Source organism: Hyperolius riggenbachi, chromosome 2 (assembly GCF_040937935.1).
Source record: "Hyperolius riggenbachi isolate aHypRig1 chromosome 2, aHypRig1.pri, whole genome shotgun sequence".
NCBI lineage: Eukaryota > Metazoa > Chordata > Amphibia > Anura > Hyperoliidae > Hyperolius > Hyperolius riggenbachi.
Genome location: NC_090647.1, coordinates 574610522 through 574682610, shown reverse-complemented (window position 1 = coordinate 574682610; position 72089 = coordinate 574610522). Strand labels below are relative to the sequence as shown.

The 72089-nt window shown below is 45.4% G+C and overlaps 3 protein-coding genes across 3 annotated transcripts; 1 reads left to right on the top strand and 2 right to left on the bottom strand.

Annotated features, from left to right (window-relative positions):
• Window positions 1-23747: 23747 nt before the first annotated feature.
• LOC137545214 (gastrula zinc finger protein XlCGF17.1-like) lies at window positions 23748-24646 on the bottom strand. The gene has a single exon (XM_068266339.1). It carries the CDS (start codon window positions 24529-24531, stop codon window positions 24268-24270), a length of 264 nt encoding a protein of 87 aa, XP_068122440.1. The 5' UTR covers window positions 24532-24646; the 3' UTR covers window positions 23748-24267.
• A 522-nt stretch (window positions 24647-25168) lies between these two features.
• LOC137545213 (zinc finger protein 84-like) lies at window positions 25169-66660 on the bottom strand. Its single transcript, XM_068266338.1, has 2 exons — window positions 66497-66660; window positions 25169-26720 (listed from the first exon to the last, which is right to left on the bottom strand). The coding sequence occupies exons 1-2, from the start codon at window positions 66630-66632 to the stop codon at window positions 25258-25260; spliced, it is 1599 nt and encodes a 532-aa protein (XP_068122439.1). The 5' UTR covers window positions 66633-66660; the 3' UTR covers window positions 25169-25257.
• On the top strand, window positions 50032-51663 carry LOC137547501 (posterior protein-like). The gene has a single exon (XM_068271096.1). The coding sequence runs from the start codon at window positions 50032-50034 to the stop codon at window positions 51661-51663; it is 1632 nt and encodes a 543-aa protein (XP_068127197.1).
• Window positions 66661-72089: the final 5429 nt, after the last annotated feature.

Sequence of the window (72089 nt, the reverse complement as noted above, 5' to 3'; positions counted from 1 at the left end):
TCCCTCTCTCTCCTAGCTGTCTCTCCTGTATCCCTGGCTCTCTCCTGGCTGTCTCTCCTGTGTCCCTCTCTCTCCTAGCTGTCTCTCCTGTATCCCTTGCTCTCTCCCTGGCAGTCTCTCCTGTGTCCCTGGCTCTCTCCCTGGCTGTCTCTCCTGTATCCCTGGCTCTCTCCTGGCTGTCTCTCCTGTGTCCCTCTCTCTCTCCCTGGCAGTCTCTCATGTATCCCTGGCTCTCTCCTGGCTGTCTCTCCTGTATCCCTGTCTCTCTCTCCCGGCTGTCTCTCCTGTGTCCCTCTCTCTCTCCCTGGCAGACTCTCCTGTATCCCTGTCTCTCTCTCCCGGCTGTCTCTCCTGTGTCCTTCTCTCTCTACCTGGCTGTCTCTCCTGTGTCCCTCTCTCTCTCCTGGCTGTCTCTCGTGTATCCCTGGATCTCTCCCGGATGTCTCTCCTGTATCCCTGTCTCTCTCTCCCGGCTGTCTCTCCTGTGTCCCTCTCTCTCTCCCTGGCAGTCTCTCCTGTGTCCCTCTCTCTCTTCCTGGCAGTCTCTCCTGTGTCCCTGGCTCTCTCCTGTATCCCTGTCTCTCTCTCCCGGCTGTCTCTCCTGTGTCCCTCTCTCTCTCCTGGCTGTCTCTCCTGTATCCCTGGCTCTCTCCCTGGCTGTCTCTCCTGTGTCCCTTTCTCTCCTAGCTGTCTCTCCTGTATCCCTGGCTCTCTCCTGGCTGTCTCTCCTGTGTCCCTCTCTCTCCTAGCTGTCTCTCCTGTATCCCTGGCTCTCTCCCTGGCAGTCTCTCCTGTGTCCCTGGCTCTCTCCCTGGCTGTCTCTCCTGTATCCCTGGCTCTCTCCTGGCTGTCTCTCCTGTTTCCCTCTCTCTCTCCCTGGCAGTCTCTCATGTATCCCTGGCTCTCTCCTGGCTGTCTCTCCTGTATCCCTGTCTCTCTCTCCCGGCTGTCTCTCCTGTGTCCCTCTCTCTCTCCCTGGCAGTCTCTCCTGTGTCCCTGGCTCTCTCCTGGCTGTCTCTCCTGTATCCCTGTCTCTCTCTCCTGGCTGTCTCTCCTGTGTCCCTCTCTCTCTCTCTGGCAGTCTCTCCTGTGTCCCTGGCTCTCTCCTGGCTGTCTCTCCTGTATCCCTGTCTCTCTCTCCCGGCTGTCTCTCCTGTGTCCCTCTCTCTCTCCCTGGCAGTCTCTCCTGTGTCCCTGGCTCTCTCCTGTATCCCTGTCTCTCTCTCCCGGCTGTCTCTCCTGTGTCCCTCTCGCTCTACCTGGCAGTCTCTCCTGTGTCCCTCTCTCTCTCTTGGCTGTCTCTCCTGTATCCCTGGATCTCTCCCGGCTGTCTCTCCTGTATCCCTGTCTCTCTCTCCTGGCTGTCTCTCCTGTGTCCCTCTCTCCCTCCCTGGCAGTCTCTCCTGTATCCCTGGCTCTCTCCTGGCTGTCTCTCCTGTATCCCTGTCTCTCTCTCCCGGCTGTCTCTCCTGTGTCCCTCTCTCTCTCCCTGGCAGACTCTCCTGTGTCCCTGGCTCTCTCCTGTATCCCTGTCTCTCTCTCCCAGCTGTCTCTCCTGTGTCCCTCTCTCTCTACCTGGCTGTCTCTCCTGTGTCCCTCTCTCTCTCCTGGCTGTCTCTCGTGTATCCCTGGATCTCTCCCGGATGTCTCTCCTGTATCCCTGTCTCTCTCTCCCGGCTGTCTCTCCTGTGTCCCTCTCTCTCTTCCTGGCAGTCTCTCCTGTGTCCCTGGCTCTCTCCTGTATCCCTGTCTCTCTCTCCCGGCTGTCTCTCCTGTGTCCCTCTCGCTCTCCTGGCTGTCTCTCCTGTATCCCTGGATCTCTCCTGGCTGTCTCTCCTGTATCCCTGGCTCTCTCCCTGGCTGTCTCTCCTGTATCCCTGGCTCTCTCCTGTATCCCTCTCTCTCTCCCTGGCAGTCTCTCCTGTATCCCTGGCTCTCTCCCGGCTGTCTCTCCTGTATCTCTCCCGGCTGTCTCTCCTGTGTCTCTCCCTGGCTGTCTCTCCTGTATCCCTGGCTCTCTCTCCTGTATCCCTGGCTCTCTCCCTGGCTGTCTCTCCTGTGTCCCTGTCTCTCTCCCTGGCTGTCTCTCTTGTGTCCCTGTGTCTCTCCCTGGCTGTCTCTTCCTGGCTGTCTCTCCTGTGTCCCTGGCTCTCTCCCTGGCTATTTCCCGTGTCCCCTTCTCTCTCCCTGGCTGTCTCTCCTGTATCCCTGGCTCTCTCCCTGGCTGTCTCTCCTGTGTCCCTGGTTCTCTCCCTGGCTGTCTCTCCTGTATCCCTGGCTCTCTCCCTGGCTGTCTCTCCTGTGTCCGTCTCTCCTAGCTGTCTCTCCTGTATCCCTGGATCTCACCCGGCTGTCTCTCCTGTATCCCTGTCTCTCTCTCCTGGCTGTCTCTCCTGTGTCCCTCTCTCTCTCCCTGGCAGTCTCTCCTGTATCCCTGGCTCTCTCTCCTGTATCCCTGTCTCTCTCTCCCGGCTGTCTCTCCTGTGTCCCTCTCTCTCTCCCTGGCAGACTCTCCTGTGTCCCTGGCTCTCTCCTGTATCCCTGTCTCTCTCTCCCGGCTGTCTCTCCTGTGTCCCTCTCTCTCTACCTGGCTGTCTCTCCTGTGTCCCTCTCTCTCTCCTGGCTGTCTCTCGTGTATCCCTGGATCTCTCCCGGATGTCTCTCCTGTATCCCTGTCTCTCTCTCCCGGCTGTCTCTCCTGTGTCCCTCTCTCTCTCCCTGGCAGTCTCTCCTGTGTCCCTCTCTCTCTTCCTGGCAGTCTCTCCTGTGTCCCTGGCTCTCTCCTGTATCCCTGTCTCTCTCTCCCGGCTGTCTCTCCTGTGTCCCTCTCTCTCTCCTAGCTGTCTCTCCTGTATCCCTGGATCTCTCCCGGCTGTCTCTCCTGTATCCCTGGCTCTCTCCCTGGCTGTCTCTCCTGTATCCCTGGCTCTCTCCTGTATCCCTCTCTCTCTCCCTGGCAGTCTCTCCTGTATCCCTGGCTCTCTCCCGGCTGTCTCTCCTGTTTCTCTCCCGGCTGTCTCTCCTGTGTCTCTCCCTGGCTGTCTCTCCTGTATCCCTGGCTCTCTCCCTGGCTGTCTCTCCTGTGTCCCTGTCTCTCTCCCTGGCTGTCTCTCTTGTGTCCCTGTGTCTCTCCCTGGCTGTCTCTCCTGTCTCTTCCTGGCTGTCTCTCCTGTGTCCCTGGCTCTCTCCCTGGCTATTTCCCGTGTCCCCTTCTCTCTCCCTGGCTGTCTCTCCTGTATCCCTGGCTCTCTCCCTGGCTGTCTCTCCTGTGTTCCTGGTTCTCTCCCTGGCTGTCTCTCCTGTATCCCTTGCTCTCTCTCCTGTATCCCTGGCTCTCTCTCCTGTATCCCTGGCTCTCTCCCTGGCTGTCTCTCCTGTGTCCCTGGTTCTCTCCCTGGCTGTCTCTCCTGTATCCCTGGCTCTCTCCCTGGCTGTCTCTCCTGTGTCCCTGTCTCTCCTAGCTGTCTCTCCTGTATCCCTGTCTCTCTCCCTGGCAGTCTCTCCTGTGTCCCAGGCTCTCTCCCTGGCTGTCTCTCCTGTATCCCTGGCTCTCTCCTGGCTGTCTCTCCTGTGTCCCTCTCTCTCTCCCTGGCAGTCTCTCCTGTATCCCTGGCTCTCTCCTGGCTGTCTCTCCTGTATCCCTGTCTCTCTCTCCCGGCTGTCTCTCCTGTGTCCCTCTCTCTCTCCCTGGCAGTCTCTCCTGTGTCCCTGGCTCTCTCTCCTGTATCCCTCCCTGTCTCTCTCTCCCGGCTGTCTCTCCTGTGTCCCTCTCTCTCTCCCTGGCAGTCTCTCCTGTGTCCCTGGCTCTCTCCTGTATCCCTGTCTCTCTCTCCCGGCTGTCTCTCCTGTGTCCCTCTCTCTCTACCTGGCAGTCTCTCCTGTGTCCCTCTCTCTCTCCTGGCTGTCTCTCCTGTATCCCTGGCTCTCTCCCTGGCTGTCTCTCCTGTATCCCTGGCTCTCTCCTGGCTGTCTCTCCTGTGTCCCTCTCTCTCTCCCTGGCAGTCTCTCCTGTATCCCTAGCTCTCTCCTGGCTGTCTCTCCTGTATCCCTGTCTCTCTCTCCCGGCTGTCTCTCCTGTGTCCCTCTCTCTCTCCCTGGCAGTCTCTCCTGTGTCCCTGGCTCTCTCTCCTGTATCCCTCCCTGTCTCTCTCTCCCGGCTGTCTCTCCTGTGTCCCTCTCTCTCTCCCTGGCAGTCTCTCCTGTGTCCCTGGCTCTCTCCTGTATCCCTGTCTCTCTCTCCCGGCTGTCTCTCCTGTGTCCCTCTCTCTCTACCTGGCAGTCTCTCCTGTGTCCCTCTCTCTCTCCTGGCTGTCTCTCCTGTATCCCTGGATCTCTCCCGGCTGTCTCTTCTGTATCCCTGGCTCTCTCCCTGGCTGTCTCTCCTGTATCCCTGTCTCTCTCTCCCGGCTGTCTCTCCTGTGTCCCTCTCTCTCTCCCTGGCAGTCTCTCCTGTGTCCCTCTCTCTCTTCCTGGCAGTCTCTCCTGTGTCCCTGGCTCTCTCCTGTATCCCTGTCTCTCTCTCCCGGCTGTCTCTCCTGTGTCCCTCTCTCTCTCCCTGGCAGTCTCTCCTGTGTCCCTCTCTCTCTCCTGGCTGTCTCTCCTGTATCCCTAGATCTCTCCCGGCTGTCTCTCCTGTATCCCTGGCTCTCTCCCTGGCTGTCTCTCCTGTATCCCTGTCTCTCTCCTGTATCCCTCTCTCTCTCCCTGGCAGTCTCTCCTGTATCCCTGGCTCTCTCCCGGCTGTCTCTCCTGTATCTCTCCCGGCTGTCTCTCCTGTATCTCTCCCGGCTGTCTCTCCTGTGTCTCTCCCTGGCTGTCTCTCCTGTATCCCTGGCTCTCTCTCCTGTATCCCTGGCTCTCTCCCTGGCTGTCTCTCCTGTGTCCCTGTCTCTCTCCCTGGCTGTCTCTCTTGTGTCCCTGTGTCTCTCCCTGGCTGTCTCTCCTGTCTCTTCCTGGCTGTCTCTCCTCTCTCCCTGGCTGTCTCCCGTGTCCCCTTCTCTCTCCCTGGCTGTCTCTCCTGTATCCCTGGCTCTCTCCCTGGCTGTCTCTCCTGTGTCCCTGGTTCTCTCCCTGGCTGTCTCTCCTGCATCCCTGGCTGTCTCTCTTGTATCCCTGGCTCTCTCCTGGCTGTCTCTCCTGTATCCCTGGCTCTCTCCTGGCTGTCTCTCCTGTATCCATGGCTCTCTCCTGGCTGTCTCTCCTGTATCCCTGGCTGTCTCTCCCTTGCTGTTTCTCCTGTATCTCTCTCTCCTGGCTGTCTCTCCTGTGTCCCTCTCTCCTGGCTGTCTCTCCTGTATCTCTCTCTCCTGGCTGTCTCTCCTGTGTCCCTCTCTCCCTGGCTGTCTCTCCTGTGTCTCTTCCTGGCTGTCTCTCCTGTGTCCCTGTATCTCTCCCTGGCTGTCTCTCCTGTGTCTCTTCCTGGCTGTCTCTCCTGTGTCCCTGTCTCCCTGTCTGTCTCTCTCCCTGGCTGTCTCTTCCTGGCTGTCTCTCCTGTGTCCCTGTCTGTCTCTCTCCCTGGCTGTCTCTTCCTGGCTGTCTCTCCTGTGTCCCTGTCTCCCTGGCTGTCTCTCTCCCTGGCTGTCTCTTCCTGGCTGTCTCTCCTGTGTCCCTGTCTTCCTCCCTGGCTATCTATACTGAGGCCCCTATTCCTGGCTACCTATACTGGGGCATCTATTCCTGGCTATTTAATGTACGGTGGTGGGGGTGCCAGGTCCAAATTCTGCATCAGGGCCCCAAGGTTTGTAGCTACGCCACTGAACAGGTGAATATTGATTGCCTGTTTTAGGCTCCACCCACTTTTTTGAATATTAATCCCAGTCACTCAGTGACCAACTGTGCAAAGTTTGAGAACCCTGCCATTACCAGTGTAAGAAGGGCTGCAGTTTACAGTTTTCTCAGGGAAATCTGTTTTTGACTCCACCTAGTTTTTGTAACCTTGACACACAATCACTCAATGACCAAGTTAGTGAGCTTTCAGGTTCCTGGCATCAAAATTGTGTGAATGGAAGCAGTTTATTCACCAAGGAAATCTGGCTGTTTGTGGCTCCGCCCCTTTAGTGAATTCGAACCCCAGTCACTTAATGTCTGACTGTAGCAAGTCTGAAGCCTCTGCCATTAACAGTGTAAAAATGGCAGCAGTTTCAATATTCCCGTTGAAAATCAAAAAGTGAATTTTGATTGTCTGTTGTAGCTCCACCTACTTTTCTGAGCATTAATCCCAGTCACCCAGTGACCAAGTGTGTCAAGTTTGAGAACCCTGCAATTAACAGTGTAAGAATGGCTGCAATTTATATTTTCCCATGTAAAAAGTTAGTTGTTTTTGGCTCCGCCCACTATTTCTAACCTTGAAATATAGTCACTCAATGACCAAGTTTATGAGCTTTGGGATCGTTAGCATCAATAAGTTGCATTTTTCTATTAAAATTAAACAAATCTGATTGGCTGTTTGCAGCCCGCCCCATTTTCGAATTTAAACCCCAGTCTTCCAGTGACTGACTGTACCAGATTTGAGGCATCTGCCATTAACCCTCCTGGCGGTAACCCGGACCTACATGTGAGGTAGCCGCCGCAGAGGATTGCATGGCCCCGGGAGGGATGTTGTAATACTTGTAGCTAGCACTAGGCTAGCTACCTGTTTCCCCCAAGTCCCTGCGGTCCCCTCCAATCGCCCCCGAAATACGTACCCCCCAGGGATCCCATGATGGCGCAGCCTCCCAATCAGCTCCAGGCTTCGCTATGAGGAGGATCGGGACTGCGCATGACGTCATGTCCGATCGTCACCATAGCGATGACTGAAGCCGATTGTGGACACTGCAGCTCTTGCGGGATCGCGGATGGGTAAATATAAGCGGCAGCGATCGGGGGGATCAAACAGATTCGAGGGACTTGGGGGACACTGGTAGCTAGCCTAGTGCTAGCTACAAGTATTGCAACAAGTTTTATTCAAAAAATCTCTCCCGCGGACGCAGCCACCAAAACTACATACCGCCAGGGGGTTAAGAGTGTAATAATGGCAGCAATGTAAATATCCCCCTTGAAAATCAATAGGTGAATTTTAATTGGCTTTTGTAGGCTTCACCCACTTTCCTGAATATTAATGCCAGTCATCCAGTGACCAACTGTGTCAAGTTTGAAACCCAATAACAGAATTGCTGAAATCAATCTAACAAATCTTATTGGCTGTTTTTGGCTCCACCCCCTTTCATGAATTTGGACCACAGTCACCCAATGACTGACTGTATCAGGTTTGAGGCCTCTGCCATTACCAGTGTAAGAATGGTAGCAATGTAAATATTCCTCTTGAAAAATCAATAGGTGAATTTTGATTGGCTGTTGTAGGCTCCACCCACTTTCTAACTATTAATTCCAGTCACCCAGTGACCAAGTGTGTCAAGTTTGGGAACCCTGCCATTAACAGTGTAAGAATGGCTGCAGTTTTCCATGTAAAAAAATGTGGTTGTTGGTGCCACCCACTTTTTCTGATGTTGACCTATAGTTACTCAATTACCAAGTTTATGAGCTTTGGGGCTGTCAAATATCTGATCGATATCTGCTTAAAATGATTACCATCTACCTCAAAGGGCCAGCTTTGAGGTCGTCATAACCAAGATTAGACAGTAGTGGGTGCGTATCTCACTATAAACAGAATATTTATAGGTTAACAGTTTTACCTCTGAAAGAAAAACGCAACACTCAGCTTTTGAATTTTATAAAATTATCTTGTTATAAAATAGATAAAGCATATATATATATACAGGAATATACATCTCTCCAGTTGTTGTCAATCATCCAAGAAATACATTTTCATCCAAAAATACATTTTCAAAGTTCCTTTAGTTAAAAGAGTCCATTTCAATATAGCAAACATTCTGCTGTTGCTTTTATCGATAATTGTTCTCTCTGTATTGTACAGTGTATGTTACACACAATATAGCTTTATCCTTAAAAAATGATATATGAAGTTCTATTCTTATATAAAGAACTTAAAGTAGATATATCTTAATCAATCAAAGCTTGGTAATTGTCTCTAAGCTTGTATTTGCATTTGAACAGTAATGCTTACTGATTGTATATAAAAAATAACATAGAAAAAAGTTATCTAAAAAACTCAAAAAAACTGCTGAAGTGTGAAAATGACAAATCTTTAACTTTTATATAGCTATTGTCAATAAATTCACCAAGAATAATTGCATATTACCTCTCTGATTTATCTTTCAGAATCACGTCTGTGAGAAAGTAGGCTTCGGCCTAGGATGTTTCAGGCAGCAAGGTTATCAGGCAATAAATATACCATATACAGCCTGAAGACTCTTTTATAGAGATTTTCTCCCCAGAAATAATATAAGGGAATTTCCAAACTATTTTTAAATGAGCACATATGACTTAATTGTTTATAGCATTTCTAAAAATACAGTACTGACTTCATTTTTATTTTTAGATGGGTATCTAGATGCCCCTTGTGGTTATAAGTGGTAGTAGCAGGCACAAGGCTTAAAGAGAAACTCCAACCTAGAATTGAACTTTATCCCAATCAGTAGCTGATACCTCCTTTTACAGGAGAAATATAATGCTTTTCACAAACAGACCATCAGGGGGCGCTGTATGACTGATTTTGTGCTGAAACCCCTCCCACAAGAAACTCTGGGACCGCGGTACTCTGGGCAAACTGCCACAATGTAACAATGTTCACAGACAGGAAATAGCTGTTTACAGCTGTCTGTAACAGCCAGAACAGCTAGGAGCAGCTACATAACCTGTCCACAGTAACAATGTCACCATGTAATACATGTCAGAATGTGAATCTGGGAGAGGAAAGATTTTACAATGAGCAAACACTGCCTAAATCATTTATACATAATTATGGTAAAAATGAAGCACTTTTTTATTACATTATTTTCACTGGAGTTCCTCTTTAAGGCCTACTGTTAATACAATCTGAAATCGGGTGTATATTATTGAGCAGCTTATTAGATAAGTGTGAACACTAAGTGATTAACATTTTGCGTATAAAGCAGGCTTTTAGTTTTAGCAGTGTATATATCTTGACCTTAGATGGTTAAAGAGAGACTGAAGCGAAAAAAAAATGATGATATTATGATTTGTATGTGTAGTGCAGCTAAGAAATAAAACATTAAGATCAGATACATCAGTCTAATTGTTTCCAGTACAGGAAGAGTTGAGAAACTCCAGTTGTTATCTCTATGCAAACAAGCCATTAAGCTCTCCGACTAACTTAGTCGTGGAGAGGGCTGTTATCTGACTTTTATTATCTCAACTGTAATTGAACTGTTTACTTTTCCTCTGCTAGAGGAGAGTTCATTACTTCACAGACTGCTCTGAAAGACTCATTTTGAATGCTGAGTGTTGTGTAATCTGCACATATTATAGCATGATGCAATGTTAGAAAAAACACTATATACCTGAAAATAAAAATATGAGAATATTTTCTTTGCTGCTAATCTTCTAGTAATTATTCATAGTACACAACCAATTCATTATATCATATATTTTTTTTCGCTTCAGTGTCTCTTTAAACTTACTAACACAACAATACTACATAACATGTGAACATGTTTTCAATACTATCTCACTTTTAACCTTGTAGGAATAAACAGCTCGCTTCCAACAATAACACTGAAAATTAAACAATCTCATTTACTCACGATTCTTGAAATTCACTCAATTAATCTGCAAACCATTTCATATATTTGGACACAGTATGGGCTAGGGGGATGATCATTTCTCTGCATTAATATGAGTTTCAGATAGGGCCTTTATCAAATCTGCTTTGCTGTTTTTGGCAGCAATTTAAATATTCCCCTTGAAAATCAACAGATGAATTTTGATTGGCTGTTGTATGCTCCACCCATTTTCCTGAATATTAATCCAAGTCACCCAGTGACTAACTGTGCAAAGTTTGAGAACCCTACCATTAACAGTGTAAGAATGGCTGCGGTTTATATTTGACCAGTGAAATTTGTATTTGGCTCCGCCCACTTTTTGTAACCTTGACACACACAGTCCCAAGTTTGTGAGTTTTCAGGTTCCTGGCATCAAAAATGTGTGAATGGAAGCAGTTTATCCAGCAAATAAATCTGGCTATTTGTGGCGGTGCCCCTTTAGTGAATTTTGACCCCAGTCACCCAATGACCCATTGTAGCAGGTTTGAAGCCTCTGCCATAAACAGTGTAAGAATGGTAGCAGTTTAAATATTCCCCTTGAAAATAAATAGGTGAATTTTGATTGGCTGTTGTAAGATCCACCCACTTTCCTGAATCTTAATCTCAGTCACCCAGTGAACAACTATGCAAAGTTTGAGAACCCTGCCACTAACAGTGTAAGAATGGCTGCAGTTTACAGTTTTCCCAGTGAAATCTGTATTTGTCTCCGCCCACTGATGACCCAGCATTGCCTGCGTATGTATTTGGCTGGTGTTGGCTATGCCCACTTTTTCTAACAGTAACAGACAATTACTTAATTACTCAGTGACCAAATTTGTGAGCTTTGCAGTCTTTGGCATCAATAATTTGCATTGAAATTAAACAAATCTGATGGGCTGTTTGTGTCTCCACCCCTTTTCTGAGTTTGAACCCCAGTCACCCAATAACTAACTGTACCCAGTTTGGGGCTTGTGCCATTAATAATGCCAGAATGGCAGTAATTAAATATTCCCCTTGAAAATCAATAGATGAATTTTGATTGGCTTTTGTAGGCTCCACTCACTTTTATGAATAATAGCTGATGAATCGGTGTTGCCCGGGTATGTATTTGGCTGGTGTTAGCTCCGCCCACTTTCTAACCCTAACACACAGTCACTCAATGGCCAAGTTTGTGAGCTTTGGGGTCTTTGTCATCAATAATTTGTATATTCCCATAGAAATTAAACAAATCAGATTGGCTGTGTGTGGCTCCGCCCCTCTCCAGCATTTGAACCCCAGTCACCCAATGAGCAACTGTAGCAGGTTTGAGGCATCTGCTATTAACAGTGTAAGAATGGCAGCAATTTAAATATTCCCCTTGAAAATCAGCAAGTGAATTTTGATTGGCTATTATAGGCTCCACCCACTTCCCATAATAATAATCTCAGTCACCCAGTGACCATCTGGGCAAAGTTTGAGAACCCTTGCTATTAACAGTGTAAGAATGGATGCAGTTTATATTTTCCTAGTGAAATTTGTAACCTGGACACACAGTCACTCAATGACCAAGTTTGTGAGCTCTGGGGTCCTTGGCATCAATAATTTGTAATTTACCAGTGAGATGAAACAACTCTTATTGGCTGTTTGTAGCTCCACCCCTTTTCTGAATTTGAACCCCAGTGAGCCAATAACCAACTGTAGCAGGTTTGAGGCTTGTGCCATTAACAGTTCAAGAATGGCAGCAATTTAAATATTCCCCTTGAAAATCAACAGGTGAATTTTGATTTTCTGAATATGAATCCCAGTCACCCAGTGACCAAGTTTTAAGCTTTTGGATTTCTGCCATCAAAATTGTGTGAATGGAAGCAGTTTATCCCGCAAAGTAATCTGATTGGCTGTTTGTGGCTCCACCCCTTTAGTGGATTTGAACCCCAGCCACTTCATGACCGACTGTAGCCGGTTTGAGGCTTCTGCCATTATTAGTGTAAGCGTGGCAGCAGTTTCAATATTTCCCATGAAAATCAATAGGTGAATTTTGATTGGCTGTTGTAGGCTCCACCAACTTTCCTGAATATTAATCCCAGTCATCCATTGACCAACTGTGTCACGTTTGAGAACCCTGACAATATCAGAATGGCTAAAATCAATCTAACAAATCTGATTGGCTGTTTGTGGCTCCACCCTCTTTACCCCAGTCACCTATCAGGTAAGAGGCCTCTGCCATTAACAGTGTAAGAATGGTAGCAATGTAAATATTCCCCTTGAAAATCAATAGGTGAAATTTGATTGGCTGTTGTTGGCTCCACCCACATTTCTGAATATTAATCCCAGTCACTCAGTGCACCACTGTGTCAAGTTAGGGAATCCTGCTATTAACAGTGTAAGAATGGCTGCAGTTTATATTTTCCTAGTGAACTTTATTTTTGGCTCCGCCCACTTTTTGTAAACTTGACACACAGTCACTCAATGACCAAGTTTGTGAGCTTTCAGGTTCCTGGCATCAAAAATGTGTGAATGGAAGCAGTTTATCCACCAAGAAAGTCTGATTGGCTGTTTGTGGCCCCGCCCCTTTAGTGAATTTGGACCCCAGTCACCCAATGACCGACTGTAGCAAGTTTTAAGCCTCTGCCATTAACAGTGTAAGAATGACAGCAGTTTTAATATTCCCCTTGAAAATCAATAGGTGAATTCTGATTGGCTGTTGTAGGCTCCACCCACTAAATACTAATCCCAGTCACCCAGTGACCAATTACTCAATTACTGTGAGAATGGCAGCCTTTTCCATTTTTTTCCATTCACTTGAATATGTGGAATCTGATTGGCTGTTTGTAGCTCAGCCTAGGTGTGCAGGGGGGACGCGAGACCCCCAGAACATATCATCCCAGCTAGTAAGGGATCTGTATACCAAGTTTCGTTCAAATCGGTCAAGGCGTTTTTGCGTGATCGCGGCACATACACACATAAACTGCATCCATTCTTACACTGTTAATAGCAGGGTTCTCAAACTTGCCCATATGGTCACTGGGTGACTGAGATTAATATTATGGGAAGTGGGTGGAGCCTATAATAGCCAATCAAAATTCAACTATTGATTTTCAAGAGGAATATTAAAACTGCTGTCATTCTTAGGTCCAGTGCACACCAAAACCGCTAGCAGATCCGCAATACGCTAGCGGTTTTGGGAGCCGATTTCAGAGCGATTCTAGTTATGTTTAGAGAGGTTTTCTAAACATACCTAGCTGTTTTGGGTGCGTTTTTGTGTAGCAGATTACACATATTGTTACAGTAAAAGCTGTTACTGAACAGCTACTGTAACAAAAATGCCTGGCAAACCGCTCTGATCTAGCGTTTTTCAGAGCGGTTTGCGTTTTTCCTATACTTTACATTGAGGACGAAACGCTTCCGAAAACCGCAAACGCGCAGCAGGAGGCGCGTTTGCGGCTTGGCAAAAACCGCAAACCGCCGGTGTGCACCATCCCATTGCAATACATTAGACAAGCGTTTGTAGAGGCGGATGCGGCCGGCGGATCGCTCCAAAAACCGCTCGGTGTGCACTGGGCCTTACACTGTTAATGGCAGAGGCTTCAAACTTGCTACAGTCGGTCATTGGGTGACTGGGGTCCAAATTCACTAAAGGGGCGGGGCCACAAACAGCCAATCAGACTTTCTGCCATTCTTACACTGTTAAAAGCAGATGCCTCAAACCTCCTTCAGTTGCTCATTGGGTGACTGGTGTTCAAATGCTGGAGAGGGGCAGAACCACACACAGCCAATCTGATTTGTTTAATTTCTATGGGAATATACAAATTATTGATGACAAAGACCCCAAAGCTCACAAACTTGGCCATTGAGTGTTTGTGCGTTAGGGTTAGAAAGTGGGCGGAGCTAACACCAGCCAAATACATACCCGGGCAACGCCAGGTCATCAGCTATTATTCATAAAAGTGGATGGAGCCTACAAAAGCCAATCAAAATTCATCTATTGATTTTCAAGGGGAATATTTAATTACTGCCATTCTTGCACTGTTAATGGCACAAGCCCCAAACTGGGTACAGTTATTTATTGGGTGACTGGGGTTCAAACTCAGAAAAGGGGTGGAGACACAAACAGCCCATCAGATTTGTTTAATTTCAATGCAGATTATTGATGCCAAAGACTGCAAAGCTCACAAATTTGGTCATTGAGTAATTAAGTAATTGTCTGTTACTGTTAGAAAAAGTGGGCATAGCCAACACCAGCCAAATACATACGCAGGCAATGCTGGGTCATCAGTGGGCGGAGACAAATACAAATTTCACTGGGAAAATGTAAACAGCTGCCATTCTTACACTGTTAGTGGCAGGGTTCTCAAACTTTGCACAGTTGTTCACTGGGTGACTGGGATTAATATCCATAAAAGAGGGTGGAGCCTACAAAAGCCAATCCAAATTTATTTATTTTTAAGGGGAATATTCAATTGCTGCCATTCTTGCACTGTTAAGGTCACAAGCTTAAATCCTGGTACAGTTGGTCATTGGGTGACTGGGGTTCAAATTCAGAAAAGAGGGTGGAGCCAATGCCAATCAGATTTGTTTCATTTCAATGCAAATTATTGATGCCAAACAATGCAAAGCTCACAAACTAGTTCATTGAGTGTTTGTGTGTGAGGGTTAAAAAAGTGGGCGGAGCGAACACCAGCCAAATACATACCCGGGCAACCAGCTAGTACAGTGTTCTTCCTAGGATCAAACAAGTGGGCGGGCCGCCCGGGTAAAATCAATTACCGCCCGGCTGGCTGCGTTACCGGCTGTCATCACCGCGTGGCCGGTGTGATGACAGATAGTGTGCTATCGCGCTGGGTTCCCTTGCAAACAGCAAAAAACAGCGCTGCTCACAAATCTGCACAGCTCTGTGCACGAGATCTCGCACTTCCTGGCGAGCTCGTGCAGTCATTGGCTCAGCGGTAGTAAGAGGCGGGACCAGCGCCCGAGGCTAAGCCGCCAATCTGCAGAGGACCGCGTTGTTGTGGGCAGTGGCTGTTGAGTGACGGGAGGTTCAGCCAATAGAAGCAAGAGGCAGCCGAGCGTGCCCCACCTCCACAACCTGGAGTCCCGGTTCCGGCCAGCATGGAAGGGAGGAGGTATTTCTGCTTTGTCTTGAAGTGCTGCTTGCCCTGTGCGATTAGGTTCTGTACCTCTGCTGCTCCTCACAGCCAACATAGCTAGCTACTCTTCCAGCTGCAGCCATGTCACTGATCAGCACTGTGCCATGCACGAGGGAGCTGATAAGTGTGACATGCAGCGGCACTGCAGTGGGAGGAATCCTCGGTGTGCTGGGATGTTATCAGCTGGGCAGTGTTCCTGAGAGATGGTGAGTGGGGTCTAATGAGGCATAGGAGCAGGGAAGCCTTTGACTTTGTCCACGAAGGGCATGGGGGCTATTTACATTGGCAGGGCAGATTCTAGGCTAAATTGCACCCAGGGCGAGGGTGTAAAAATTGCGCCCCTTCCCCCCACCCCGTGGACTCGGGAACCCTTACTCTTTAGGAACAGAAACACAGCCACAGGTCACAAGTACCTACTTTCTAGTGACCAGCCGCTCATCCAGGAGGAAACAGGAAAACACCCAGACGAGAAGAGCCCAGAAAGCCGTCTCCTCCATGGGCGCTGTTCACTCACAGCCTGCAGTACCGCTACAGGACACCAGGTGTCATCACGCGGTGGTGACGTGATGACGACTTGAAGTCGGACGCAGGCAGCCTAGGAGAAGTCAAGAAAGGTGATCACGCTGGTAATCTTCTTTCTTCTTCCATTTGGCTGCACTGTGCATCACCAGCTCCCTAGCGGTAATGTCCTTCTGCCTGCGCCCCCCTTCATCTACTTGCCAGTCTGCGCCCAGGGCGGTCGCCCTGCCTGCACTGCCCAAGAAACGGCCCTGTACATTGGCTGCTAAGACGAGGAGGGGAGAGCCAGCGTGATGAAACAGCTGAAACCCGAGCCTGAGCTTTGTAAAGGTAAAATCACTGTCACATAGAATTCTGCTCTGAAGGGGAAAATGCATCACTTCACTTTTATAATGGGTTGCTGTGAGCTGCTCTGATCAGACAGGCAGCTCAGTTTTCTCACTTTTATTTGCTGTAGAAGCTGGGGTCTGTGTGGGTGAGCTGTCTACAACCTATCCTCCAGTGCGCACAGTGGCAAACAGATCTGTGAAAATGAATCTGATTACAGGTCGATCAGTGTCATTCCATTGCTGTTCAGCTCCTTACATTCCATTTCCCCAAATCCCCCCCCAATCTCCCATCAGCAAAGTGGATTTTGCTGTCTAGCACTCCCTATGGTAGGATTAGATTGCAAGCTCCTCTGACTGTGTAAAGTGCTGCGGAAGATGTCAGTGCAATATAAATACTAAAAAAATAAAGCCCAGAGCTTAGCCCCACCCACCATTCTACTTAAAAGTGCGCTTCTGACTCCGCCCCCTGTCCGTCCAAAATTCTGGGTGTCCTGCTTTTTTGGGCCTTTTGTCCATCAAAAATGAGAAATTAGGTTAGCAACCCTGGCTCTGATCGTCCAGGGGAGCTAAAGTGATGCAGTTGCCCAGAGCAGCCAACTCTGTTTCCCCAATACTCGGGTAGCTCTGGATTACAGCACCACTGGAAGTCGTTGTCAGACCCTCTGCTTCTCTGATACGTTCACAGGTCTGGGCTGCAAAGTGCTGAGCATGTCCTCTCCTCTCATGCTGGATGTACACAGGACATCAGCTGTGTACAAGAAGTAATGATGCTGGGGATGATACTTCTTAGATTCATAAGGGACATATTTGTAGGCTGGTGTTTTGGTAGCATATCCATAGGGCTATATCTTTGTGTGCCAGGAATAAAAAGTTGCTTGTAAACTGAGATGAGCTTAAAATTTGAATGGACATGATTGTTGTGCTCTCAAGAACCAGAAAGGGGGATGGAACTGGAACTTTGCATATTTAGCAGAGCAGGTAACGAGTCATGAGGCTTCTGTCATCCTGACCTGTTGCGTTGGACAATATAATTGCATGGCAATGCAATTATATTGTATGTTCACATTAGCTTGTTAACAGCACGGTGTGATGAATTCCACCAGAATGATGCACAGCATGCTGGCGCAATCACGGATAGTGGAAAGTGTAGGTTGCGCAATTGCGATCGCACTTCCTAGTAGAAAAGGGCCCTTACTTTGCCACCCGGCTGAAAAAAAATTCTGGGTAAAACACTGCAGTATATACAGTACAGACCAAAAGTTTGGACACACCTTCTCATTCAAAGGGCTCGATTCACAAAGCGGTGCAAAGTGTTAGCACCATGGTGAAAAGGCCCTTATCACGCCTAAAGTCACTTTAGGCATGATAAGAAGAAACTCGCGCGAAGTTGCCGCGCGTACGCGCGTAAGTGCGCGCGCAACACCCGACGCTTCGCGCGAAGCTCCCATTAAGCCCTATGGGACTTTGCGCGCGCTCTTACGCGCGAACGCGCTTACGCGCGGTAACTTCGCGCGAAGAGCAGGAAAAATCGGTGATAACTCAGTGGTGAAAAGGTCATCACGCCTAAAGTCTTTTAGGCGTGATAACTGGGTTATCACCGCTTTGTGAATCGAGCCCAAAGAGTTTTCTTTATTTTCATGACTATGAACATTGTAGATTCACACTGAAGGCATCCAAGCTATGGGCCTGATTCACAAAGCGGTGCTAACAGTTAGCACGCTGGTGAAAAGTCAGCTCAGTTTAGGCATGATAAGTTTAGGCGTGATAAGTTTAGGTGTGATAAGTTTAGGTGTGATAAGTTTAGGCATGATAAGTTTAGGTGTGATAAGTTTAGGTGTGATAAGTTTAGGTGTGATAAGTTTAGGCGTGATAAGTTTAGGCGTGATAAGTTTAGGCGTGATAAGTTTAGGCGTGATAAGTTTAGGCGTGATAAGTTTAGGTGTGATAAGTTTAGGCATGATAAGTTTAGGCGTGATAAGTTTAGGCGTGATAAGTTTAGGCGTGATAAGTTTAGGTGTGATAAGTTTAGGCGTGATAAGTTTAGGCGTGATAAGTTTAGGTGTGATAAGTTTAGGTGTGCTAAGTTTAAGCACCAACTGGGTTAGCACCGCAGTGCACAGCTGATCAAAAGTTTTGCGCTAGCAAAGTCTGGTGCACTTCGCATAGAGTTTAATGGCGCTGCTTTGCGTGCGGGACTTTGCGTGCGATCTAAACGTATGTAAACTTATCACGCCTAAACTTATCACCAGCGTGGTGCAATGGTTATTACGCCTAAAGTCTCTAACTGGGTTAGCACCGCTTTGTGAATCGAGCCCTATGAATTAACACATGTGGAAGTATAGTACATAACCAAAAAGTGTGACACAACTGAAAATATGTCATATTCTAGGTTCTGCAAAGTAGCCACCTTTTGCTTTGATTACTGCTTTGCACACTCTTGGCATTCTCTTGATGAGCTTCAAGAGGTAGTCACCTGAAATGGTCTTCCAACAGTCTTGAAGGAGTTCCCAGAGATGCTTAGCACTTGTTGGCCCTTTTGCCTTCACTCTGCGGTCCAGCTCACCCCAAACCATCTCGATTGGGTTCAGGTCTGGTGACTGTGGAGGCCAGGTCATCTGGCGCAGCACCCCATCACTCTCCTTCCTGGTCAAATAGCCCTTACGCAGCCTGGAGGTGTGTTTGGGGTCATTGTCCTGTTGAAAAATAAATGATGGTCCAACTAAACGCAAACCGGATGGAATAGCATGCTGCTGCAAGATGCTGTGGTAGCCATGCTGGTTCAGTATGCCTTCAGTTTTGAATAAATCCCCAACAGTGTCACCAGCAAAGCACCCCCACACCATCACACCTCCTCCTCCATGCTTCACGGTGGGAACCAGGCATGTAGAGACCATCTGTTCACCTTTTCTGCGTCGCACAAAGACACGGTGGTTGGAACCAAAGATCTCAAATTTGGACTCATCAGACCAAAGCACAGATTTCCACTGGTCTAATGTCCATTCCTTGTGTTCTTTAGCCCATACAAGTCTCTTCTGCTTGTTGCCTGTCCTTAGCAGTGGTTTCCTAGCAGATATTCTACCATGAAGGCCTTATTAACAGTCTCCTCTTAACAGTTGTTCTAGAGATGTGTCTGCTGCTAGAACTCTGTGTGGCATTGACCTGGTCTCTAATCTGAGCTGCTGTTAACCTGCGATTTCTGAGGCTGGTGACTCGGATGAACTTATCCTCCGCAGCAGAGGTGACTCTTGGTCTTCCTTTCCTGGGGCGGTCCGCATGTGAGACAGTTTCTTTGTAGCGTTTGATGGTTTTTGAGACTGCACTTGGGGACACTTTCAAAGTTTTCCCAATTTTTCGGACTGACTGACCTTCATTTCTTAAAGTAATTATGGCCACTAGTTTTTATTTACTTAGCTGCTTTTTTCTTGCCATAATACAAATTCTAACAGTCTATTCAGTAGGACTATCAGCTGTGTATCCACCTGACTTCTCCACAATGCAACTGATGGTCCCAGCCCCATTTATAGGGCAAGAAATCCCATTTATTAAACCTGACAGGGCACACCTGTGAAGTGAAAACCATTTCAGGTGACTACCTCTTGAAGCTCATCAAGAGAATGCGAAGAGTGTGCAAAGCAGTAACCAAAGCAAAAGGTGGCTACTTTGCAGAACCTAGAATATGACATATTTTCAGTTGTGTCACACTGTTTGGTTATGTACTATACTCCCACATGTGGTCATTCATAGTTTGGATGCCTTCAGTGTGAATCTACAATGTTCATAGTCATGGAAATAAAGAAAACTCTTTGAATGAGAAAGTGTGTCCAAACTTTTGGTCTGCACCGTATATATATATATATATATATATATATATATATATATATATATATATATATATATATATATATATATATATATTACAGTGCTGCCCATAATTATTCATACCCCTGGCAAATTGTGACTTAAAGTTACTTTTATTTAACCAGCAAGTAATTATTTGATGGGAAATGACATAGGTGTCTCCCAAAAGATAATAAGATGATGTACAAGAGGCATTATTGTGGGGGAAAAAATTCTCAGCTTTTATTTACATTTGAGCAAAAAGGATCTAGTTCACAATTATTCCTACCTTTCACAAACTGTCACAGTGTGACGATTAGTGTCGCCACTCAGATGTCTGATTATATGGTGATCTGCAGAATCACCAATAATACAGACGCTATACCTGATTATGTGTGATCTGCAGAATCACCAATAATACCAGTATAGCAGACAAGGAGCTGAGTGTGAAGTGCTTGGGTGCAACTGTAACTTAATAGTTTGGCGAGACCTCACTAGAGGGGCTGGTGAGGTACTATCAGTACACTGGCTGTAGACTTAACCCATTTGCGTTCCGTCGTTTTCACTTGAGCAATGTTCACCTCCCATTGATTAGCCGATAACTTTATCACTACTTATCACAATGAACTGATCTATATCTTGTTTTTTCCGCCACCAATTAGGCTTTCTTTGGGGGGTACATTTTGCTAAGAGCCACTTTACTGTAAATGCATTTTAACAGGAAGAATAAGAAAAAAACTGAAAAAAAATCATTATTTCTCAGTTTTCAGCCATTATAGTTTTAAAATAATACATGCCTCCATAATTAAAACTCACATATTGTATTTGCCCATATGTCCCGGTTATTACACCGTTAAAATTATGTCCCTATCACAATGTATGGCGACAATATTTTATTTGGAAATAAAGGTGCATTTTTTCCGTTTTGCATCTATCACTATTTACAAGTTTAAAATAAAAAAATAGAAATATTTCATCTTTACATTGATATTTAAAAAGTTTAGACCCTTAGGTAAATATTTACATGTTTTTTTTTTTTTTAATTGTAATGTTTTTTTTTTATTTTATATTAAACATTTTATTTGGGTATTTTTGGGAGGGTGGGATGTAAACCAGTTTTATAATGTAATTGTGTGTGGATTTTAATTTTATTTTTTTTTTACTTTTAGTTGTGTTGAGTTTGTTTACATGACGTCACTCTAAGCGTAACACACGCTTAGAGTGACGCATGGGGGAGGCAACAGCCAGAAAAGGCGCAGCTTCAGAGAGAAGCTGTCGCTTTTTCAGCGGGGGAGAGGAATCAGTGATCGGGCACCATAGCCCGATTCACTGATTGCCTGGCTACCAAACCGCGGGCCGGGAGCGCGCGTGCACGCGTGCAATCGGCAGCGGGAGCGCGCGGCAGTGCGCATGGTTCCTGGACGTAGTTTCTACGTCCAGGAACCAAAATAGGTTAATTACAGTAACTTTAATAGTTTAGGCAGGACCTCACCAGAGGGGTTGGTGAGGCACTATCGGTCCACTGACCGTATAATAGAGTGCTAATGAACTCGCTCCAGCAAGCTGGAGAAACAACACTGAAGAGGCTGAATTTCCCAAGGAGTGGGTGATTCAGAATATACTGCTGCCTTGGAGCAATAATAATAATCATGCGATAACAGATCACGTAATGGTAGGCGATTAAGGCTGAACTGTAGCCTTGCAGATCCGCTTCACCAGAGGAGCTGGTGGAGCTCACACCTCACCAGTGGCGAGGGCCCACCGGCGAGTAGAATGGTCAGGCAGGCAAGGTACGGCAACAGCGAGGTAAGTATTGGTACAGAATCGTGAGGCAGGAGAGTAAACGGTAATCAGGCAGAGGTTCGGCAACAGGAAGGTACGTATCAATACAGAATCGGAAGACAAGAGAGTAATCAGTAATCAGGCAGAGGTTCAGAAACTAGGAGGCAGATAGGCAAAAGTACATATTCGTGAAGCAAGATCAGAGTCAGAGAAATAGCTAAGAGTCATACACAGGAGATCAATATAAGCAATATCCTAGTCTAGGTGTGAAGTCCTTGGCATCAACACCCGGGATCTAGTCTATACAAATAACAAGGTACAAGATCCTAGTCTTGGTGTGAAATCCTTGGCATCAACACCAGGGAACGAGCCTAAGGTCTGAGCGCTAACACGCTAGTATTCACGACAACAGACAAAGATAGAATGAAGCCCGGAGGTTTAGGAAGCAGAGGAGCCCCCTGTGGAGATATATTGAGGTGCTGATGATATTAAGGATAACAGGAACATATTTCCTTCATTTTTTGACTGTAACATATGGGATTGTCTGTTAGCCAGTCTTCCTGGAATTCCGTATAAAGTGTAAATTACCTATCATTGTCTGCTTCTAATGAGGAAACCCTTAATTAGACAGTTGCTGTGAAGCCTATACAGGTGGTCAGACCATGTTGTCTGAATAATGCCTCAGATGTGTATTGGGCTTGGGAGTAATTGGTCACCTGGCCAGAGTAAACTGAAGTCTGTCTAATGTAATTCTGTATGTAGATGTCCATTACCTCTGCCCCATTGTCCAGCAGGGGAAACTGTGTCTACTGCTAATTACCTGCCAATTGAGGAAGAATAGGCTGGTCGGCATGGCTTTTGAGTCTGGTGTCAGCCATTGGGACAAGGCAAGCCTGCTAGAGTCTTGGGGGCAGGGGGAAGCTGACACCTGAATGTTTGAAATGTATTTGACAGCCTACTGGAAATTATTGAAGAGGTGAAGTCCTTTTGATACCATTTTCTACCTGTGGAAATTGAATTATTGGTGGAGTTGAAAGCCTCATTTAACAATCTCTTGATGTAAAGACATTGTAACCTGGGGAAATTGGGCTAAGGAAGTCTTTTGTTGGGTGTGTGGACTATAGTGGATGTTGGATCTCTGGAAATCCAATTATGACTGAGGATGTAATTAAATCCAGCTTCCCCCCCGTCCACACAGGCTTACAGCCTCGAGGCGAATATTTCATTATAAAAACCAGGGGACAGCTACCTCAAACCAGTTCTCTTCTGACGGTAGTGGCAGCCGGTCTCCTGGCCCAAGCTAGTGAACTCCTGGTCTAGCCAGACTGTGTCCGTCCACACCAAAGTCCACGATTCTTCTATCGGGATCCCTTTATTTTGGTAAGCAAAATCGCTTTGTGTGTTATCTTTGTAACTTTATCTTGTAACTATTTTTACTTTGTTTTTTGTAATTTTTCTGTATATATTAAGTTCTGCACTGTTCTATGTTTTTCTGGAATATTAAATTATTATTTAATAAGCTTGACTTCTGCCGTACTAAACTAACACTATCATAGCCTAGAAGAGACTGAAGTGTAACCGTGTATAAGTTTCATGCCTAATTGTACGCTTGAGCAACACTACCGTATGAAATTGTAATTGCATTGTGTGTGGGGGCGTTTGTCATACGTTGGCCTAAGCGCGCAGCTGACCCAACGTACGAACAACGCCAGTGCGAGTAGCGACAGCAGAGTGGCTAACAGTATCGTTCGGAACGACTGTTAGTGGGTCTTCGCTTCACGACAGTGTAAGATTGCAACTGTGTGTGTGTGTGGGTGCGTGGCGTTCCCGTATTTGGCCTAAGCGCAAAGCTGACCCAAATACGAAAACGCGGAGTGCGCGCTGAGGACTCGACAGCAGAGTGGAAGTGTCTAGCGAACAGCTAGTGGTGGCAGTGAGAAGTGTTTGAGGGGTTCCAGCCTTGTTTGTAGCTTAAATAAGGCTGTTCCCCGCTTAATCTGGTCAAACCCGCAGTCGGGAACCGTATACGCAGGCGTGCCGCGGGCCGGTTCCTGACACCCCCACTGGCACGCCCCTCCAGCATCAGCCAATCCTGGGCGCCGTGGGACTCCCCTGACGTCAGCCAACCAGCAGGTCAGCTGACGGGCTTCCTCCCCGCATAAAGGTCCCATCTGTGCGCGCGCCCGCGCACTACAGAGACCCGCTGCACCTGGGAACTTTCCGTCCCCAGCGTCCTAGACGCCGCATGGATGGATGGCCGCATGGAGGCAGCTGCGGTGGCTGAGCTATTCGCCGCAGCTGCCTCGCCTCTTACACACAGTCTGTGGGAAAATCCAAAGTTCTATACCATTCCAAATAGTCCAAGCTGTTCTAAAGCATCCTAATTACCCTGATTAATTGGGAAAAGCTGTTTTAATCAACTCAACAGGTGCACTGAGCAGCATGAAACAGTCCAACACAATCAATCGCGCCATACAGGACTCGACCCCAGGAACGGATACATATCCAAATTTGTGTTTATTCCATAATGTGGAGTAACAACATATAATATACAACATGCAAGAAGCACAACGTTTCGGGCAAAGGCCCTTTCTCAAGTGCTCAAACTCCTGATACAAAACTCTCAAACATATGGACTCACAGAACTCACCACACCCAACAGGACTCTTTCATGCTGTTTGCAGCATGAAAGAGTCCTCAGGATTCTGGGTAAATATGCTGCCATGTGCCTCTAGCAAGGGATAAAACAAACACTGGAGAGGACTACTGATGGCCAAACCATTTCCCACACTCAGTGCAGTAATAGAGCTTCTCCCAGTGATGAGAGAGGGATAAGCGGAACTGAACAAGCCTGTTATTGGCTGCTGCACTCCCCTCTCCATCCTCCCTACTGCCTGCTATGCTGGGGAGATGGAGAGCAGTATGCTGTGGCCACTTCAGGTTCTCTGGAGGCAAAGCTATCACTGACCCTTACTTACCACCAGTGTGACATCTCTCATGTCTGGCAAGATGTGATTTCTATGCATAAAATTTCCCACACTCAGCACATGAATAGGGCTTCTCACCAGTGTGAGTTCTCTCATGTCGGACAAGCTTTGATTTACACACAAAACATTTCCCACACTCAGCACATGAATAGGGCTTCTCACCAGTGTGATATCTCTCATGTATGACAAGCTCCCCTTTAGACCTAAAACATTTCCTACACTCAGCACATGAATAGGGCTTCTCACCAGTGTGAGATCTCATGTATGGGCAAGGTATGATTTCTGCACAAAACATTTCCCACACTCAGCACATGAACAGGGTTTCTTCCCAGTGTGACATCTCTTATGTTGGACTAAAAGTGATTTAGACACAAAACATTTCCCACACTCTGCACATGAATAGGGCTTCTCACTAGACATGGTCCAGATGTTCGGCATATTCGGCCGAACACCGAACCTAATTGAAGTTTATGGGGACCCGAGCATGGGGGCTGGAGGGGACGCAGCATGAGGGGAAAGCCTTGGCCACAGTCGGCGTGGAGGGGGGACGCCCCCCCCTCCCTCACCTCGGGGCTCTCCCCTCTGCGCTCCCCTCCAGCTTACGTTAGTGCACTGTGCGGGGTGGGCAGCAGCGGGCAGATACATGTGCGGGCAGCAGCGGGCCACCGCGTACTCCTCGCTCTAGCGCCTGACGTTACTTCCGGAAGTGACGTCAGACGCTAGAGCGAGGAGTACGCAGTGGAACGCACAGAAGGTATGTATCTGCCCACCCCGCACAGTGCACTAACGTAAGCTGGAGGGGAGCGCAGAGGGGAGAGCCCAGAGGTGAGAGGGGGCAACATCCCCTCTCCCCGCTGACTGTGGCCATGGCGTTTTTATGCTGCGTCCCCTCCAGCCCCCCCAAAAACGGCCCTGAGCGGGCCCCCGAACAGCGCAACCGAGCACCACGAGGTGCTCAGCTGAGTTCGAGCCGAACACCCCGATATCCAGGGAATAACGAACAATGGTGAACACTGTTCGATCAACACGACTTCTTACCAGTGTGAGATCTCTCATGTATGACAAGATGTGGTTTCTGTACAAAACATTTCCCACACTCTGCACATGAATAGGGCTTCTCACCAGTGTGAGATCTCTCATGTATGACAAGATGTGCTTTCCGCACAAAACATTTCCCACACTCAGCACATGAATAGGGCTTCTCACCAGTGTGAGATCTCTCATGTATGACAAGATGTGATTTACTTACAAAACATTTCCCACACTCAGCACATGGATATGGCTTCTCACCAGTGTGAGATCTCTCATGTATGACAAGCTCCCCTTTAGACTTAAAACATTTCCCACACTCAGCACATGAATAGGGCTTCACACCAGTGTGAGATCTCTCATGTTGGACAAGTTGTGATTTCTGCACAAAACATTTCCCACACTCAGCACATGAATAGGGCTTCTCCCCAGTGTGAGATCTCTTATGTAAAACAAGATGTGGTTTATTTGAAAAACATTTCCCACACTCAGCACATGAATAGGGCTTCTCACCAGTGTGAGACCTCTCATGCATGACAAGATGCTCTTTCCGCACAAAACATTTCCCACACTCAGCACATGAATAGGGCTTCTCACCAGTGTGAGATCTCTCATGTCTGACAAGCTCTCCTTTAGACCAACAACATTTCCCACACTCTGCACATGAATAGGGCTTCTCACCAGTGTGAGATCGTTCATGTCTGGCAAGTTCTGATTTCCGAGCAAAACATTTCCCACACTCAGCACATGAATAGGGCTTTTCACCAGTGTGAGAACGTTCATGTCTGGCAAGTTCTGATTTCCGAGCAAAACATTTCCCACACTCAGCACATGAATAGCACTTCTCACCAGTGTGAGACCTCTCATGTATGACAAGATGCGCTTTCCGCACAAAACATTTCCCACACTCAGCACATGAATAGGGCTTCTCACCAGTGTGAGATCTCTCATGTATGACAAGATGTGATTTACTTACAAAACATTTCCAACACTCAGCACATGGATATGGCTTCTCACCAATGTGAGATCTCTCATGTATGACAAGCTCCCCTTTAGACTTAAAACATTTCCCACACTCAGCACATGAATAGGGCTTCTCACCAGTGTGGGATCTCTCATGTATGACAAGATGTGATTTCCATGCATAACATTTCCCACACTCAGCACATGAATAGGGCTTCTCACCAGTGTGAGATCTCTCATGTCTGACAAGATTTGATTTACCCACAAAACATTTCCCACACGTGGAACAGGAATAAGACCCTCCAGCAGGGGGAGAGCTGTGCTGGGTATGAGGCCTCTCAGGGTTAGACAGGTGAGGGGAGTCTGGGGGAATATTTGGGGTCACCAGGATATCTGCAGGAGACTCTTGTCCAGTGACATCATCATCCGCTGTACAGTCTGTGGATACAGAGAGACGAGCCTCTGAGAGGTTCCTGATGCCGGGACTCCGCGCTGCAAATAGAGAAACATCATCACTTCCTGTTAGAGAGTTCTGAGGGGAGGAGCAATTATCATTAGGGAGGGTCAGTGAGCTGCTGAGAATTCCAAGTTCATGCAAAGTTTATGCAGATTAGGAATGGACAAGAGGCAGCAGCTGCATAACTTTGCATATAATTAGCATACAATTTGCACCATCTCAGAGATATTGGCATGTGACTGACTATCACTAGTTATCAGCCTGACATAGAACTGCAGAAGGTTGTGCTCATTACAGGCAGCCAGTCACATGACAATAACCTTGCCTTGCATGAGAAGGTTATGTAGTTAGGAATTCAGCCAATGAAATGCAGATCTCCTCAGATCCCTCTCATAAAATAGACGGAGTAGATCTATAAGATGGAAACCCTTACACCAGAGGTGATCACACTTTTTCGGCTTGTGAGCTACTTTAAAAAATAAGAAAGTCTAAGTGATCTACCTATGTGCAATTTTAGGAGCACACTTGTATATACAGAATGGAAAATGTAGTGTGGTCGGGATCTGCTCAATGGACACCCCTGCCTTACACCAAAAGATCTGAATATGGAAATAGATCTGGCCTGCTTCATTAATAAAGGCTGAAGGGGAGTGGAGATAGTTATTCCCCTGGCCCATTGGAGGGGCTCCTGAGATTGGGGTCCTGTAGATTGGGGCATGTGTATGGGATTGTATCCGGGAGCAGAGAGGCGGAGGTGAGTATAACCCCCTAATCCATATGGAACTAACATATACCCTATTTCTCTGGGAGGACATTTATTACATTTTATATATGCTCCGTCCACTATTCCTGAATTTATAACCTGGGTCATCAAGTGACCAACTGTGCCAAGTGTGGGGACTCTGGCTTAATTACTGTGAGAATGGCAGCCTTTTACATTATTTCCATTGACTTGAATGGGTGAAATCTGATTGGCTGTTTGTAGCTCTGCCCAGGTGTGCAGGGGGGCCGCGAGACCCCCAGAACATATCATCCCAGGTAGTAAGGGATATGTATACCAAGTTTCGTTCAAATCACCCAAGGCGATTTCGAGTGATCGCAGCACACGCGTACATATATAAACACACACATACATACAACACACACAAACATATACAGTACAGACCAAAAGTTTGGACACACCTTCTCATTCAAAGAGTTTTCTTTATTTTCATGACTATGAACATTGTAGAGTCACACTGAAGGCATCCAAACTATGAATGACCACATGTGGAAGTATAGTACATAACCAACAAGTGTGACACAACTGAAAATATGTCATATTCTAGGTTCTGCAAAGTAGCCACCTTTTGCTTTGATTCCTGCTTTGCACACTCTTCGCATTCTCTTGATGAGCTTCAAGAGGTAGTCACCTGAAATGGTTTTCCAACAGTCTTGAAGGAGTTCCCAGAGATGGTACTTGTAAAACAAAAGAAAAAACAGGGCACCAAGAGCCCAATAGTGCAATATAGTTTTAACAGAGAAAATCTGTCTAGATAGTTCGTGCAGAATTATACTCACAAAAAAGGGTCACCAGCAGGCAACCACTTGAAAGGTAGGTGGGGAGAATTGGTACCCGACCCCACTCGGGTATAAAAGTCGCTCTCTGTAGACAGGAGAAAAAAGGGGGCGTACCCCTCCACCAAGGGTGGATAAGTAATATGTATCAAACGCAGATAGAACAGAGGCGCCAAAAAGAGTAAAAACACTATTATTTAAAAACAGTAAAAAGAGGGAAGGTAAGGTGGACTTACCTCCCTCTAGCAGTGGACAACAAAACTCTGAGGTAGAGTAGAATGCATTTATTAAACAGTGTAACTCCTAAAGATGCAACGCGTTTCGCGGGCCACAGCACCGCTTCCTCAGGCTATACAGGAGTTCAAAAAAGCTGTATCCAATCCAAGTATTGAATGAGCGCCTCTGAGAGAGTGCTAAGCATCCCAGAGATGCTTAGCACTTGTTGGCCCTTTTGTCTTCACTCTGCGGTCCAGCTCCCCCCAAACCATCTCGATTGGGTTCAGGTCTGGTGACTGTGGAGGCCAGGTCATCTGGTGCAGCACCCCATCACTCTCCTTCCTGGTCAAATAGCCCTTACACAGCCTGGAGGTGTGTTTGGGGTCATTGTCCTTTTGAAAAATAAATGATGGTCCAACTAAACGCAAACCGGATGGAATAACATGCCGCTGCAAGATGCTGTGGTAGCCATGCTGGTTCAGTATGCCTTCAGTTTTGAATAAATTCCAAACCGTGTCACCAGCAAAGCACCCCCACACCATCACACCTCCTCCTCCATGCTTCACGGTGGAAACCAGGCATGTAGAGACCATCCGTATCAGCTGTGTATCCACCTGACTTCTCCACAATGCAACTGATGGTCCCAACCCCATTTATAGGGCAAGAAATGCCACTTATTAAACCTGACAGGGCACACCTGTGAAGTGAAAACCATTTCAGGTGACTACCTCTTGAAGCTCACCATAGAATGCCAAGAGTGTGCAAAGCAGTAATCAAAGCAAAAGGTGGCTACTATGCAGAACCTAGAATATGACATATTTTCAGCTGTTTCACACTGTTTGGTTATGTACTATACTTCCGCATGTGGTAATTCATAGTTTGGATGCCTTCAGCGGGAATCTGCAATGTTCATAGTCATGAAAATAAAGACATTTTTTTGAATGAGGTGTGTCCAAACTTTTGTACATACATACATACATATATATATATATATATATATATATATATATATATACACACACACACACACACACACACAAACACATAAATATACACACATACATACAACACACACAAACACACACATACAGTGGGATGCAAAAGTTTGGGCAACCTTGTTAATCGTCATGATTTTCCTAAATAAATTGTTGGTTGTTACGATAAAAAATGTCAGTTAAATATATCATATAGGAGACACAAACAGTTATATTTGAGAAATGAAATGAAGTTTACTGGATTTACAGAAAGTGGGCAATAATTGATTAAATAAAATTAGGCAAGGTGCATAAATTTGGGCACTGTTGTCATTGTATTGATTCCAAAGCCTTTAGAACTAATTATTGGAACTCAATTTGGCTTGGTAAGCTCAGTGACCCCTGACCTACATACACAGGTGAATCCAATTATAAGAAAGAGTATTGAAGGGGGTCAAATGTAAGTTTCCCTCCTATTTCAACTTTCTCTGAAGAGTAGCAACATGGGGGTCTCAAAACAACTCTCAAATGACCTGAAGACAAAGATTGTTCACCATCATGGTTTAGGGGAAGGATAGAGAAAACTGTCTCAGGGATTTCAGTTGTCTGTTTCCACAGTTAGGAACATTTTGAGGAAATGGAAAGACCACAGGCTCAGTTCAAGTTAAAGATCTGTGGAGAATTTACAGCACATTAAAATAAATATATTACTGTTTCCCCCATTATTCCCCCTCTTCATTTCTCCTATTTTCACTGCTCCCCACTGCCAATAAATAACTTAATAAAATATAATTTGTAAACCTTTTGGCAAGATGGTTGTAATGTAAAGTGCTTCCGGGTCGGTACACAGGCTCCCTGTACTGCTGTGCACGAGAGATGAGCTGAGCTGAAGCCACAAGAGGCAGACCTCCCTCCCCCTGCTGTCTGGAGCTTGCAGAAAGGTCAGGGATGACTTATAAGATGACGTGCAGCAGGAAGAGGGAGAGGCAGATAGCAGGGAGGAACAGCTGCTGTATTGTCTGCCTCTTCCTGCAGCACAATATTCATCTAACTAGACATATAATTAGAAAGGAGCAGGAGAGAGACAGCACTGCTGTTTCTAAATGAGACAGGGGAAAAAAGATTAGTACTTATGAAAGGAACATATCTCTTCATTTAAATTGCATTTTAAAAAGGGCCACAGAACCCCTTAAAGGTGCAGGAAGCCTTTAAGGCTCGAAGTGGCATACCCAAAAAAAATCTAAGATAGACAAAAACAACGAATGGTGAGAACAGTCATAGTCAACCCACAGACCAGCACCAAAGACCTACAACATCATCTTGCTGCAGATGGAGTCACTGTGCATCGTTTAACCATTCTGCGCAGTTTACACAAGGAGATGCTGTATGCAGAGGAAGCCTTTTCTCCGCCCACAGCACAAACAGAGCCGCTTGCGGTATGCTAATGCACATTTGGACAAGCCTGCTTCATTTTGGAATAAGGTGCTGTGGACTGATGAAACTAAAATTGAGGTATTTGGGCATAACAAGGGGCGTTATGCATGGAGGAAAAACAACACAGCATTCCAAGAAAAACACCTGCTACCTACAGTAAAATATGGTGGTGGTTCCATCATGCTGTGGGGCTGTTTGGCCAGTGCAGGGACTGGGAATCTTGTCAAAGTTGAGGGACGCATGGATTCCACTCAGTATCAGCAGATTCTGGAGACCAAGGTCCAGGAATCAGTGACAAAGCTGAAGCTGCGCCGGGGCTGGATCTTTCATCAAGACAACGACCCTAAACACTGCTCAAAATCCACTAAGGCATTCATGCAGAGGAGCTAGTACAACGTTCTGGAATGGCCATCTCAGTCCCCAGACCTGAATATAATTGAAAATCTGTGGTGTGAGGTAAAGAGAGCTGTCCGTGCTCGGAAGCCATCAAACCTGAATGAACTAGAGATGTTTTGTAAAGAGAAATGGTCCAAAATACCTTCAAGCAGAATCCAGACTCTCATCGGAACCTACAGGAAGCGTTTAGAGGCTGTAATTTCTGCAGAAGGAGGATCTACTAAATATTGATTTCATTTCTTTTTTGTGGTGCCCAAATTTATGCACCTGCTTAATTTAATTTAAACAATTATTGCGAACTTTCTGTAAATCCAAAAAACTTCATTTACGTCTCAAATATCACTGTGTGTGTCTCCTATATGATATATGAAACTGACATTTTTTATCGAAGAAAAACCAATCTACCTCTTGTACCGCAAACGAGGTGCAGAAAGCCAAGTTGCATGGAGAGGATCACAGGAGAGATGAAACCCGCCCACTCGCACGTTGTAAAGTCCAAGGGTTTTTATTTTAAAGACACAGATACAGCAGAATGGCTGACATGTTTCGGATCAGTATCCTTACTCATAGCCTTACCAAAGGATACTGATCCGAAACATGTCAGCCATTTTGCTGTATCTGTGTCTTTAAAATTAAAACCCTTGGACTTTACAACGTGCGAGTGTGCAGATTTCATTTCTCCTGTGCCATTTTTTATCGTAACAACCAACGATTTTACAAGAAAATCATGACAATTAATAAGGTTGCCCAATCTTTTGCGTCCCACTGTACATACTTACATACACTCACCTAAAGGATTATTAGGAACACCATACTAATACAGTGTTTGACCCCCTTTCACCTTCAGACCTGCCACTGTCAGAAACAATGCTCAGGTACCCCGTGGCATTTAACCGATGCCCAATTGGCACTAAAGGGCCTAAAGTGTGCCAAGAAAACATCCCCCACTCCATTACACCACCACCACCAGCCTGCACAGTGGTAACAAGGCATGATGGATCCATGTTCTCATTCTGTTTACGCCAAATTCTGACTATCGAGACTCATCAGACCAGGCAACATTTTTCCAGTCTTCAGCTGTCTAATTTTGGTGAGCTTGTGCAAATTGTAGCCTCTTTTTCTTATCTGTAGTGGAGATGAGTGGTACCCGGTGGGGTCTTCTGCTGTTGTAGCCCATCCGCCTCAAGGTTGTGCATGTTGTGGCTTCACAAATGCTTTGCTGCATACCTCGGTTGTAACGAGTGGTTATTTCAGTCAACGTTGCTCTTCTATCAGCTTGAATCAGTCGGCCCATTCTCCTCTGACCTCTAGCATCAACAAGGCATTTTCCCCCACAGGACTGCTGCATACTGGATGTTTTTCCTTTCCACACCATTCTTTGTAAACCCTAGAAATGGTTGTGCGTGAAAATCCCAGTAACTGAGCAGATTGTGAAATACTCAGACTGGCCCCTCTGGCAACAACAACCATGCCACGCTCAAAATTGCTTAAATCCGCGCAAATCAGGGACATCGGAACCCGGGTGAATACCCTAGAGCAAAGTCACGACCGCATAGCTGTTGCCTTAGCAGAAGACAAAAAGGTTCAGACAGCCCATGAAGTGCGAATAGCTCAGCAGGAAGGAAAACTGGAAGAGTTTGAAAATCGAGCTCGCAGGTCAAACTTAAGGATCCGCGGCCTACCCGAGTCCTTTACCGCTCTGAGAGAGGTAGCCGGAAACCTCTTCTCCAACATCTTGCCACAGGCTGAACCGGGTCTTTTCCGCATCGACCGGATCCACAGGGCCTTGGGAAGACACAGAAACCCTGACCAACCGCGGGACGTTATCATGAAGCTACACTACTATGAGGCCAAGGAACAGATCATGCAAGCTGCCAGACAACTTACGGAACTACCTGGGGTACCAAAATCAGTGCAGCTTTACCCTGATCTAGCCCCGGAGACTCTGCAAAAAAGAAGATCACTCAAACCAATTGCCCAAGCCTTAAGAAAAGCCAATATAGCTCACCGCTGGGGATTCCCGTGTCGGCTGCTCTTTCAACATAACGGATTTTCGTACGCCATCAAATCGGTTGATGAGGGAAAGTCAGTCTGTGCCAAGTTGAAGTTGGAAGTTGAAACCCCACCATCGCCTGCTCATCCGCCGCTCCCTCCTCCCCACCATCGCCGGCACATCCGCCGCTTCCCACTCGCTCACCCAGGCCGGAAAGAAGCTGGGAATCGGTCACTGCACATTCCTCGCCTTCATCCTCGCAAGCAGCCTCTCCTGACAGATAAGTACTTTATGTTATGAGGCCTCCGCCCTGTCCCCACTCCTTCGGACCTCCAACTTCCAAGGTTATAGGGCTGTTGTCGCCCTTTCGAAGGTCCCCCCTTATCAGCAGCGGCATGTGTAAAAACTGTGTTCACCCCACGGTTAGCATTACCCCCATGTGTCTACCAAGCTCTGGCCCTAAGATCTTTTTCTACCATGGGCACCTCTCACCCCTATTCTGAACTTAATATAGGACATTGGGGTACCATGACACTGGCCTGTACTTCGTGGAAAAACACTCATCCTCAGGAGCTCCTATAGGAGAATGTCACTTATATTCCCCCCAATAGCTGGATACACAGTGGCTTCCTTCCCCCACCTAAGGCCCAGTCAAATCAGCAGGAATTATCTAACCAATATATTCAGATAAAGATCTTCTTATGACAGTACATGATAGGATCTAATATCTAACTAATAATCTTATAATATCTGTATCGGCTAATGAAACATGCGCTCACTGTTTTTCACTTGATAATGCTCAGAATTGGATTTCTAACAATGTAAAGTTAGCGATATTGCAGTCTAAGGTTACTATGTCTTTAAGGAATAACTGTCAATGCATTCCTTGGGTGTGGGCCTTCTTTGGTTTTGAATGGATGGTTTTCTGCTGCGTGGGGTGGGGGTCCCTCTGATGCCCGGGGTTCCTACCATACGCAAGGGGGAAAGAATTTTGCTCCCTATGGGAGCGCTACGTTATAATATGTATAATATTACAGAGCTCCCCGCGAAGTAACACCTAGATGACTACTAATTCTCTCCTCATAAAGAAGCCATAGTAATGTATAATGACGCATGTTTTAACAAGCCTAGGGCAGTTTAACAGGGTACTCCCTGACAACCCACATGACCCAATATTTTGCGGGCATTGTATAAATCCACTCTCTACTAAAAGATAAAGGCTGCTGGTCATGTATACTTAACTCTGAGGAGGGAGGGAGCGTCTGGGGGGGGGGGGGGGGGGGAGATAGGGTGGGGATCAATATACTCTAAAGTTTTTCTGATTGTTTTATATACAAAAACAAAGTGTTATAAACAAACCTTAAGGGTAGGGTGGTTCAGGCGGTGCTCGCTGTTATGTTGCCCCACAACGAGGTGATACAGATGGAACCCCACTTTTCTGGGATCCTACTGTACCCCCTCAAGAAGTCTATGAGTCTTTGGGCTCGTCGACTGTTTTGGTTCTTCGTTCTATTTTTAAGGCACAACTGGAGGCTCAGGTCCAGGACAATAATCCAGAAAACTAGAGACCCAGGAGACTAATGACTACACACGATAACAAGATCACCTTAAAGACACTCTCTATCAACACTAGAGGCCTCAACTCCCCAAATAAAAGGAACCAAGTTCTTGAACAGCTACTTAGGTATGACCCAGACATAATATGCGTGCAAGAGACCCACTTTTCAAAAAAATCCCATCCGAAATATTTTCATGCCAAATATCAACAGTATTTCCTTTCTAATACAAATAAGAAACATAGAGGCACTGCGATTCTTATCAAAAATAATCTCCCACTATCAAACATCAAAACTGAAAGCGATGGGCAGGGAAGATATGTAATCCTACATGGAGAACTCTTCTCAAAGCACCTATATCTGATTAACTCATATGCTCCCCCAGAATCGGCATTTCAGTTATTTACACACCTAAAAAACAATTAGATATAGGACCAAATACGATCTTTTTGTGGTGCGGAGACTTCAACTTCACTTTAATTGATTCGTTAGAAAAATCCAAACCATCCCCAGATAAACTAACTAAAAAACAAAGAAAACAATTACAAACCGCCCTGGAAGACAATTTCCTGGTAGACATATGGAGAGAACTGCATGGAAGTAAAAAGAGCTACACACATTACTCACAAACTCACAACTCATATGCCAAAATAGACCATATCCTCACCACTTCATCAAACGTCCCAGCATTACTATTCCTCAGACATATCCCAGTACCATGGTCAGATCATGACATACTCTTCCTTGGAATTGATCCATTAGCAGGTATTAGACCACCTTATATGTGGAGACTAAACGAATCACTACTGGTTGACCAGACCAATAGAAATACTATTGCTGATCATCTCACTACATACCTCAGGGAAAATGTCACAGATGATATCTCACCTAGGTCTATCTGGTTAGCCCATAAAGCAACCATGAGGGGACACATAATAAAACTAGCCACATCTCTCAAAAGAAAAAAACAAGAAAAGTCCGACAACCTGTTTTATAAACTTCGTAGACTTACATTAGAAAACCAAGCTCACCCTAGTAAACACATAGCTTCTCTCATCAAAGATACCCAATTACAACTCAATATCATTCAATCCTCACAGGTTGAGAAGGCACTAAGATGGACAAAGGCGCGACAATATAAATATCTGAATAAACCAGATTCCTGGCTAGCAGCCAAACTGCGCCATCAGCACAAAATAAAGAATATATATAAAATCAGAACGACCAATGGAGATATCACCAGCGACCCCACAAAAATATTCCAAACTGTAACGATCGGTGTAACACAGAGAGGATCCGATTACCGGTGATCTGCAGTATCACCGAGAATACAGATATATACCCGATTATGGATGATCTGCAGTATCACCGATAATCAGATATATCTCTAACCTCTGGACACCCGAGTAATATATGAGTGTTTGGTGCAACAGTAATACTTTGAGGAGAGCACCCGTATGGAGGGTGGCAGGCAGTAAGAGATACTGCTCAGAGAACAGATTCCTTCCACTGGCCTGATGCTCCCCAAGGGGCGGAGCCAGGCTGAGAGTGGGAAGGACCAGAGAGTGAGTGACACCAAAGGTGAAGCGTCACTGACAGGTCTGTGAACTATCTCCCAACAGGGAAGATAGTTCTCGAGGTCGGACAGGCCAGGTCCTTAACACACAGACAGATAAAGTACAGAGACAGGAGACAGATGCAGAATCCTAAGACTAGCAGAGTTTGGCAACAGAGTATCAGATATAGCGAAGTACCTAATCAGAGATCAGAAGAGTGGTCAGGAAAGCAGAAGGTCATAACAAATAATCAACAATGCCTAGACTTGGGTGTGAGCTCCTAGATCCTCAACACCCCGGAACTGGTCTAGATAAATATTCACAGATGGTAATAGGATTCCTAGACTAAGGTGTGAGCTCCTTGGTCATCAACACCTTGTAACTGGTCTAGATATTAACTCAGATAATAACACAGATAATAACAAGATTCCTAGACTAAGGCATGAGCTCCCTGGTCATCAACACCTTGGAAACTGATCTAGATATTAGCTCAGATAATAACACAGATACTGACAGAAGGTCTGAGTGCTACCACGTAGTGATCGCAACGCCAGACACCAGAAAAATGACCAGCACCCAGTATATATACCCCAGCGCTCTCCAGCGCCACCCCTAAGTGCTGGACCAATGAAAACTGCTGGAATTGTCAGCTGACCGGCTTGGTCAGCTGACACCTTCTGACTGTCATAAAGGCTCTGCCTCTCCGCGCGCGCGCGTCCTCCTGAACCTGTGTGGACTATCAGTCCCAGCCACACCAGACATGTGTTGTAATGTTCCTGCTGTGTTGGATGCGGAGCCAGCCGCACCGCTGTCCAAGCATGCGGCGGTTCCTCCGCATTCAGCAGCACTGTCAGAACTATGCCCATGCGTGCAACCATCCGCGTCAGATGCGGAATCCGCCGCCTTGTTCATAAGGCATGCAGCGGTTTCATCGCGCTCCGTTATGCCAGTGGATGCAGGCCCACGCGCGCCACCTGTCGCGTTGGACGCGGAATCAGCCGCCTTGCTCAGAGTACTTGCGGTGGCTTTTCCGCGTTTTCTCACAGTACCCCCTCCCCTGAGGAGTGGACTCTGGACAGCTCCTACCCGGCTTCCCAGGATGTAGGGTGTGGAACTCCTTTAATTTATCCGTGTGCATGCGGCACTCAGGTACCCATGTTCTTTCCTCAATCCCATACCCTTTCCAGTGAACTAGATACTGCACTGAGTTCTGTACAACACGTGAGTCTAAAATCTTTTCTACTTCGTACTCAGGTTGGTCATCTACCATCACAGGAGGAGGAGGAGGAGTGGGACCTACATGAACTGCTGGCTTAAGCAGGGACACATGAAAGGATCTAATTCGAAATGAAGGAGGCACTCAACTGGCGTTTTAAACTTGCGTTTATCAGAACAGTAGCCGAAACTGTGTGGAGTGGTGAACCGCGGAGGGATTGTGCACCGGCGGACCAGGTATTAAACTTGGTGTGGAATCCCAGCTCAGCAACCCCCTGTTGTCTATTACACATGAAAGGATCTTACACCACGCATGCTGGCAGGAAGATCAATGGCATAAGTAACATTGTTGATCTTCCTGGTCACTGGAAAAGGGCCCACAAATCTGGGTCCTAACTTGGGCGAGGGCTGTTTCAGAGTCAAATGACGCGTGGACACCCAGACCAAGTCTCCTGGCCGGAACTTCCACTCTACGGAGCGTCTCTTGTCAGCTTGACCTTTCTGACTTTGAAAAGCCTTCTCTAAATTATTTTTCACGCTCCCCCAGATGTTCTTAAATGACTCTTGCCATGTCTCCAAAGCTGGAAATGGAGTGGAAGCTACTGGCAGTGGGGAGAACTTAGGCAACTTTCCAGTTACCACCTGAAACGGTGAAAATCCAGAGGATGAGCTTTTCAAATTATTGTGCGCAAAGTCTGCGAACGGCAAGAATTTGACCCAATCATTTTGCGCATCCGCAACATAACACCTCAAAAACTGTTCTAATGATTGGTTGACTCTCTCAGTCTGACCATTGGTCTGTGGGTGATAGCCCGATGAAAATGACAGTTCCATGCCCATTTGGTGACAGAATGCCCTCCAGAATCTAGAAAGAAATTGGACTCCCCGATCCGATACTATGTTTTCCGGAATGCCATGTAGTTGGAAGACGTGCACGATAAAAAGATCGGCCAACTCCTAGGCCAAGGGGAGTCCTTTCAAGGGCACAAAATGGGCCATTTTACTGAAACGGTCGACTACCACCCAAATGACCGACATGCCTTCAGACCTCGGAAGTTCACCCACAAAATCCATGGACAAATGGGTCCATGGCTCGCTCGGGGTGGGTAAAGGCTGCAACGTTCCCACAGGTGCCAGACGGGAGGGTTTGCTTTTTGCACAAACTGCACACTCTCTAACATATTCCTTGCAGTCCGTTGCCAGGGAAGGCCACCAAGTGCATCTAGCAACCAAGTCCTGTGTTCTGGAAGCCCCCGGATGCCCAGAATTCTTGTGCAAATGGAACATCTGTAAGATCTGGAGGCGAAATGGCAGTGGTACAAACATAACCCCTTCCGGCTTTCCCTCAGGGACATCCTGCTGGAAGGGACTTAAAGTCTCTGTCCAGTCTTTCCAAGTCTCTATGGCTGCCAACACAACCTTCTGTGGGATAATAGTCTCTGGGTCTGAGGGCTGTGCTGTCTCCGGTTCAAAACATCTGGACAGGGCATCTGCTTTAATGTTTTTACTACCCGGGGTGTACGTAATAATAAATCTAAATCTCGGGAAAAACAATGACCACCGAGCCTGACGGGGACTCAATCTCTTAGCCCCCTCGATGTATTCCAAATTTTTGTGGTCAGTGTAAACGGTAATCGTATGCTCTGCTCCCTCTAGCCAATGGCGCCATTCTTCAAAGGTCAGTTTAATGGCTAGGAGCTCCCTGTTGCCTATATCGTAGTTTTTCTCTGCTGGTGAAAACCTACGAGAGAAATAGGCACATGGGTGTAATCTTCCCTGAAACCCAGAGCGCTGAGACAGCACAGCCCCTACCCTGACCTCAGAGGCGTCCACCTCCACAATAAAGGGATAGGAGGTGTCAACGTGTCTCAAAATGGGTGCCGAGCAAAACAATTCCTTCAAAGTGGAGAAAGCAGACAGGGCTTCGGGGGACCAGTGGTTGGTATCTGCCCCTTTCTTAGTGAGACTGGTGAGGGGTGCTATGACTGTGGAGTACCCCTTTATGAACCTTCTATAGTAATTGGCGAATCCTAAAAATCTCTGGAGAGATTTTAGTTCCACTGGCTGCGGCCATTCCAGTATAGCAGAGACCTTGGCAGGATCCATAGAAAGGCCCGAGGTGGAGATTATGTACCCCAGAAAAGTGACGGATGTAGCCTCAAAAATGCATTTCTCCAATTTAGCATAAAGCATGTTCTGTCTTAGCTTGCTCAGAACAAATTTGACGTGAGCTCTGTGTTGGTTGAGGTTGTCTGAGAAAATAAGTATATCATCTAGGTATACCAGTACAAACTTACCCAACACTTCTCTGAACACTTCATTGATAAGTTCCTGAAAAACGGCCGGGGCGTTACACAACCCAAAGGGCATCACCAGGTACTCGTAATGCCCATCGGGTGTGTTAAAGGCCGTTTTCCACTCATCGCCCTCTCTGATCCGCACCAGGTTGTATGCCCCTCGCAAGTCCAATTTCGAAAAAATCTTAGCGTAAGTGACCTGAGTAAATAAATTGTCTATCAAAGGCAATTTCTCTCTGTGCAGCACCCCTATAGTGACTTCCACCTCTGGTGTTTGAGACAGAGGATGGTTACGTTGCAGGGGGAATCATCCACTGCCGTAACCTGGATGGGTGGTTTTACCGGGGTGAGAGGAATACCCAATTTCTTAGCAAATTCGTAATCCATAAGATTAGCCGCTGAGCCCGAATCAATGAAGGCCTCAGAGACTTCAGATTTTTCTTCCCATGTAATCGTACAAGAAGTAATTGTTTATCCTCTAGGGGTAAGAGTCGTACGCCTAGGGTATTACCCCCAACTACTCCTAGGCAGTAGCGTTTCCCGACTTTCTAGGGCAATTCCGCACTCTATGACCCCCCTCTGCACAATAAAGACACAACTGCTCAGAAATCCTGCGTCTCCGCTCCACTTGAGACAATCTGGACCGACCAATCTGCATTGGCTCGGGTGGAGGTGAGACGGAAGGAGGTGGGGTCAGAGGAGGCGCAACGTAGGACACCATCTTAACATTGTTTCTACCCCGGGTCTGCTTTTGATAACGTAATCTGCAATCTATCCTAATGGCCGATGAAATGGCCTCATCGACGGTTCTAGGTTCAGGCTGACTTAACATTAGATCAGAAACTTCATCTGATAACCCTGATAAGAAACAGTCTAAAAGGGCATAGGTGTCCCACCTGGCTGAAACTGACCATCACCTAAATTCTGCTGCATACTCCTCGACCGGACTCTTGCCTTGACGCAACAATTTGAGCTTCCGGTTCAGAAGTCGAGGCAATGTCTGGATCGTCGTAAATTATTGCCATGGCTTTAAAAAATTCATCTACCGAGGTTAAAGCTAAATCTCCGGCGGGTAGATTGTATGCCCAGGTCTGAGAATCGCCTGATAACAAAGTTTTAATAAATGTGACCCTTTAGGCCATAGTTCCTGAAGAATTAGGTCTCAACTCAAAGTATGATAACACTCTACTCCTAAAATTTCGGAAGTCAGATCTGTGACCAGAAAATTTTTCAGGTACAGGCATACGTATGTCTGTGCTAGGAGGGGATCGCACTTCATCCACAGCCGTCTGGAGGGTTTGTATAGACCCGGACAAAGCGTCAATTAATGCCCGGTGACTACCCAGCACTTTGTTGGTGGTATCCACCGAAGTGGTAAGTGTGCCCAGACAGTCGGTGTGTGCGTCCATTTGCATCTTTGGTCTGGCGTTCTGTAATGATCGGTGTAACACAGAGAGAATCTGATTACCGGTGATCTGCAGTATCACCGAAAATACAGATATACACCCGATTATTGATGATCTGCAGTATCACCGATAATCAGATATATCTCTAACCTCTGGACACCTGAGTAATATGAGTGTTGGGTGCAACAGTAATACTTTGAGGAGAGCACCCGTATAGAGGGTACCAGGCAGAACGAGATCCTGCTTTGAGATCGGGTTCCTTCCACAGGTCTGATGCTCCCCAAGGGGCGGAGCCAGGCTGAGAGTGGGAAGGACCAGAGTGTGAGTGACACCAAAGGTGAAGTGTCACTGACAGGTCTGTGAACTATCTCCCAACAGGGAAGATAGTTCTCGAGGTCGGACAGGCCAGGTCCTTAACACATGGACAGATAAAGTACAGAGACAGGAGACAGATGCGGAATCCTAAGACTAGCAGAGTTTGGCAACAGAGTATCAGATATAGCGAAGTACCTAATCAGAGATCAGAAGAGTGGTCAGGAAAGCAGAAGGTCATAACAAATAATCAACAATGCCTAGACTTGGGTGTGAGCTCCCAGATCCTCAACACCCCGGAACTGGTCTAGATAAATATTCACAGATGGTAATAGGATTCCTAGACTAAGGTGTGAGCTCCTTGGTCATCAACACCTTGTAACTGGTCTAGATATTAGCTCAGATAATAACACAGATAATAACAAGATTCCTAGACTAAGGTGTGAGCTCCTTGGTCATCAACACCTTGGAAACTGATCTAGATATTAGCTCATATAATAACACAGATACTGACAGAAGGTCTGAGTGCTACCACGTAGTGATCGCAACGCCAGACACCAGAAAAATGACCAGCACCCAGTATATATACACCAGCGCTCTCCAGCGCCACCCCTAAGTGCTGGACCAATGAAAACTGCTGGAATTGTCAGCTGACCGGCTTGGTCAGCTGACACCTTCTGACTGTCATAAAGGCTCTGCCTCTCTGCGCGCGCGTCCTCCTGAACCTGTGTGGACTACCAGTCCCAGCCACACCAGACATGTGTTGTAATGTTCCTGCTGTGTTGGATGCGGAGCCAGCCGCACCGCTGTCAGAGCATGCGGCGGTTCCTCCGCATTCAGCAGCACTGTCAGAACTATGCCCATGCGTGCAACCATCCGCGTCAGATGCGGAATCCGCCGCCTTGTTCATAAGGCATGCAGCGGTTTCATCGCGCTCCGTTATGCCAGTGGATGCAGGCCCACGCGCGCCACCTGTCGCGTTGGACGCGGAATCAGCCGCCTTGCTCAGAGTACTTGCGGTGGCTTTTCCGCGTTTTCTCACACAAACATTTAAAACTTTCTTCACAAATCTATACAAAACACCTAACAAAGTTGATCCCACGGAAATAGCCCAATTCCTCCAGAATCTACAGCTACCCAAGCTAACCAAACAATTAAGCGATTTTTTAAATCGCAAAATTGATGAGGAAGAAATCTCCGAAGCCATCAAAAAACTGAAGCCCAAAAAAGCTCCCGGTCCTGACGGGTTTAGTGCCACTTATTACAAGAAATTTAGAGATGAACTAACACCGCACCGCACTGCTTTCTATAATGACCTTATAAAGCCGAGAAAAGTATCACCAGAATTCCTAGATGCCCAGATAAGTATTATCCCCAAACCTAACAAAGATCAATTGGATATTAAAAACTACAGGCCAATCTCACTTTTAAATATTGATTACAAGTTGCTGACAGCAATTTTAGCATCTCGGATAAATACATTCCTACCAGCCCTCGTACCCAAAGACCAAGTCGGCTTCGTACCAATGCGTCAGGCAGTGGACAACATTCGTAAGAATATTACGCTTATCAATCATAATAGACACAAAAACAAACTAATGCTCCTAACTCTCGACATAGAAAAGGCTTTTGATAGCTTATCATGGCCTTATATGTTTGCAGTGTTGCAGCAAGCAGGAATAAATGGACGATATGTCCACTGGTTGACGCAATTATACTCACTACCCACAGCTACCCTTAAGCTACCTGGCTCAGATGGTTCTAGAGTCATTATCAATCGAGGTACTAGGCAGGGTTGCCCGCTCTCCCCTGCCATATTCGCTCTAGCAATGGAGCCTCTCTCAAGAGCTATCAAACAACATACAGGAATACTTGGATACAGAGTCAAAGAATACGTTAATAAAATTAGCTTATTTGCTGACGACGTTCTCTTAACACTGACTTCACCTGAAAAATCACTTCCCCATTTGCTTCAAATTCTTAAATCATTTGCAGAACTCTCAGGCCTAAAAGTCAACGCCTCTAAATCAGAAGCCCTATTCTGCAATACTGACCCCACAACAGCTAAAAAGATTTCTGATACCTATAAATTCCAGTATAAGGACCACTACCTAAAATATCTGGGAATCAACCTGTCCAATAATACCTCAAAATTATATAAGTTAAACTACACTCCATTAATCCATACTCTCAAACATGACCTAGAAGCTTGGAAAAAGTATAGTATCTTCTGGTCAGGAAGAATCATGTCTGTTAAGATGACATTATTGCCTAAGCTGACATACCTATTCAGGGTCTTACCCATACCCCTTAACACGCAAGATGTATCTTCCTTACAATCTGATATATTGAAATTCATATGGAACGGTAAAAGGGCCAGAATTGCTAAGAAGGTGCTCTGGATCCATAAATCGCAAGGAGGGCTATCTGTTCCTAACATATCTAAATATTACAGAGCATGGCAATTGGCATTTTTGCCTTTCATATATGCGAAGGACCATTCTCCTGCATGGGTAGAGCTAGAAAATGACCTGGAAAGGCCTATTATGGTCAACAAAATGGAAGCTGGCTCCCCTTAAAGAACTAGCCCCTACGGTTTATCATACTTTGTTTGGAGAGGGATGAGGACGAGATACAACCTACAATCTCCCACTCCCCCACTATTAGACCTTTTCGGAAATCCTGATTTTCAGGCAGGATTAAATCAGAAAGCCTTCAAGGCATGGAAGGAGGCAAACATTCTCTCCCTACGCGATATTACAACCGAAAACAAAATCCCAACACTACAACAACTAAAAAATATCTTCCCTACAACTCAGAGCGAACATTTTCGCATATTTCAAATTTATCACTTTACCTCATCCTTCTCCACACACAAAAAAATAATCACAAACATGTGGTTTGAGCAGTTATGCTCTAATGACCCCACTAAAAAAGGGGTTCTTTCGCAACTATATTCAATCTTTAATCAACCTTCCACTTCCTTTCGACATAAAAATCAGACAGACTGGGAAACAGACCTGGGCGAGACATTAGATGATGAAACTTGGTTTGAATGTATGGAATCTCTCTCCAAAGGAAGCATATATAGCTCAGGTCTTGAGACCTCAATAAAACTACTGCACAGAATCTATATGACACCACAAAAAATCCACACCTTTGATAAAAACAAACCTGACACTTGCTATCGAGGGTGCTCAGACAAAGGCACAATATATCACATCTTCTGGTCCTGCCCCAGGTCTGTCAAAATCTGGTCTAGAATACACGCTCTTATTCGGAGTGATCTGGGCATACGGATAGAAAAAGACCCTAAAATATTCCTCCTAGGTTACAAACCACTAGAAATCAAATACGCTTCTCATAAGCTAATACAATTTATAGCACTCGCAGTTAAACTGCATATAGCCCACCTATGGCTACAACCAAACCTTAGGTATCGCCAAGTTCTGGACAGAATCTATATATATAAAATCGGATGTGTGTATGTATGTGAGTGTATGTGCCGCGATCACTCGAAAACGGCTTGACCGATTTGAACGAAACTTGGTACACAGATCCCTTATTACCTGGGATGATATGTTCTGGGGGTCTCGGGTCCCCCCTGCACACCTGGGCGGAGCTACAAACAGCCAATCAGATTTCACCCATTCATGTCAATGGAAAAATGTAACAGGCTGCCATTCTCGCAGTACTCAAGCCAGAGTCCCCACACTTGGCACAGTTGGTCACTTGGTGACAGAGGTTACGAATCCAGGAAAAGTGGGAGGAGCATAAAATAGCCAATCAAATTTCAGCCATTAATTTTAAATGGGAAAATGTAAACTGCAGCCATTCTTACACTGTTAATGGCAGGGTTCCCAAACTTGGCACACTTGGTCACTGGGTGAATGCGATTAAGATTCAAGAAAGTGGGTGGAGCCTACGACAGCCAATCAAAATTCACCTATTGATTTTCAGGGGGAATATTTAAACTGCTGCCATTCTTACACTGTTAATGGCAGAGTGTAATGATCGGTGTAACACAGAGAGGGTCTGATCATCGGTGATCTGCAGTATCACCGAGAATACAGATATACACCCGATTATTGATGATCTGCAGTATCACCGATAATCAGATATACAAGCTAACCTCTGGACACCTGAGTATATTGAGTACTTGGTGCAACAGTAATACTTTGAGGAGAGCACCCGTATAGAAGGTGCAAGGCAGTAAGGATACAGCTCACAGAACAGGCTCCTTCCAATGGCCTGAGGCTCCCCAAGGGGCGGAGTCAGGCTGAGAGGGGGAAGGACCAGAGAGTGAGTGACACCAATAGAGGAATGTCACTAACAGACTGTGAACTATCTCTTAACGGGAGAGATAGCTCTCGAGGTCGGACAAGCCAGGTCGGCAACACACGGACAGATCAGGAACAGAGACAGGAGACAGATACAGAATCCTAAGACAAGCAGAGTTTGGCAACAGAGTATCAGATATAGCGAAGTACCAAATCAGAGATCAGAAGAGTAGTCAGGAAAGCAGAAGGTCATAACAAATAATCAACAATGCCTAGTCTTGGGTGTGAGCTCCTTGATCATCAACACCCTGGAACCAGTCTGAAGTAATAACTGGATGGTAAAGCTATTTCCTAGTCTTGGGTGTGAGCTCTGTAGTCTGAGGAATAACACAGATAATATACAGTATTCCTATTCTGAGGTGTGAGGTCCTTGGTCATCAACACCTAGGAACTGATCTAGAGACTAACACAGATACTGACAAAAGGTCTGAGTGCTACCACGTAGTGATCGCAACGGCAGACACCAGAGAAATGACCAGCACCCAGTATATATACCAAAGCACTCTCCAGCGCCTCCCCTAAGTGCGGGACCAATGGAAACTGATAGAATTGTCAGCTGACCGGCTTGGTCAGCTGACACCCTTCTGGCTGTCATAAAAGCTCTGCCTCTCAGCGCGCGCGCGCGTCCTTCTGAACCTGTGTGAACTATCAGTCCCAGCCACACCAGACATGTGTTGCAATGCATCCGCTGTGTTGGACGCGGAAGCAGCCACACCGCCATCAGAGCATGCGGCGGTTTCTCCGCGTTCAGCCATACTAACATATGTAGGCCTATACGTGCAAACCGCCGCGTCGGACGCGGAATCCGCCGGCTTTTTCTCAGGACATGCGGCGGTTTCTCCGCGTTCAGTCATGCTAACAGATGCAGGCCCACGCGCACAACCTGCCGCGCTGGATGCGGAATCAGCCGCCTTGTTCTGAGTACCCGCGGCGGCTTTTCCGCGTTTTCTCACACAGAGGCTTCAAACTTGCTACAGTTGGTCATTGGGTGACTGAGGTCCAAATTCACTAAAGGGGCGGGGCCACATACAGCCAATCAGATTTCCTTGGTGGATAAACTGCTTCCATTCACACATTTTTGATGCAAGGAACCTGAAAGCTCATAAACTTGGTCATTGAGTGACTGTGTGTCAAGGTTACAAAAAGTGGGCGGAGCTAAAACAAATTTCACTGGAAAATATAAACTGCAGCCATTCTTACACTGTTAATGGCAGGGCTCTCAAACTTTGCACAGTTGGTCACTGGGTGAATGAGATTAAGATTTTGGAAGGTGGGTGGAGCCTACAAAAGCCAATAAAAATTCACCTTTTGATTTTCAAAGGGAATATTTAAGTTGCTACCATCCTTATACTGTTAATAGCAGATGCCTCAAACCTGATACAGTCAGTCATTGGGTGATTAGGGTTCAAATTCAGAAAGGGGGCGGAGCCACAAACAGCCATATTTGTTTATACAAAGTATTGATACCAAGGACCCCAAAGCTGATAAACTTGATAATTGAGTGACTGTATGTCAAGGTTAGAAAAAGTGGCCAGTGCCAACAACTAAATTTTTAACATGGCAGGGTTCCCAAACTTTACACAATTGGCCACTGGATGACTGGGATGAATATTCAGAAATGTGGGTGGAGCCTACAACAGCCAATCAAAATTCACCTATTGATTTTCAAGGGGAATATTTACATTGCTACCATTCTTACACTGTTAATGGCTGAGGCCTCAAACCTGATACAGTCAGTCATTGGGTGACTGGGGTCCAAATTCACTAAAGGGGTGGAGCCACAAACAGCCAATCAGATTTGTTAGATTGATTTCAGCTGTTCGCTTATTGGCAGGTTTCACAAACGTGACACAGTTGGCCACTGGGTGACTGGGACTAATATTCAGGAAAGTGGTTGGAGCCTACAGCAGCCAATCAAAATTTACCTTTTGATTTTCAAGGGGAATATTTACATTGCTGCCATTCATACACTCTTAATGGCAGAGGCCTCAAATCTGGTACAGTCAGTCACTGGGAGACTGGGGTTTAAATTCTGAAGGGAGCGGGCCAAACACAGCCAATCAGATTTGTTTAATTTCAATGGTAAAATGCAACTTATTTATGCCAAGGACACCACAGCTCATAAACTTGGTCATTGAGTGACTGTATGTTAAGGTTAGAAATAGTGGGCGGAGCCAAAAACAACTAACTTTTTACATTGTGTTGGATATGATTTCTATCCAGAACATTGGCATAGGACACATGGTGAAACCATCTCAAAATGCTTGCTGTGTTACAGAAACCAGATCAAAGAGACATTCAGTTAACTGCTATTATTACCCTTGGGAACAGAAACCATCAGAACTGGTCTAGTGATTAAATGGCCAGTGAAACTGGTATTATCTTATCTCAAAGAATGGGACCCTTGGATAATAAAGCCATAAAAACCAAGGGGACAATGGAAGTTCTCATGGGAACAGTTGGTTAGCAGATGGACAATACCCCAACAGTTTCTGTATGCCTGAGACAATGAAGGGAGGGTCACCTTTCAGATCTAAACACCTGTATGATCAGGGTGCCCCCTGGTGTCGGACAACCAACATCACAGGACCTCATGGGTGAGGTTACAGCGCCACTTAGAGGTCTAAAGAAGACATAACTGGCAAGGACAGGGGGGCGGAATGATACCTGAGCTGGGGGTGGTCGTATGGGTGTGTGTGTGTGAGGAATGGATTTCTTGGCTATTTAAGCCATAAGAGAGATTGGCTAGGAGCTCTCGCAGAAGAAGCTTCCATAAGGCTATAGAGATTCCACCAGCAGGAGCATAGAGAGACATCAGACTCCACCAAGCCTCCATTTTGATGTAAGAAGTAACCATCTTGCTTAAGATATAGTACCTGCATTGATACGCAATTAGTCAGAGTAGATAGGACTAGAGGAGCAACCTTAACTTGTAACTGTGATTCTACTTTGTTATACTTTCTTTAATTTGGAAAAACAATAAATAGCGTTACTGCAACAAAAGACTGTTATTTACAAAAGTAGAACTAGGAAACGAAGTAGCAGATATATCATTTGGCACCCCAGATAGCGTGTGGAATAGTCAAATCCACATAGAACTCCACAATATCGTGACTGCTACAGGAAACGGATCAAGAACATCCAGTCGCTGCAATCCAGGTTTCCTAGAAGATTGATGAAATCCACCTGACGGTTACTACAGACGCCAGGACTCCTCAAAGAAGCCAGGTCTAAGGGCATCGCCTGAGTTTCGTGCTGGTCGTGAAGACAGAGACGCCTGAATCGTTACCTGAAGTGCTGTGAAGTATTCCATCGCTGAGCGGACGCGCAAAGCTGGTGAAGTATGAACACTTTCTTATCTATGACTAATATGCATATATAGTGCTGTATTGCTGTTGGTTTTTTGTTGTTGTTTGTTAGTTCTTAATTGTGTTAGTAAGCCTGTATTAGCTATTCAGTGGTTGCCGGCAGAGACAGGATTGATCACCCTGTGCTAACTGAAGTACCCATAGGATCTATAGGAATATAACCAGACGTTTTTGAGGGAAAGTGAATTAGATAGTTTTCTAGTGTTCATGTGAAGGGGAAGTAGCCTTCTGCCCAATAGGAAACCTCTCTGGCCTGGATCTTAGATCAGTCAGAAATTGGTCTGTGTATGTGGGATACGGTCAGTTAGAAGTAGGTAGAGCATTGAACCAATTTTTGTAATTGGATGCACGATACCTGTGGAACAGACTTGTATGTCTGAATTGAAATAGCTATACAATAGAATTACACGTGTAATTTGTCATTGGCACAGATAGAAGTTCTATTAAAACTGGTCTAGTTTTGTATTGAAGCTAGTGTATTTAATTGTTGAGAATTGTGTAATTTGTCATTGACACAGATAGAAGTTGTATTGAAACTGGTGTAGTTTGTATTGCAACTAGTGTATTGTGTTGTTGAAACTTGTATAATTTGTATCAGAAATTGTGTAAGTTGTCATTGAAACTTGTTGTCATTGTGGTGTTAAGTGGTCTCAAATTGTGTTAGTGAGACAATAGTGAAGTACTGTTTTGTTGAAGTTTTATCTCAGTTACTTGGAAATTGTAAACATGGAAGTTGTAACAGATTTTCTTAAGAAATATTCCTCTGCTTCTTATCATTTGTGTATGGATGAGGCATTGACTCATCAGTTTGGTGATTTAGAAAAGCAGTGTGACATGCAGAATGAAAAATTGCAAACTAAAGTATCTTCTAAAAAAAATAGAAAACAGAGAATGGCCAATCTCATTGATATGTTAATTAAGATGAAAGAGATCGCTTTACAGAAAGAATTGCAATTTTACACTGAAAAAGCTCAGCTAAGGAAGGAGCTTGATAACATTACGCAAGGTTGTTTGGCCATGGATATTAAGAATAATGCTTGTGAATGTGAGGAATTAAAGGAGGAAGTTGACAAACTTGGTGAAGAGAATTGTGATTTACAAGAGTGTTTAGAGGACTGTGAATCTAGATGTAGACTCAGGGAGTTACAGATAGCATCTTTGGAAGCAAAAGAGTCACAAAAAGATTGTGTTATTCAAATGCTTACAGAGCAGCTGGCTCAAAAGGAACAATGTTTACAGTTGTTAAAAGCACATGGTAACAATGCATGCAACCAGGGTAATAGCTCAGGTTACAAATCCCTGGGAGAGGAGCAAAGAGGCAGAGAGGAGCATCCGATTTGTACTGCAGACGAATCTCAATCTCCTCCTGAGCTTTCATTAAATCAAAATTCCACACTCTTTACTCCTATCCCAGACAGGATTGATCACCAACACAGAAATGCTCAAGGGCAAGGTCATGCAAATCATAATGTGCACTCCACAACACTCTCTATACAGGATCGCACAAACCTGTGCCAGATATTGGGGAAGTTTGACACTTCAGCCTCACCTGTCAGCCTCTCCAATAAGCTGGAAGCTGTAGTCACTCAATATAATTTGGGAAACAGAGATGCCTGTGCGCTACTGCGTGCATGGCTCCCTTCACAGCTGTGTGAGAAATTACTGCCTCCTGTGGGGACTCATACTGGTCTGTTGGCAGAACTTAATTCCAATTGGGGAAATGCAGCAGACAGAATGGGAGAGTTACAGAGAGTGATGGGAGGGAGAGATGCTAGAGGAACCAATGCACTAGAAAATGCCAGATTTAGGAAAGGTGAAGACCCTGTTTTATTTTGCAGTGAATACTTGTCACTGTACAAATCCACATTTAATTGCCCAGATATGTCTCCTGACGACGGTAGTTTTCTTTACTCGATGGCTAACAAGTGTACCTTTGTGGATTATCACACAAAGATTGCACTCAGAAATGCTAATTCATACCAGACATTTCTGAACATAATAAAGGACTGGATTCAGGAGACAAATCAGGACAGTAAAATGCAAAGGAAAATTGCAGAGGTAACTAAGAGTGAAGGAAGAGTCAGATCCACTGGCAAATGTTACAAATGTGGGCATATGGGACATTTCATGAGAGACTGTAAATTGAACAGGAGAGTAGGGGGTAACAGAAGTTTTGCTGACAGGAAAGATCAGAAGAGGCCTGGACCAGACAGGGTGCAGAGGGAAAAGGTCCAAGATCCCAATGTTACCCTATATGGTCCACTCCTAAAAGAGCTAGAGAGGGTTAAAAGTAAAATCGCTGAAATTCCAGAGGAATACAAGACCCCACCCCCATCCAATCCTTATGTGAAACCATAGGGATTACAGGCCCCACCCTTGTCCCCAGTATGTCAACTTGAAAGGGACAAGGGCAATAGACCACATATCCAGGGAGCGGTAGGGGGCCATCGCGCTGATATACTTCTGGATACAGGAGCAGCTGTCAGTTTGACAAATATGACATTGACAGCTGACCCTAATGGCAAGTCAATTTTTTTGAGAGGTTTTGGAGGTCAGGTAGTTCCTGCATTGCAATCAATGCCAGTGCCCATAAACATAGGAAACATGGACATACAACACAGTATGTACCTGTCTCCTACACATGAGGGCACCATCATTGGATCGGATGTGATGAAAGCACATGGTTTGGTGGTAGATCTATGTAATTGGATGTTGTGGAGAGGTTCCAGGTACAAAGGGAATGTTTGCATGATCACTGACAATTATGGGTTGGCATCAGTGAAACCCAGTGACGCGATGGATCCCAGAGCATTGTTAAAAACGAATGATCAAAGGTTAGCTGAAATCTTGTGGCAGCATGACAAAGTGTGGGCGACATACAAAAATGAGTGTGGCAAGGTGACAAATATGATTGTCAAAGTAGAAGGCCCAGATCCCTTACCACAGAAACAGTACAAGATTCCCCCTGAATCAATTCCATTTGTACGGTGCACCATTGAAAATTTGTTGGCACAAGAAGTGATTAGAGAATGCCAATCAACAAATAATGCACCCCTATGGCCAGTAAAAAAGGGTAATGGTTGGCGACCCTGTCTAGATTTCCGTGCACTAAACAAATGTACCCCATCTGTCACCAATGTTGTTGCCAAAATGCCCGATATGATGACAGCGCTCAAATCATCTGCAGCAGTGTATTCGTCTATCGACGTCTCAAATGGCTATTTTTCGATCCCCATTCACCCAGATAGCCAATACAAATTTGCATTTTGTTTCCAAGGAAAGCAATACACTTTCTGCAGGCTGCCACAAGGGTTCAAGTCCAGTTCAACCTATTTTCATAAATGCATGATTGATGTTTTAAAATCTTTTTCAGAGCCAGAATGTATCATTCAATACGTGGATGATGTGCTTATCCAGACAGACACTAGGGAGCAGCACTATGCTCTCCTTAAGGAGTTATTAACATTAATTGAGAAAGCAGGGTTAAAGCTAAACCCAATGAAGGCCCAGTTAATGAAAGATTCTGTTTCCTTTTTGGGAGTTGTAGTTTCAAAGGGGGGGAGGACTCCTGACCCAAACAAATGTGAAACTATCCAGAAACTTCCAAGGCCCAATACAAAAACAGCACTGCGACAATTCTTGGGGGTGGTCGGTTTCCGCCGAGACTTCATTGAAGGATTTGCAGAAAAGGCAAAACCTCTTTATGAATTATTGAAAAGTGACAAAAGGGAAGCAGATCCGCTAGAGTGGGCAGAAGAACAGGAACAGGGATTTAAACTGTTGAAAATCACTTTAATGCAAGCCCCAGCATTAAGTAATCCCAACATGGAGTTGCCATTTGCTATACAAGTGTACACATCAAATGTAGCAATCACGGCTGTGTTGCTGCAAGAGAGGCAAATAAAATGGGTACCTGTTGGATATTTTTCTCGAGTGCTTAGTCCAGTTGAGAGGGGATTTGATGATTGTGTCAGGAACTTGATGGGTGTGCATTGGGCTGTTCTTGCAACTGAACACATTGTAGGCTTTGGGACGCTGACTCTACAGACACCCCATACTCCCATTAAGATGCTTCTAGAACGCACCCTTAGTGGAGTATCATCCCAAAGGGTAGCCCGATGGCTGATTGATCTAACGCCTAGAAACCTCACGGTGATGCACAATGCCACATACGTTCTTCCTCAGTTAATGCAATATGAGGGTACGCAACATGATTGTGGAGAATTCCACCGAACAAAAACACAGGAGATCTTCAGATTAGTGGAAGGAAAGGAAGATCTCAGAGTCTGGGTAGATGGATCTCGGTACTGGGAGGGAGGAAGTTTCCACACAGGATACGCCCTGTGGTGTCCACAGACACGAGAGGAAATTTTGATAAAATGTCCCAGGAATTTCTCAGCTCAAAGAGCAGAATTAGAGGCAGTAAGAGAAGCCATTATGCATTTCAGTGCAGGCCCAATTACAATCTTCTCAGATAGTGCATATGTCACCAGGTCACTGACTGAATACATGCCCTTATGGCACACTAGAGGATTCAGTGATGCTTCTGGTAAATCCCTAATGCATACTGCAGTGTTCCAAGACATTTGGGCCAAAGCAAGCTCTGAACCACAAAGAGTGGCCATAATCAAGGTAAAAGCACACCAGAAAGGCAGTGATGAGTTAGCAGTGGGAAACAACAAGGTAGATGAGCTAGCAAAAGAGGCAGCTTTGATAGGGGTTAAGTGGGCTCCCTATGACATAGAGGGACAACAGGCTTGGGAAGAAGAGGATTTTGAAGGCAGGAAAAATGATACGGACCTAGCTGAACTACTGCCTGTACTTAAGACCCCTACCCCTTGTTTAGCCGAGGAGCAGGATAAAGATGAATCCTTAACACATCTTAAAAATCTAGTTAGAGGCAAAGCGGCAGATGTTCCTCAGGATTTTGTAATGCGAGATAACCTTCTCCTTAAAAACACCATTGAAGGATTATGTTTTGTTGTGCCATCCCAGCATCAAAAGGACATCGCAAAGGAAAATCACCGACTGACAGGTCACATGGGTGTTCAAGGCAACTTAAAATTCATTCAGACAAAGTATTGGTGGGAAGACATGAATAACACAGTTCTGAAAATTGTTCAGGAGTGTCTTATTTGTGCTCAGATGAACCCCAGGCCAAAAGGCCAGAGACCTGTGCTTGCTAGAGTGCCTGTAGCTGAAGGCCCCTGGGAGAATCTACAGATTGATTTTATAGGCCCGTTACAAAGTGCTCCAGGAGGGTACAGATATCTGTTGGTGGTGGTGGATGTGTTTTCAAAATGGGTAGAAGCCCTACCTATGAGGAAAGACTCAGCTGCGGCTACCGCCAAGGCCTTATGGACAGAGGTCCTGTCCAGGTGGGGATTCCCAAAAACAATCGAGTCAGATAGAGGCACCCATTTCACAGGGAAAATCATGACCGGAGTTTGTAATCTGCTTGGGGTAGAACAGAGATTTCATGTACCATATCATCCCCAGTCCTCTGGCATGGTGGAAAGAATGAACAGAACTCTAAAAGAGAGGCTTAAAAAGTTGGTCCTACAATCGGGTAAAGATTGGTTGACTCATTTACCAACCATTTTAATGGCCATAAGAGGGTCAGCAGCCAGAGGCACAGTACTGACCCCATATCAATTGATGACAGGGAGAATCATGAATCTCAGCCACCCAGCTGATCCCATGCTCAGCACACCCCTGAAAGAGAGTGCGGAAAAGGAAAAATTCCTGAGTCAATTACAGGAGCAAGTGCAAAAGTATCTGCACTTTGCGGCCAGTAATATGGCTCCAAAGCAAAGGGAACACCCTAACAGACCACCGATTGCATTAAAAGTTGGGGATAAGGTGATGGTGAAAAATTTTGTACCCAAATCCTCATGGGATGCAAACTGGACAGGTCCCTTTGAGATCACCATAGCCTTAAGTGATCAAGTGGTCAAGGTTAAGCGTTTGGGCATTAAAAATGGCAAATGCATGAAAAGGAGGGAAGTGGAGAAATGGGTTCATGCAGATCAGTGTAAGAGATATGACTGTTAAGAACTGATACCGCACTTGTCTTCTTCTTTTCCAGAGCCCAGTGGAGCGAAAATTAACAGAACGGAGGCATCTGGACAATGTACATCAAATTTTTATTTTTCATGGTGCTGATGAGGCTGTGTAATAGTGACACAGTGGAACTTGAGGAGGAATACTCTGGGTATGGAGATGGAGATATGGAATTACATAATCCAGAGTCAATAATGACAAAGCAGATAAAACAATGGATATATTTGCAACAAAAACATGAGGACAACAATAACAGGAGAAGAAAATCTAGACTGACAATGGATCGCCGTGTGCCATTGGAAATATACCAATGGGGCAATCAGGACGGAGATCAATATAGAAAGTTTTTTTCATTTGGCAGGTTTAATCCCAATTCCAGAGACAATAGGCTTTCATTTGTACCCGGAAATCCTGAGTTTAAACTTGAATCTCTGCAGTCAGATGTGAATGTGAAAATATATATGAACGAAACGGGTTATTGGTTGGGGGGTGAAAAAGGAACGCAGGTTCAAGAACACAAGGATATACACTATGGGATTATACATGAACACTTAAAGGAAGGAGAATATGTATTTATGTGTGGTGTATATTGGTATAGAAACCTGCAACCAGCAAACACACCCAAGGAAATTACACTCACATACACGGATGAGAATCTGGGCGGATTCCAGAGGGTTCCGATGACACAAGAACGAGGTGATAATTTCATAATCGGGTCAATATCCAGAGCCTATAAGTCATACAGAGAGGCAGTAGGCTATTGGAAATGTGAAACAGCAGACATAGAAGTGGGGGAGATACAAATCCTCGATGGGTCATCGGAGCACTTGGAAATCTGCACAGAGAGCAAGACAAATGACTCGAGGGAGTATGAGTACTTGGAGTTAGGACAACCACTCCAAGTAAATCTAAATTCTAAAAGAACACTTATCACTGAGGTACAATATGCCATGTCCACCTGGCACTTTAACATATCTCAGTGGTTAATAAAGACCTACTATCCGGTATGTGCTAAATACACCCGCAATCAAGTACGTGGTTTGTACAACTGGATTACTCCCAAGAGTAATACGGGTAGACGTGCAAGCACCAGAAATGGGCGCCTACTCTTGAGGAGTAATCGAGAGAAAAGGGATGTATTTGGCACTGTACTCGGAGGAGTTGGTACAGGAATGGGAATCCTAAATGAAGGCGATATTGAGATTATAAGGAATAAGTTGTCTGCCATAGCATTAGATAGCAAACAAGGATTTGTTAAACAGAGAGAGATCAATGATATTCTTGACAACATTCAGCAAAAACACATAAACACACAGGTGAATGTTGCTAGGGATTTCATTGAGAACTTCAAGACACTGGTCGACAACGTAGTGAGAAGAGGAAGGAATACATCATGGGCGTTGGTCTGCACGCAAGGACAGACAGAACTGTCAACCAACATCAAATTAATAATACAGTCACTGCATGAAGGTGAATGGCCTTTTGAGCTGCTTTCCCAAGTTGGTAAACATCTCCCAAAACACATAACTTTTACTAGTCCAAAATGGTGGGCGAGTTCGTGGTTGGGGTGTACTGATCCAGATTCTGAAAAATGCTATGCGACTTCACTTATAGTGTATTCAGAGTTGCGCCCGGTTATTATATATGATATTAAGTCCATTGGTATACTAACCGGAGAATCTTTAATCTTACACCCGAGGCTGAACTTCCCACAGGTAATTAGGGAGAAGGGAAAATGGCAACAGGTTGATGTTTCCCTCTGTCTGCAGCGAAACCATGATGTATTGTGTTCCCCAGGTCAATTCAGGAGGGTAAATGAAAGATGTTGGGAGGATGCTTCCATTTGTGTTTTGGATGGAGAGAACATTGCCAGGGACAAGGCACCAGTGTACTATTTAGGACATAAAAGGGTGTGCTTTTTTGTCCTGGATACTACTAACGTAACATTAATCCTAGACCAAGGATGCTCTGTAACAGTATCTGTGGCTAGAGGCTCTTGGTGTACCCTTGGCAGTGTTTCTGAAATCCAAACTAATAAATGGAACTATAGCATTCCTTCTGTCGCACGGTGGGTCATTGATTTTAAGTATAACAATCCTGTTGATATCCAGATGATGAATTTGGGAATGGGAAAAGAGTTACAGGATTGGTTGGAAAAGTTGGACAGAGATGAGTATGTGCTGAGGGAATTGCAAGAAGAAGGTGCTAATGCAACTATAATGGTACACCATGATCAAAATGAACTTAAGAAGGTGGAACGTATGTTAGAAACAGACTCAGAGGGCTACTGGTGGGAATATATATTTGGTTATTCTGACAAAGCTAATACTATACTGAACTACTTGATGCACCCAGTTGTAGTGTTACTAATTGTTACCATAACTCTATCAGTAGGACAGATAGGCATGTGTGTTTTTATGAGGTACTTGTATAAAAAGATGCAGTTCCCTCCTAAGATGATGGGAACGCCACCAAACAGTGCAGTCTCCTCCTTCCAGGCAGAGACTTTACTGTGTGGGGTAGAACCGGAACGAGAGCAGATCTGTAAAAATTGTCACAGAGAAGGGCACGGCATAGAGAACTGCTTCATTCCTTACCGAAAAACACAGATGTATATATGAGGAGTCTAATATGATGAAGGGATATAGGAAAGTGACAGATGAATGAAATAGGTATATAAAGGATAGAGCAGAGCTAATAAGCCAGTGACACCCTTTTTGTAAGTGAGTTGCACTAGTTTAGTTGAACGAAATTGGAGAAATGGTACCAAACAGTATAATGACGTGATGTTCATAATTGTTAGATTGTAATTTTGTACTGTTGTATTGTAGGTTTTATGGTAATGTACATAATAGTGAATGTATAATGTGGTGGCTCCTCTAGGTCCAGGTTATCATAATGGTTATAATATCTTGGTGGGGTCAGTGAGAATGAATTTGAATGAAAGGTGTGTAAATGGACTACCTGAAGCAAAGGTAAAATTCTTGCCCCTAGGAGCGGAAGAGAACCCAGTTATTGCATACTCCAGGACAAGGATGAAGGACTGTGTGTGTGTGCCTTTCAGGCACAAAGCGGCATATGTTGGATATGATTTCTATCCAGAACATTGGCATAGGACACATGGTGAAACCATCTCAAAATGCTTGCTGTGTTACAGAAACCAGATCAAAGAGACGTTCAGTTAACTGCTATTATTACCCTTGGGAACAGAAACCATCAGAACTGGTCTAGTGATTAAATGGCCAGTGAAACTGGTATTATCTTATCTCAAAGAATGGGACCCTTGGATAATAAAGCCATAAAAACCAGGGGGACAATGGAAGTTCTCATGGGAACAGTTGGTTAGCAGATGGACAATACCCCAACAGTTTCTGTATGCCTGAGACAATGAAGGGAGGGTCACCTTTCAGATCTAAACACCTGTATGATCAGGGTGCCCCCTGGTGTCGGACAACCAACATCACAGGACCTCATGGGTGAGGTTACAGCGCCACTTAGAGGTCTAAAGAAGACATAACTGGCAAGGACAGGGGGGCGGAATGATACCTGAGCTGGGGGTGGTCGTATGGGTGTGTGTGTGTGTGAGGAATGGATTTCTTGGCTATTTAAGCCATAAGAGAGATTGGCTAGGAGCTCTCGCAGAAGAAGCTTCCATAAGGCTATAGAGATTCCACCAGCAGGAGCATAGAGAGACATCAGACTCCACCAAGCCTCCATTTTGATGTAAGAAGTAACCATCTTGCTTAAGATATAGTACCTGCATTGATACGCAATTAGTCAGAGTAGATAGGACTAGAGGAGCAACCTTAACTTGTAACTGTGATTCTACTTTGTTATACTTTCTTTAATTTGGAAAAACAATAAATAGCGTTACTGCAACAAAAGACTGTTATTTACAAAAGTAGAACTAGGAAACGAAGTAGCAGATATATCACATTGGAAAATATAAACTGCAGCTTTTCTTACACTGTTAATGGCAGGGTTCTCAAACTTCCCACAGTTGATCACTGGGTGACTGGGATTAATATTCAAAAAAGTAGGTGGAGCCTACAAGAGCCAATCAAAATTCACCTACTGATTTTCAAGGGGAATATTGAGACTGCAGCCATTCTTACACTGTTAATGACAGAGGCCTCAAACCTGCTACAGTCGGTTGTTAAGTGTCTGGGGTTCAAATTCAGTAAAGGGGCGGAGCCAAACACAGCCAATCAGATTTCTTTGCTGCATAAACTGCTTCCATTTGCAGAATGTTGATGCCAGGAACCCAAAAGCTCACAAACTTGATCACTGAGTGACTGTGTGTCAAGGTTACAAAAACTGGGTGGAGTCAAAAACAGATTTTTCTGGGAAATTGTAAACTGCAGCCTTTCTTCACTGTTAATGGCAGGGTTCTCAAACTTTGCACCGCTGGCTACTGGGTGACTGGGATTAATATTCAGAAAAGTGGGTGGAGCCTAAAAATGCCAATCAAAAATCACATTTCGCTTTTCAAGGAGAATATTAAAATTGCTACTATTCTTGCACTGTTAATGGCACAAGCCTCAAACCTGGTACAGTTGGTCATTGGGTGACTGGGGTTTAAATTCAGAAAAGGGGACAGAGCCACAAACATTCAATCAGATTTTTTCATTTCATGGGAAAGTACAAATTATCGATGCCAAGGACCCCAAAGCTCACAAAGTTGGTCATTGAGTGACTGTGTGTCCAGGTTACAAAAAATGGGCGGAACCAAAACCAAATTTCACTGGGAAAATATAAACTGCAGCCATTCTTACACTGTTAATGGCAGGGTTCTCAAACTTTGCCCAGATAATAATAATTGCAGTATTTGTATAGCGCCTTTCTCCTGTCGGACTCAAAGCGCTTGCGAGGCAGCCACTAGAGCGCACTCAGTAGGCAGTAGCAGTGTTAAGGAGACTTGCCCAAGAAACTCCTTACTGAAATAGGTGCTGGCTTACTGAACAGGCAGAGCCGAGATTTGAACCCAGGTGGTCACTGGGTGACTGAGATTAATATTCAGGGAAGTGGGTGGAGCATATAATAGCCAATCAAAATTCACCTGTTGATTTTCAAGGGGAATATTTAAATTGCTGCCATTTTTACACTGCTAATAGCAGATGTTTCAAACCTGCTACAGTTGATCATTGGGTGACTGGGGTTCAAATGCTGGAGAGGGGGTGAAGCCACAAACAGCCAATCTGATTTATTTCATTTCATGGGATTATGCAAATTATTGATGCCAAGGACCCCAAAGCTCACATACTTGGTCATTGAGTGTTTGTGTGTTAGGGTTAGAAAGTGGGCAGAGCCAACACCAGTCAAATACATACACAGGCCACTCCGGGTCATCAGTGGGTGGAGACAAATACAAATTTCCCTGGGAAAATGTAAACTGCAGCCATTCTTACACTGTTAATGGCAGGGTTCTCAAACTTTGCACAGTTGGTCACTGGATGACCGAGATTAATATTCAGAAAAGTGGGTGGAGCCTACAAAAGTAAACCAAACTTTACCTATTGCTTTTCAAGGGGAATATTTAATTGCTGCTATTCTTGCACTGTTAATGGCACAGGCCTCAAACCTGGTACAGTTGGTCATTGGGGTTCAAATTCAGAAAAGGGGGTGGAGCCACAAACAGCCAATCAGATTTTTTAATTTCAATGCAAATTATTGATAACAAAGACCGCAAAGCTCACAAACTTGGTCATTGAGTAATTGTGTGTTTGGATTAGAAAAAATGGGCAGAGCCAACACCAGCCAAATACATACCCGGGCAACGCCGGGCAATCAGCTAGTAAATTATATAATGCAATGTGAACAACTAAACGCTAGAATAGAGGATTGCCTAGATCATTTCGAGAGAGTATGGCAGCCATGGTTGGAGTCATCCTGTTCCAAAGGGACAGCTCAACTACTACGTCATTGTTAGAGAAAACATTAATGTCACAGAAATAAAGAATAAATAAAAGAGAGAGATGTCTTAAATATCAGCTAAATCAGTCTTTAGAACTGCAAGTCCCGCTTCCTGGTCCTCCAGTACAACATTCCGACGACCTGACGGAAGTTGTCTCTGTGCCACTCTTGAGTCCCCCTCTTTGTCATCAGAGGGACTCCCGTATATATAGTTTTATGTTCTTTTACCGCAAACCAATGCGGAAATATCCCTTGGGTACTTCACTCTAGGGATTGTTCTATAGCTCCACCTTCTATATGTTTAATGTTCAACTTTTGTTGATTTATCATTTAAAGCTACCATCTTGGCAAATTTCCTGCAGTTATGTGACATACTATGTACACTGTAAACAGTTTATATGTTATTTTAAAGACACTGTTCATACTTCTTATGCTTTTTTCTGTATCATTGTGCACAAGCTTATCTCAATAAAAGTCTTTGAAACTAAAATTGCTTAAATCAACTTTCTTTCCCAGTCTGACATTCAGTTTGGCGTTCAGAAGATTGTCTTGTGACCAGGACCACACCCCTAAATGCATTGCAGCAACTGCCATGTGATTGGTTGATTAGAGAATGGCATTCATGAGAAATTCAACAGGTGTTCCTAATAATCCTTTAGGTGAGTGTACATACAACACACACACACACATACACAACACACACACACACACATATACATACGCATACATACAACACACACACACACACATACCTACATTCAACACACACACACATACATACATACATACATACTGTCCATACATACACATACATACAACACACACACATATACCTACGTACATACAGTGGGTTGCAAAAGTATTCGGCCCCCTTGAAGTTTTCCACATTTTGTCACATTACTGCCGCAAATATGCATCAATTTTACTGGAATTCCACATGAAAGACCAACACAAAGTGGTGTACACGTGAGAAGTGGAACGAAAATCATACATAATTCCAAACATTTTTTTTACAAATAAATAACTGCAAAGTGGTGTGTGCATAATTATTCGTCCCCCTTTGATCTGAGTGCAGTCAGTTGCCTATAGACATTGCCTGATGAGTGCTAATGACTAAATAGAGTGCACCTGTGTGTAATCTAATGTCAGTACAAATACAGCTGCTCTGTGAGGGCCTCAAAGGTTGTCTAAGAGAATATTGGGAGCAACAACACCGTGAAGTCTAAAGAACACACAAGACAGGTCAGGGATCAAGTTATTGAGAAATTTAAAGCAGGCATAGGCTACAAAAAGATTTCCAAAGCCTTGAACATACCATGGAGCACTGTTCAAGCGATCAGAAATGGAAAAAGTATGGCACAACTGTACACCTACCAAGACAAAGCCATCCACCTAAACTCACAGGCCAAACAAGCAGAGCGCTGATCAGAAATGCAGTCAAGAGGCCCATGGTGACTCTGGACGAGCTGCAGAGATCTACAGCTCAGGTGGGAGACTCTGTCCATAGGACAACTATTAGTCATGCACTGTACAAAGTTTGCCTTTATGGAAGAGTGGCAAGAAGAAAGGCATTGTTAACAGAAAAGCATAAGAAGTCCCGTTTGCAGTTTGCCACCAGCCATGTGGGGGACAAAGCAACCATGTGGAAGAAGGTGCTCTGGTCAGATGAGACCAAAATGGAACTTTATGGCCAAAATGCTAAACGCTATGTGTGGCAGAAAACTAACACTGCACATCACTCTGAACACACCATTCCCACTGTCAAATATGGCGGTGGCAGCATCATGCTCGGGGGGTGCATCTCTTCAGCAGGGACAGGGAAGCTGGTCAGAGTTGATGGGAAGATGGATGGAGCCAAATACAGGGCAAACTTGGAAGAAAACCTCTTGGAGACTGCAAAAGACTTGAGACTGGGGCGGAGGTTCACCTTCCAGCAGGACAATGACCCTAAACATAAAGCCAGGGCAACAATGGAATGGTTTAAAACAAAACATATCTATGTGTTAGAATGGCCCAGTCAAAGTCCAGATCTAAATCCAATCAAGAATCTGTGGCAAGATCTGAAAACTGCTGTTCACAAACACTGTCCATCTAATCTGACTGAGCTGGAGCTGTTTTGCAAAGAAGAATGGGCAAGGATTTCAATCTCTAGATGTGCAAAGCTGGTAGAGACATACCCTAAAAGACTGGCAGCTGTAATTGCAGCAAAAGGTGGATCTACAAAGTATTGACTCAGGGGGCTGAATAATTATGCACACACCACTTTGCAGTTATTTATTTGTAAAAAATGTTTGGAATCATGTATGATTTTCGTTCCACTTCTCACGTGTACACCACTTTGTGTTGGTCTTTCACGTGGAATTCCAATAAAATTGATGCATGTTTGTGGCAGTAATGTGACAAAATGCAGAAAACTTCAAGGGGGCCGAATACTTTTGCAACCCACTGTATATATATTTCTGATTGGTATTTTATGTCCACTTCACGTGCACTGAGAATACTGTTATTCTGTCCATCCATATGTTTTCCTCTTGTTATTGGAATCTTTTGCTACACATGACTGTTTAGGCATGAAAGGAAAGGCAGGCTGGAGTCTAGAGCAATATGATATGGATAATCTGTGCTCCCCTGCACTCGACCTCCTACACAAGAGAAGGCTGAGAGTGAGGGTGCTGAGGATCGCTACTTCTGTCAGCTTCCACTGGGACGGAGGCACCCGGGCCATCTCCACAAGGACTGCCAGACACAGTAACTCTTTCTTCCCCTCGGCCGTCAGCCTCCTTAATTCCCTTCACATACTCCCATCAGCAAACCAAAACTAATTGTTGATTGGCCAGTCTATGACTTTTGGAACCGTTACGGGCAATGTGAAACCGCTGGCCTAGTATGTAACGCAAATGTATTACAATAATGTAGATGTAACTGCTTGTCCTCTGTGTATAGTGTTAAGTGTCAACTTTCTGTTCTTGCTGTTCTATACTACCTATCGTTGTTCTCTGAGCTATTATGTACTGTGCCAAACCCAATTCCGGGCATGACCCAGTCGTGCTTGGCGAAATAAAGAATTCCTGATTCCTAATTGCTGCAATATATGGAACTGTCAGCAGACTGATCCCCTGTAACTAACCCTGGTCATGGCGTCCGGCATACCATTCTTATAATATGCTTTTCCTTTAGGATCCTCTCCATTACTTCACATTAAAGAGGTTATTTTACTCCATCTATAATAACTGAAGAGACAGACCAGATAAGTGGCAGAATACCGGAGCAATTTGCATGCGGATACATAGAGCCAGGAGCGTGTTGCGTGGGAAGGCTGTTAAGGGAGAGCAGGGGGCGTTACCGTGCCGAAACCCCGGATATCTCTGCTACGGCCCTGTACCTACCCATAGAACATTTCTAATTCCTCCAAATGTCTTTATTTATCTCTAAGAGAAATTCTCCTTAACCACTTGCCGACCGCACACTCATAACGTGCGTCGGCAAAGTGGCAGCTGCAGGACCAGCGACGCACATCTGCGTCGCCAGCTGCAGGCTGATTAATCAGGAAGCAGCCGCTCGCGCGATCGGCTGCTTCCTGTCAATTCACGGCGGGGGGCTCCGTGAATAGCCTGCGGACCGCCGATGGCGGCTCGCAGGCTAAATGTAAACACAAGCGGAAATAATCCGCTTTGTTTACATTGTACGGCGCTGCTGCGCAGCAGCGCCGTAAGGCAGATCGGCGATCCCCGGCCAATCAGCGGCCGGGAATCGCCGCCATGTGACAGGGGACGTCCTGTCACTGGCTGCACAGGACGGATAGCGTCCTGTGCAGTCCCGATCACCGGAGGGGGACAGGTAGGAGAGGGAGGGGAGGAATTTCGCCACCCCCCCTGCACAACATCCCCATAAGGGGAAAAAAAGGGGGGCGATCTGATCGCTCTGTGTGTCAGGTGATCTGTGCTGGGGGCTGCAGAGCCCACCCAGCACAGATCACAAAAAACAGTGCTGGTCCTTAAGGGGGGGTAAAGGCTGGGTCATCAAGTGGTTAAAGAGACTCTCTGCAGAACAAGTCCTTTTACTAAACCAGTTATGTAAAGTGACTGAGGCCTCCGAATTCAAGCATATCATACTTACATTCTAACAGATGCCAGATGTGCCCGTCCTCCAATCAGACGCAAGCCAGAGGGATATTACTAGCTGCCTGACGCAGAGACTCCAGCCCCTGATGAGTCATGTGATTGATGACGAAACCGGTAGGGAGGAGCCTCTGACAGCATTGTACACAGCAGGAACCACTGAAGAAGCCCGACGTACGTGTTACCTGCGTTGGATCTGCTGCCCATTGTCTTTAATGGCTGTCACTGTGCAAGTCAAGCAGTAACGTGCTGCAGCCTTTACATCAGATCAGCAGCTTCCAGCACACCACAATATGTCTGTAAGGCTCCATAGACTTGCATTGCCTGTGTGCCCCCTAGGGGTAGCTGAGGGTAAGGCAACGCAGGTTATTAGTTCAGGTGTGCAAGAGGCCTAAGAGAGCCCCTTTCCTCTGCCTATATCTCCAGCACATCGCTTGTTGATAAGGACGAGTATAAAGGACTCCAGTCTCCTTACATTCTACATTTATGGTGATCAGTGCCCAATTCTTTCTGGGCTCTGGTGTTACTCTAGGAACTGTCTGCACCGCACAGCTGACAGCTGACATTCTATGGTTGGCATGGTGTGGTGTGACTAAGCGTGTTTATCCTTGGAAATTACCATTCTGACCAATCTGTGTACAGTAATCATTATCAGCTTATTACAGGCCGGTAACACTAACTCCCCCCTACTGTGACCAATCTGTGTACAGTAATGCACAGTGACCATTATCAGCTTATTACAGGCCAGTAACACTAACTCCCCCTACTGTGACCAATCTGTGTACAGTAATGTACAGTGACCATTATCAGCATATTACAGGCTGGTAACACTAACTCCCCTCTACTGTGACCAATCTGTGTACAGTAATGTACAGTGACCATTATCAGCTTATTACAGGCCGGAAACACTAACTCCCCCTACTGTGACCAATCTGTGTAAATTGAGTAAAATGGCCTGTGGTGGGGAGTGGCTAAGATGACAAAAATCTTAACAAGTCTACAGAGCATAACCCCGAATCAGGCCAGTCTGTGAGCAGCAATACAGCCACACCAGCAATAACCATCCACATTATCCTATATTACTGCTGATTACTCACCTGTTCTGCCCTCTGTAACATTGTCCTCCTCTTTACTTGTCCTCATCACGCCTCCCTCCTCCATAGACTGCTGATCACTCCTCACATACGTCTCTTCTTCCTCTTTACTTGTCCTCATCATGTCTCCCTCCTCCATAGACTGCTGATCACTCCTCACATATGTCTCTTCTTCTTCCTCTTTACTTGTCCTCATCATGCCTCCCTCCTCCATAGTCTGCTGATCACTCCTCACATACGTCTCTTCTTCTTCCTCTTTACTTGTCCTCATCATGTCTCCCTCCTCCATAGACTGCTGATCACTCCTCACATATGTCTCTTCTTCTTCCTCTTTATTTGTCCTCATCATGCCTCCCTCCTCCATAGTCTGCTGATCACTCCTCACATATGTCTCTTCTTCTTCCTCTTTACTTGTCCTCATCATGCCTCCCTCCTCCATAGTCTGCTGATCACTCCTCACATATGTCTCTTCTTCATCCTCTTTACTTGTCCTAATCATGTCTCCCTCCTCCATAGTCTGCTGATCACTCCTCACATACATCTCTTCTTCCTCCTCTTTACTTGTCCTCATCATGCCTCCCTCCTCCATAGACTGCTGATCACTCCTCACATACGTCTCCTCTTCTTCCTCTTTACTTGTCCTAATCATGTCTCCCTCCTCCATAGACTGCTGATCACTCCCCACATACGTCTCTTCTTCTTCCTCTTTATATGTCCCCATCATGCCTCCCTCCTCCATAGACTGCTGATCACTCCTCACATATGTCTCTTCTTCTTCCTCTTTACTTGTCTTCATCATGTCTCCCTCCTCCATAGACTGCTGATCACTCCTCACATTCATCTCTTCTTCTTCCTTTTTAATTGTCCTCATCATGTCACCCTCCTCCATAGACTGCTGATCACTCCTCACATATGTCTCTTCTTTCTCTTTACTTGTCCTCATCATGTCTCCCTCCTCCATAGACTGCTGATCACTCCTCACATATGTCTCTTCTTTCTCTTTACTTGTCCTCATCATGTCTCCCTCCTCCATAGACTGCTGATCACTCCTCACATACGTCTCTTCTTCTTCCTCTTTATATGTCCCCATCATGCCTCCCTCCTCCATAGACTGCTGATCACTCCTCACATATGTCTCTTCTTCTTCCTCTTTACTTGTCCTCATCATGTCACCCTCCTCCATAGACTGCTGATCACTCCTCACATACGTCTCTTCTTCTTCCTCTTTATATGTCCCCATCATGCCTCCCTCCTCCATAGACTGCAGATCACTCCTCACATACGTCTCTTCTTCTTCCTCTTTACTTGTCCTCATCATGTCACCCTCCTCCATAGACTGCTGATCACTCCTCACATATGTCTCTTCTTCTTCCTCTTTACTTGTCCTCATCATGTCTCCCTCCTCCATAGACTGCTGATCACTCCTCACATACGTCTCTTCTTCTTCTTCTTTATAGGTCCTCATCATGTCTCCCTCCTCCATAGACTGCTGATCACTCCTCACATACATCTCTTCTTCTTCCTTTTTAATTGTCCTCATCATGTCACCCTCCTCCATAGACTGCAGATCACTCCTCACATACGTCTCTTCTTCTTCCTCTTTACTTGTCCTCATCATGTCACCCCCCTCCATAGACGGCTGATCACTCCTCACATATGTCTCTTCTTCCTCTTTACTTGTCCTCATCATGTCTCCCTCCTCCATAGACTGCTGATCACTCCTCACATACCTCTCTTCTTCTTCTTCTTTATAGGTCCTCATCATGTCTCCCTCCTCCATAGACTGCTGATCACTCCTTACATACGTCTCTTCCTCTTTAATTGTCCTCATCATGTCACCCTTCTCCATAGATTGCTGATCACTCCTCACATACGTCTCTTCTTCTTCCTCTTTATAGGTCCTCGTCATGTCTCCCTCCTCCATAGACTGCTGATCACACCTTACATACGTCTCTTCCTCTTTAATTGTCCTCATCATGTCTCCCTCCTCCATAGACTGCTGATCACTCCTCACATACGTCTCTTCTTCTTCCTGTTTAACCACAACACTTACATGTATCAGTTCTCCACCCTAAGTGCAGAAAATGAGAAATAATGTAAATTGTGATCACAGATAACAGCACACGCAGAAGGATAATATAATACAGTTCAGAGCCTCTGAAAACCCCCAGTCCCACCTACCTGATAATGGCCGAGGGGGGCGAGATCATCCTGTGGAGAATCCTGGGAATAAAGAGGACCTGTACATCTCTCTGGTGGGTTTCTGTTACTGGATACATCTGTAGGAAACACACACACACTGACTGAATACATTGTCTCTATGTGATTATCAGATGATGGGGGATCTAGGTGGGCAATCCTAGGAATAAAGAGGACCTGTACATCTCTCTGGTGGGTTTCTGTTACTGGATACATCTGTAGGAAATACACACTGACTGAATACACTGTCTCTATGTGATTATCAGATGATGAGGGATCTAGGTGGGCAATCCTGGGAATAAAGAGGACCTGTACATCTCTCTGGTGGGTTTCTGTTACTGGATACATCTGTAGGAAACACACACACTGACTGAATACATTGTCTCCATGTGATTATCAGATGATGGGGGATCTAGGTGGGCAATCCTGGGAATAAAGAGGACCTGTACATCTCTCTGGTGGGTTTCTGTTACTGGATACATCTGCAGGAAATACACACTGACTGAATACATTGTCTCTATGTGATTATCAGATGATGGGGATCTAGGTGGGCAATCCTGGGAATAAAGAGGACCTGTACATCTCTCTGGTGGGTCTCTGTTACTGGATACATGTGTAGGAAACACACACACTGACTGAATACATTGTCTCTATGTGATTATCAGATGATGGGGGATCTAGGTGGACAATCCTGGGTATAAAGAGGACCTGTACATCTCTCTGGTGGGTTTCTGTTACTGCATACATCTGTAGGAAACACACACACTGACTGAATACATTGTCTATGTGATTATCAGATGATAGGGGATCTAGGTGGGCAATCCTGGGAATAAAGAGGACCTGTACATCTCTCTGGTGGGTTTCTGTTACTGGATACATCTGTAGGAAACACACACACTGACTGAATACATTGTCTCTATGTGATTATCAGATGATGGGGGATCTAGGTGGACAATCCTGGGTATAAAGAGGACCTGTACATCTCTCTGGTGGGTTTCTGTAACTGCATACATCTGTAGGAAACACACACACTGACTGAATACATTGTCTCTATGTGATTATAAGATGATAGGGGATCTAGGTGGGCAATCCTGGGAATAAAGAGGACCTGTACATCTCTCTGGTGGGTTTCTGTTACTGGATACATCTGTAGGAAACACACACACTGACTGAATATATTGTCTCTATGTGTTTATCAGATGATGGGGGATCTAGGTGGGCAATCCTGGGAATAAAGAGGACCTGTAAATCGTTCTGGTGGGTCTCTGTTACTGGATACATCTGTAGGAAACACACACACTGACTGAATACATTGCCTCTATGTGATTATCAGATGATGGGGGATCTAGGTGGACAATCCTGGGAATAAAGAGGACCTGTACATCTCTCTGGTGGGTTTCTATTACTGGATACATCTGTAGGAAACACACACACTGACTGAATACATTGTCTCTATGTGATTATCAGATGATGGGGGATCTAGGTGGACAATCCTGGGAATAAAGAGGACCTTTACATCTCTCTGGTGGGTTTCTGTTACTGGATACATCTGTAGGAAACACACACACTGACTGAATACATTGTCTCTATGTGATTATCAGGTGATGGGGGATCTAGGTGGACAATCCTGGGAATAAAGAGGACCTGTACATCTCTCTGGTGGGTTTCTGTTACTGGATACATCTGTAGGAAACACACACTGACTGAATACATTGTCTCTATGTGATTATCAGGTGATGGGGGATCTAGGTGGACAATCCTGGGAATAAAGAGGACCTGTACATCTCTCTGGTGGGTTTTTGTTACTGGATACATCTGTAGGAAACACACACACTGACTGAATACATTGTCTCCATGTGATTATCAGATGATGGGGGATCTAGGTGGGCAATCCTGGGAATAAAGAGGACCTGTACATCTCTCTGGTGGGTTTCTGTTACTGGATACATCTGCAGGAAATACACACTGACTGAATACATTGTCTCTATGTGATTATCAGATGATGGGGATCTAGGTGGGCAATCCTGGGAATAAAGAGGACCTGTACATCTCTCTGGTGGGTCTCTGTTACTGGATACATGTGTAGGAAACACACACACTGACTGAATACATTGTCTCTATGTGATTATCAGATGATGGGGGATCTAGGTGGACAATCCTGGGTATAAAGAGGACCTGTACATCTCTCTGGTGGGTTTCTGTTACTGCATACATCTGTAGGAAACACACACACTGACTGAATACATTGTCTCTATGTGATTATCAGATGATAGGGGATCTAGGTGGGCAATCCTGGGAATAAAGAGGACCTGTACATCTCTCTGGTGGGTTTCTGTTACTGGATACATCTGTAGGAAACACACACACTGACTGAATACATTGTCTCTATGTGATTATCAGATGATGGGGGATCTAGGTGGACAATCCTGGGTATAAAGAGGACCTGTACATCTCTCTGGTGGGTTTCTGTAACTGCATACATCTGTAGGAAACACACACACTGACTGAATACATTGTCTCTATGTGATTATAAGATGATAGGGGATCTAGGTGGGCAATCCTGGGAATAAAGAGGACCTGTACATCTCTCTGGTGGGTTTCTGTTACTGGATACATCTGTAGGAAACACACACACTGACTGAATACATTGTCTCTATGTGTTTATCTGATGATGGGCGATCTAGGTGGACAATACTGGGAATAAAGAGGACCTGTACATCTCTCTGGTGGGTTTCTGTTACTGGATACATCTGTAGGAAACACACACACTGACTGAATACATTGTCTCTATGTGATTATCAGATGATGGGGGATCTAGGTGGACAATACTGGGAATAAAGAGGACCTGTACATCTCTCTGGTGGGTTTCGGTTACTGGATACATCTGTAGGAAACACACACACTGACTGAATACATTGTCTCTATGTGTTTATCAGATGATGGGGGATCTAGGTGGACCCCAAGTACTGCTCTCTCCTGTACAAGTAATGAAAGTCTCCTCTTACCTGGTGATGTGAGGGGCGGCTGACTCTCCATCATGGCGTCCTTGAAGAGGTCCTTGTGTCCTTCTATATACTGCCCCTCCTCCATGGAGAAATAGATGACACAATGAGCCTCCTTATAGGAACCTGACACACAGAATGATACAGTCACCACCATACAAATCACTAGCTGTCACTGGATACTGTCCCATAATTCCTGCTAATGCTCAACTCACCCCGACAGCAGATCAGTGAGGATGTTGTGGGCTTCTCGTGTCTCTCAGATATCAGGGGGTGAGGTGGGGGCACCGCGATGGTCACCAGACTTCACAGAAGGGAAACTCTGTATGGAGAGACTGAAGGTAAGGTCATGTGACACTCCCAGAATCCTCCTCACCTCTCCAGTCATGTGACAC

Coding starts and splice junctions, on each gene's coding strand:
- LOC137545214 (XM_068266339.1), bottom strand. CDS start 24,531: ATGTTTTGTGCAGAAATCATACCTTGCCCATACATGAGATCTCACACT.
- LOC137547501 (XM_068271096.1), top strand. CDS start 50,032: ATGGAAGTTGTAACAGATTTTCTTAAGAAATATTCCTCTGCTTCTTAT.
- LOC137545213 (XM_068266338.1), bottom strand. CDS start 66,632: ATGGAGGAGGGAGACATGATGAGGACAAGTAAAGAGGAAGAAGAGACG. Junction 26,721..66,496: donor TGTTACAGAGGGCAGAACAG/GTGAGTAATCAG, acceptor CTCTATTTGCAG/CGCGGAGTCCCGGCATCAGG.